We start from the raw sequence: 72,089 nt of genomic DNA, 5'->3' as shown, positions 1-72,089 counted from the left end.
ATTGTACACAACTCACTATGTTGCAATTTCTCAAGATATTTACTCGACCTTGAATCAGTTCACTCTCTCAAAACCAATGCACTCTAAGATTTCATCCAATTGATCATGTCAAACTTTCCTTGATTGAGTCTTTGAGGTATTATAGGAACTAGAAACTCCAAAATTTTGTTTACAGTGATCTTCATTTGATCTTACTGATATTTCCCTTTAAAGAAAAATCTCTTCTTTTTCTTCACTGATTAACAATCTCCAGAACAACCCATTGCACCTTGATTTTTACCCTAAGATTCAATCTCATTTGCATCATTGCATTTTATCTGATTATATTTTATGTTTACTAACCATTAATCAAAATTACAAAAATATGTCATGTTTCTCTTTTGTTGTGTAAGATAGGGACCGAATCGAAAAGGCGAGATTTGCGGGATGGTGTGAAGTAGTCGATGTAAAAGTCGATATTTTGATTCCATTCCAATTTGAGGTTTAAGGTTCCTTTGTCTTCATTTTAGCTTCGTAGTTTTAGTACTTATTCAAAAAAAATCTAAAAAATACAATCATGGTGATCTTATATTAACTTTTAGTCTTAATTTTAAACTTTAATTCAAAATCAAAGTATTTCCTTTAAATTGAATTATTGTTAGAAATTATAATTAATTTTTAATATAAAATCATTTCTTTTTATTTCATTAATCTTTCTTATTTTATATTTTTTTTATTTTAGTTGTTATTAATCATTTCCTTTTTCATTTCTATTATTAGTATTATTCCTTTTTTGTTTTTTATGTCAAATAAAATAGATGGAAGGAAAATTAGTCAAATGGGGACCCCACACTCAAGAAAACTCATGATTTCCAGCCAGAGGTACATCACATGGTTTCAAGGCTTGAAGGGTCACGTTTTCTTCAAAGGAAAAAACAAATGCTAGCCGAACTTCATCAAAAATTTCAAACACATCTCAACCATTCACTCAGTTTTATCGATGGCCAGAAACTCACTCCAATGATTCACGCGGATAGCTCTCAATTTCCCTCAAAACTCAGATATTTTCTAACCAATTTTCCCTCTCAATTTTCACCGAAATTCACCACTTCACACTATAAATACAACAGTTCACAGATCAGACAGGGAGTTATACCGTTATGCTGCCCAAGTGAATTTCAAATGCTTCCTCCAAATCTCATATACAGATCCACTCATCAATTACCTTTATCCACTCATGTATTGATAATCACTTTCCTGCAAGTGACACAAATGATGCACCTGAGATCCACCACATTACCGTTCATCGTCAACGGTTAACACCGATTCAACAACTTCATCAACATTTCCAGAAACTTCAAACAGGTCCGCAGCAGAACTCTCACGAGCAACTCGTATCTTCAGCTTCACCGAAACTCACGAATCCAGCATCACAACAATTTCATTACCTGCTCTCAGAGATACACAATTTGCAGTCAGTTTATAATATCAGAACAACAACTCAATACACAACCACGAAAACTCACCTTGACACCTTCAGTCAATCGATCGATTCGATACCACTTTCGTTCAACTCGCGCAACCAACACTAATTGTTATCGAAGCGGTTCGAAGTCCATAACTCACCTTAATGCAGAAACTCGCAACGATTTTCGCGGCAAACATTTATCCAAGATCCAAGTGAATCAACAACAGCACTGAGCAGCACATCATCAACAAGCTTCAGACGTTCCATCACCAAATCAGCAAGACAATAACAACTCGTAGCCAATTTCCAGAAGCAAAAGAACCAAAGATGAAGTTTCAAGTCCAGGTTCCATTTTCTCTGCGTTCTTACCATGTGACTTTAATTGATTGTTATTTGTTGTGAATGAATATGTGATATTGTTGTTGTTGCTTGCATTTACTGTATGTTCCTTCGGATCCTTTCTCTTCATCGGAAGGATTGGATTATATGGATTATAGTTAAGGAGATTTAAGGGAGATTGGACGAGAGAGATTTGTTGTTGAACCGATTGAGAGGCGAGTGTTGTCCTTGTTCAGTTCCTGAGAGGATAGGGAGAAACAGAGAAAGAGTTTCAGAGCAGAGAGAAGTACAGAGCGTGGAAATAAGAAAATGGTGAGGGAGGCCGTTTGAGCTTTCTTAGATTTTTAGGTTTTTTTGTGTATATTGATTGTCTGGGCCGGGTTACCTTGCTGAAGACATAGGCCCACTCGTTTTCCCCTCAGCCCACCAAATTGCTCTCTCTATACCTCCTTGTCCGATGCACCCCCTCATGTTAGCTTCAATTTGTCTTTGGGCCAATCCCATTCTTAGCCCAACACCTTTTTTTATTTACACCCTCCTTGTTTTACTTTACCATTTTATTTTATTTCTTTAGTTTTCTTTTTATTTTTGTTTGTTTGCTTTTATTTTTAATATACAAAATACAAAAACATGTTTTAAATTTAGATTTTTATTTTATTTTATATTAAAAAATCCAAAAATATTTTAATAAGTTTGTTAATCCTTTTCTTTAATTTTATTTTACACACTTTAATCTTTTAATCAATTAGTTAAATATTGATTTAATTAGTTGATCCTTACTAAGGAAAATCGATTAGTTTACTAATTGATTTTTCTTAATTTTGATTAATTAATTTAATCAATTTTTAATTAATTGATTAAATGGTTAACTTGTTTATTTTCCTTTTTAGCTACTTATGTTTGTATATATTCATCTTTTGTATTTTCTATTTCTTTCAAAATGCTTTGTTCGATTTTCTTTTCTTTTTAAGCACATGTTAATTTCGTTCCACGATAATTGTGTAAGTCTCCAAAGGTCGGGTAGCAGTGGAATGCGACGTTTACCATCACACTTACACAAAATCTTTTGAGTCAATCTACAGCTGCTCTGATTCTTTAAACGAGATACGTAGGCATTAGGTCGCGGGGCCTGAACGAGCACAATCTTGTATTTTTTTTTCTTTTCCCCGTGTTTCATTCCTCTTCTTTTTTTTCGTGTGTTTCCCTTTAGCCTTTAGAATTAGACTTTTAGATAACACCCATAAATTTAAACTAACAATTGCAGATCCCGTCGAATACGATGGACGTGAGGAGTGCTAACCCCTTCTCCTTGCGTAACCGACACCTTTACCCTTTCTCTTGGTCGTAAGACCTTTGTTTGTCACCCCTTTAGGTTTTACTCGATGTTTTTCCTTTCCCATCTCTTGGGATAAATAAACAATCGATGGCGACTTCATTGATTTCATTTGATGATTTCGATCATGTTGCTTCACAACCAAACAAAAAACTAAATCTTTAATCAGAAAGAAAAAACTCCATAAGACATTAGAACACCAATGAACATTCTCACACTAGATCTTCAAAATGGATTTTTGGATAGAGGTAGAAGATAAATATTTTTATAAAGAAACTCACACACACTTGTTCAAAAGCTCACAAATTCAATACGAGAAAAAGATTTTCTTCAAGTTTTAATTGAGAGAAAGTTGGGTTTCAGTAAATTTATGAATGGGTATGCAAAAACCTCTTTGCAATATATGCACAAAAAATTTCAATTTATGAGCTAGAGAAAATTTTAGTTTATATATGGGCTAGAGAAATGCACTAAAAATGCATAAAAGAGGTCATTTGATTTAAGTTAAGAGCAAAGAAAAATTACTTGAGTCAAGTAAAGGAATGACTTAAATCAAGATAAGTAAAGGACTTGCTAGAAGCTAGCCCCTAATTTGATTTAAGAACTTTTCTAACTTGAATCAAAACCATTCATGATTCGAGTGAAGAGTGTCTATGACTTGAGTCAATATTAGAATACTCGCCATCTAAAGATGTTGCATACAACTTACCATGCATATTTGTTAGAGATTGATGATATTATAATTGGTAAAATTGAAAATGAAATTGGTACTTTGAAACAAGTTGGAAATACCTGTTTTAGTTCATATTACAATTGTATTTGTAGTTTATGTATGAAGTAACTTGTTAAGTTAAAAAAAATTGAAAAAGAAAGAGTAAATTATGTTATATGTGAAAATGTTGATAGTTCTTACAACTACTTGAAGAAAATTTAATTTATATTTATTTTGTAATTGATGAAAGAAATTATAGGCATAACAGATATATTTTGTCAAGCATTACAAAAACAAGATCAAGATGTAGTTAATATTATGCTTTTGGTCAATTCAACAAAAGATATTATTCAAGACTTGAGAAAAAATGGTCGATATATGTTGTTTATAAGAGGGGTATCTTTTGGTGAAAAACAAGATATTGAGATTCCTGATTTTAATGATTTGCATTTAGCAGAAAGATATGGACGCTCTTGTCCTCAATTGAATAAACTCATAATTTAACATTATTTTATAATTGAAATTTTATTTACTACCATTGACTTAAAATTAAAAGAGAGTTGAAAAGATGATTTGACGAGCAAGCAATAAGCAATGAATTTGTTAATCATTTCTTGTGCTTTGTCTCCTAAAGATAAATATAAAGTTTTTAACATTGATACTATTTCTATTATATTTGAAAAGTATTATACTATGGATTTTATGATCAAGAGAAGAATAATTTTCAAATTCAACTCCGATATTTTCAATTTGTTAATCATCAATCATCAAATTTGAAAATTTTATCAACTATTCAAAAATTATGTTCATGTTTGGTTGAAACAAGCCAAACTCAAATTTACTTCTTGATTGATATACTACTTCGCAAGTCTTATCATGACTTTTCTAGTTTCTATAGCCACAATTGAAAGATCTTTTTCAACAATAAAAATTATCAAGACTAAGTTGAAAAATAAGATAGATGTTGAGATTCTAGATGATAACATGACTATTTATATTAAAAGAAAAATAAGTTCAAATATTAGTACTTAGTTGATTATTAATGATTTCAAATCAATTAAAACACGTAAAGCATTATTTTAAGGTATTTTAAAGTCATATAATTTAAAATTTTTGTGATCTTTATTTTAACGCTAAGATTTTATATAAGAGAATTTCTCTGTTGACCCCCCTACCTTCTTGGTCACCCGTGGCAAAAACCCCAAAATGCCCCTTTATTTTGGAAATGCTATTTCGAAGTCATTTTTTTATGAGAAAAAATGTGGTTTCAGAAATGCACTTCGGAAGATATATTTTTTTTTATGAAAAAAACTGATTTCGGAAATGTACATCCGACATAATGTTTTTTTCCAGAAAATAGGTGAATTTGGAAGTGCATCTCCGAATTCACCCACTTGGAAGAATTTGGAAATGTACTTCCGAAATAAGGTCTGATACAGAAGAAAAATAACAAACAACAACGATTCGATTTATTTAAAGGATGAAGATTACAAGGATCACATTATTTAAAATTAAAGTTACATATTGTTAAACACGGGTAGGTGAGGATGAGTCAACATTTTGATAACGTCGGCCCCCGATCTTTGAAGTTTTGCATCCAACTCGATCGGACCCTTCGAAGAAAATCGGTCGAAAGTTGTCCACAAAATCGCTAAACCTTCGTCGATCTTGAATTCAAATGGGGTGAATCGAACGTCTTCCTCGTCGTTTAGCGATGGCGAGCGGTACTCAAGCTTGACAACCTTCCGATTTTCCAGATATTGCAATAGCGTGTTGAGCGACGTTATCAATTCCGCAAACGGCGTGTCGCGCGAGAAGCGGAATTAGAACGGCATCGGGTAGCCACTATTGAAGTAGACGAATGCTAGGTGGGGGTAGGTTTGTGTCATTGGTGTTTTGTGGTGTGATGAAGATGAAAAAGATTGTGTTGTATTTATAGATTTATTGGAGTAATAATGACCCAACAAACCTTATCTTGCATTCAGTGGATGTTTCAGAAATGAACTTCCGAAATAAATCCAAAAACAGCTATATTTCGGAAATGAACTTCCGAATTTAGCAGAAACAGAGGTGAAAAACCAAATTTTATGCATTGCGTTATGTTTTGAGATAGCCATAACAAATACACATAATATTACTAGATAGGCACAACATAAACAATGACAACATTAAACATACTTATATTATATATGTCTTGAATCTGTTTGATTTTACATGTTAAACGACAATACATACAAAAAATGACACGCACCAGTCATTACAAAAAAAATGGTCCGGTTAAAACTAAAATTCGCCGAACCAATTGGTGGCGCTTAGATCCAAAATCGGTATGTTCTTCGACCACTCTCTATTTTCCTCACGCTCTTACTTCATCATTTCTTCAAACTCCGTCATTCTTTCAACGAAAGGATCTGGCCAAGTCTCCGCCTCATTTGTATGATGTGTCGTTCACTGACAAGAAGTAACCGGTATAGGACACCCCGGTTTCAAAAAAACTTGCACGAAGTGGCGCGATCTTAGATACCCGATACATATGATACGGCTCGACGCGTCCAAAGGCGGTCGACTATGAAGTGGAAAGAATGTCTCACATAATCCAAATCTCGTCAAATTGACACACACCCGATCGTACGCACTTGCTATGAGATGGCCCATATCGGGGAATGACATCCACTTCGAAACTGGGGTGATACTGCTTCATGATGGAACAAGTGAATCATGAAGTTTCTCAAAGTTTTCTTGATTTTCATAGAGTCGGGCGTAGATGTCCTTATGCGAAGTCAACTCCGAAATAAGTGCCCGTCGAATTAGAGTGTGATTTTCTTCTCCTTTTCCGAGCAAACCCGCAACGGCCCGATATCCACAATTACCGTCGGTGCCAATATCAAATATGTTATCAATATATTTGTGCATAAAAAGCGGCATCTCATCAATGTAGATCATGGGATATTTTTTGATCGGAGGTGTGCGAGGCGACTTCGAAATACGCGCTCCTTTGTTACCATTACACATGGACTTTGGTGTTGGTGAATCTAGGGTCAATGCATCAACATGTTTAAAGTAGGAAGGAGATCATTTGGTTGATGTGTCTTCTTGGGTATTTTCGGTTTTTTCGGCGCACCTTTCGTTTTAACCGGTTGAGATGGCGGTTTCAAATCGGTGGTCTCCGGAAATGCAATTTTTCGCCATTGTTCTTTTATGTGCATTTTCATTGTGTCATCCGCTTTAGCAAACTTATCCATGATCACTTCCAACTCGTCGGAGATGGTGATTTTGGAATCATTTTCTTTCTGCGGCTCGAAATCATCAAAACGAAGCTTCTTCCAATGGTCGATTACTTCATCCATGCGTATCGGTGAATTTAACTTCATCTTTTAAAAAAGTATACAAGCATATGGAAGCCAGTATGTTTTTCTAATTGTGCACCCATATTTAGAACTATCCGGACCCGTTGTCTCCGCCCGCTCCGCTTTATGAAACATAAAATTCAATCCCGAACGGGATATGTTGTAAATCAATTGCGAGAATAGATTTTGACCCTTAAACCAGTGTTCCATAACCGTCTTGCTCCGACCGAAAGATGTTTGAATTTCATTGTGTTGATTTTCGAGCATTTGGTTCACGGTGTCCCATCCCCGACACAAATCCCCCTTGCTATCACTCAACCATCTCTTCAACGCCGCATGTGCCGATTAACTCGGTTAGTTGTAGTGCAACCAAGATGTCTTACTCGATCCGTCCAAGAACAAACAACTTTTTCCTTTACTTTGTCAAGGATAGTGGATTCGACATAATGACAAAATGTCTTAATAGAAACGCATAAAGACCTAAAGTGTACCAATTTCTCGGTATACAACTCTTCGGAATAAATCTCCCTCCATGCGGCCATAATCCTATCTACCACAACACCGGCTTTGATGACTTTACCGTTTTCATCCGGCCTATCTTTCGTGCCAACCGCGGGTTTGATCTTACTTCTCACGTTGCACGTTATGTGATATCAGCAAAGTAATGCGGTCGATGTCGGGAAGACGGTATCGACCGCATTTATCAAAGCATTGTCTCGGTCGGTAACAATGACACTTGGCATATTCTTTTGATCAACCAACAAAGACTTGCATATTCCCAAAGCCCATGTAAAGCTATCTTCTTTTTCACATTCCAAAAAAGCAAATCTGATCGAAAATGTCTTGTCCGTCGAGGTCATACCGACAATCTCTAGAAGCGGAAGCCTATACTTGTTGGTCTTGTACGTCGAATCCATCACAAGAACGGTTGGAAATGTGTTGAACAATTTGATACTTTCGGGATGAGTCCAAAAAATGTCACGCACCATAACTTTGTCCCCGCACATTCGGAAGCTTGACACGTATTGGTTATCGCCTAATAGTTTCAAAAGTTGTTGCATTTCCGACCGAGGGCCCATTTTCAAGACTTAAGATTGTGTCGTTCATTGTATACTTGCTTGATATTTGAAATGCTATCCGGTTTTTTTCGCTTCAAATCGGCAAGTATGTTTCTCGGCGCCACTTTGATTATCGATAAATTCGAAATAACATTCTTCTCTTCGCGGGACAACCGACACGCCGTTGGATGCCCGTGTAGCTTGGCATCCAAGGCATGATGATGAATTCCATAAATGACGCTTAAACGCCACAAATCATCAATCCTCCGAGTCACGCGCAACTTAAACGGACACCCACACTTTCTCGATCCCGTGTCTTCGTGTTTTAACACCCGATTTGTTGGTACATACCTCCCACCCCTCTCGCAATTCAAAACGACAAAAGCTTTCTGTCTACTATTTCCATTGTCGGACCTTAAAATAACAATGCCAAATCCAAGTTTACTAGCTTCACTACGAACCCAATCAAGCAATTGTTCACGACAAGCGAAGCTCCGATCATTTGTAAATTGTTGTCGTACATCCACCGCATCGATCATGGATTTAACATCGTTAACCGGATCGTTATTAACGTTGACATCTTTCGGAACTACTACGTCACCGGCGACAATGTTGTCCGGATGCACCATACCTAACATATGCAAAAATTAGCAAAAATGGTCAAAATTGTTTTTTTTAATACTGCCAGGCATTATTTCAGAAGTAAATTTCCGAAATCTGTTAGGTGACTTATTTTGGAAATGAACTTCCGAACTGACGGAGTTTTCATCACAGAAATCAGCAACAATGTAGTGAAATAGGGGATGAAATGAGAGATGTTTACCTCAAATTGTAGCTTTCTATGCTCCCTTTAACGTGAACAACGATTTGAAACTTGATTTTGAGACGAAAAATGGATTGATATTGATGGAAGTTTTTGAGAGGGTTTGGGTTTGTTTTGGAGAAAAATGATGAAATAGTGGAGGGAAAATGGTATATGAACACATTATATCGGAAATGTACTTCCGAAACAATAGTTGACTGTTAAAACCAACGTATTTTTTGAAATTTCATGCATTTCGGAAATGCATCTCCGAAAACACCAATTTTTTGGAGATTTCGGAGATGCATTTCCGAAGTCTGAAAAAATCTAAAAAAAATACTTCGGAGATACATCTCCGAAGCAGGGGCACGTTGAGAATTTTGCTGGGGGTCACCCCATAGGGGGGTCAATAAAGAAATTCTCTTATATAAAGGCAAAATATTTTTTTTGGCCCCGTATATTAACCACGGTGTTCATTTTCGTCCCTTAACTTCAAAAAATTTCACATCGGTCCCTTAACTCTTCAAAAGGTGTCATTTTAATCTTTTTTATCATATTAGCGATTGATTTAACGACCAATTTTTGAATTTTTCCGTCGTTAATTTACAGAAAAAAAATATTTTATCTTATGTAAAATATAATTAATTTTTAATTAATTTAGTGGTCATCCCAATTTTTTTATCTAGGTCCGCCAGTGATAAGTGGGTGATGTAATGGCCAATCTTTATATATTTGTTTTAAAATTGAACTTGTTAAAATAAAATAAAATAAATAAAAAAGCAGAAACTCGATCACGCGTTAGACACATCCAAATAATAAAATTTAAATTGTAGAGGAAAATTTAATATATATGAATATTGGAGAAGGGAGATAACGTGCCCAACACATAAAAATTCAAATAATAGTTTGGGAGTTCGTATATAAATAAACACGTGACAAGTTCATCCATATAATCATAAGCCTCTTCAAAAACTAATTAGATACACATTATCATAATTCATACCCATGGCTAAAATGATATTCCAATTGCGAAAAGCTTGTTTCATAATCTTGAGCTTTGTCAACGAAAATATAAATTATATGAAGAGTGGAGATACGATATCGTGCCTAATATATAAAAATTCAAATAAAAATTTGGGAGTTCCTATATAAATACGTGACAAGTTCATAGATAGAAGCACACAAGTAATCATAAGCCTATTCCAAAATTAATTAGATTCACATTATCATATAACATAACTATGGCTAAAATGATTATTCCAATTATGAAAGCTTGTTTCATAATCTTGAGCTTTGTTGGGATAGTCTCAGCTCAATTACTCCCTAATTTTTACGTAAACACGTGCCCTGTTGCGCTTTTAACCATTAGGTCAGGAGTACTTGCTGCTGTGGTAGCTGAAACTCGCATGGCGGCATCACTGCTTCGTCTTCATTACAGTGATTGTTTTGTTCAGGCTAGTTTCTCTTCTTCTTCTTCTTTTCTTTTCAAGGTTTTCAATATCAATACTAGTAGCATATCATTTTGTTCATCAATCTTTTGTCTTCGATTATAGGGTTGTGATGCATCAGTATTGTTAGACGATACATTAAGTTTCACAGGTGAAAAAACAGCAACCCAAAACGCGGATTCCTTGAGAGGTTTTGATGTAATTGACAACATTAAATTTCAACTCGAAGCTGTGTGTCCTGGTGTTGTCTCTTGTGCTGATATTCTTGCTGTAGCGGCAAGAGATTCTGTTGTCGCAGTAAGTAGTGGTTGAAAGATTCTTAATGATTAATTTAAAATTGTTTTCTAAATTATTTGAATTTTTTTCATTCAAGTTACAAAGTCATTTTATTGGATTGGTAGTAGTATTAATGCAAAAGTAAAATATTAAATTTTCAGCTAGGTGGACCTAGTTGGACAGTTCAATTAGGGAGAAGAGACTCAACCACAGCAAGTTTAGATTCTGCAAATTCAGATTTACCTGATCCAGATTCAGATCTAAATGATCTTATTACTGCTTTTTCAGGGAAAGGTTTCACTGCCAAAGAAATGGTTACTCTATCAGGTAACTACAATTAGATTATTATCATCTGTGTCTGCATCAGAGTCTGTGCTTTAAAGATAATTATTATTAGTACTTTTGCAATGCATCTTAACTTTTATTTGTAAATTAAAAAAACTTTAGGAGCTCATACAATCGGTGAAGCGCGTTGTATATCCTTCAGAGACAGGATTTACAACGACACCAACATAGATCCGACATTTGCAACATCATTGAAAGGAAGTTGTCCAACCTCGGGTGGTGACAACAATTTGTCACCAATTGACTCCACCACACCAAACCTATTTGATAATTCTTATTATAGAAACTTGCAAATTAAGAAGGGTCTCTTACACTCAGATCAGGAACTTTTCAATGGTGGTTCCACAGACTCTCAAGTTAATTCTTATGCTGACAACCCTGCAAGTTTTAGAGCTGATTTTGCCAATGCAATGATCAAAATGGGAAGCCTTAGCCCACTTACTGGGTCCAATGGTCAGATAAGGCAGAATTGCAGGGCGGTCAATTAAGGTTTTGGAAGTTTTGAGAACATAATGATGATAATCAATGTGAGCTTTTATTAGTGTGCAATTGTGTATTTATTATTGAATTGTCATTGTTTTCATAAATGTAACGTGTTTAAATTTAATATGGATCAATTTTAATGTTTACTTGAGTAATGCATGGGGTATTAATCTATGTAAGTGTGACAATTGAAACTCGTGTGGATGTAATAATTTGAGAATAGCTTACATGTGGAAGTGTCGTTAAACTGTCATCAAACTCCTAATAATATAATAATAATTGCCAGTTAAACAAAACATAACTTCTTATTGCTTTTCCACAAACACATTCATATGGGAGTTTTCTGCATATTCTACTTTTGTGATTTTTACATTTTCCTTTTTTTTTTCTTTTCATGTTATTTGATTTAGAGCGGAATTTTTTTTTATTTGTTTATGAGTGAGGCGTCGACAATTCTATTTTAAATCAAGTTCTTCTTCTTTATCAAATATATAGGTAGAAGGTCTCCATCTACTAGCTTGAAATGTTAAAGTAGTGCAACAGCAAACGCTCGCCAACTCGCTTGTAGATGGCATTGACTCCACCGCTACCACCATATGAGAGCATGGTTTCTCAAATATTTCAGCACCACCAACAACTTTCTCACTCTTGGGTGTTCCCACAACATCAAAGAATTTTTTCCCTACTTTGAATTTTTTGCCTCGGATTAAAACTACTCACATACTAGTTTTTTTTTTGTGTAAGCAATATGAAATTAATACGAGAACAAAGGGTTCTCAAAACCTGATTACACAAGAGAGCAGGAATAAAACAAAAAACCTGCTAACAAAGAGAAATTACAAACCAACTAGAGTTAAGAGAGGTAAAACAAAGGCTCTTTGCTAAACTCATAAAAACTATAAATTGGGTGCGTAATTTCTCCGAAAAAAGACCACTTCCACAATAAGGACTTGATATTCCAAATCACGTTATCAACAACCCATCCTTCATTCCGGAAGCAAAAACCGTTTCTAGTTACTCACATACTAGTTGATAGAAATCAACTAATTTATGAAAAAAAATAGGGAAAATCCCTTTGAATTACATAGTATCACAGGATGTCGAATGTCTGCACATCCCTAATTTCAAAATCTCCCTTATCCTATCAAATTCCATAATGATTGACTTTTCCCTATCTTCCCCTGTTCACTCTACATCTAAGCCTATAAAATAATATTTGTAAATGGTTGTGATGCTTACACTACAGTGCATAGTAATTAATCTCTACTATAAGAATTTAATTGGTATGCTAGTGTAAAGCAGTTTAATTATTTATAAAATAATATTTGTAAATGGTTGTGATGCACTAAAAGTGCATAGTAATTAATCTCTTTAATTGGTATGCACAACAGTGTAAAGCAGTTTTACGTCGTCACTGAATCGTGACCGTTAAATGCTTATTAAAATTTAAATTCAATTTTAATCTATCATATAAGAAAAGCCACTGTACTTATTCCAAAACAAGCCAAGTGGATGGCCTCACTTCTTCTCGTTGATTTCCCAAATTTTCTTATTTTAAATTCTTTTTCCTCATCGACCAAAAAGCTTCTGAAACTTACAATCTTCATATTCCACATTCAAAACGATTTCAACCTCCATTAATCTTTAGAAACCTTACCATCTCCATATAAACCTTCTGAAACGTTACAATCTTCATATTCCACATTCAAAACGGTTTCAACCTCAATTAATCTTTAGAAACCTTACCATCTCCATATTTCACATTCAAAACCGTTCAACCTCCATTATCTTTCAACATCCCCAGTCATGCGTCTAATATTTATAACCCTCCATACTCTTACCTCCTGTATCATGTTCTTCGCTAGAATCCTCAAAATCCAGTTTTTTTCTTCTATCCATCCCACCGCTATTACATGGACAGACCTGTGTAAAAAAATCATCGACATCAATGATAGTGAAGAGCTATGGAAGGCGGTTGTCAGAGTGCATCATAGATGGAACGTTGACTCTAACAACAAAGAACATTTTGAGATGATCTTTGTAATCAATGATAGTGAAGAACTATGGAAGGTGGCTGTCAAAGTGCATCATAGATGGAACGTTGACTCTAACAACAAAGAACATTTTGAGATGGTCTTTGTAGACAAAGCGGTAATCTTTATGTGCATCTAGAATAGAATTTTTTTTTTTCAATAACCAAGTTTTTCAAAAAAATTACGTATATAATCAAAAATTTTAAATAATTACATAAATGACCATTTTTCACTATTTTAACACATGGTCGCCACTTATATTGGTGAATTGCAAATTGGGGCGGTTTAAAACCCCCGCTAAACGTTTTTATTAAGGTAAGTCGCCACTTGTATTGGCGACTACATTAAAAAATTTAATTTTCTTACACTTTGCGGCGGTATTGAACCCCCACAGTTTACAATAAAACTTAAAATTTAAGTGTAGTCGTCAATGCAAGTGGCGACTTACCTTAATAAAAACGTTTTGCAGGGGTTTTAAACCGCCCCAATTTGCAATTCGCCAATGCAAGTGGCGACAATGTGTAAAAATTGGGGAAAAAAATGGTCATTTATGTAATTACTTTGAAATTTTGGTTATATGTGTAATTTTTTTTAAAAACTTGGTTATTGAAAAAAAAAATTCTCTAGAATAAACACATAAGTAATGTATGAATTAAATAGTATCAAAATTGTATGATAATATGAAGTAATTTTAATTATTTTATGATCACAAAAATAAAACTAATATATAATTATTGATTCAAACATGAAAATTATATATATATATATATATATATATATATATATATATATATATATATATATATATATTTTAAATTTTTAATAAATTTTATTCTCTCCTAATATGAAAATTTTATGCAGCGGAAAAAATAAAGTTATTGATAAAAAAATTAAATATTAACGGGAACAAGTTTACTATTGACTCAATTATATTTGTAAATAATACAAAAAATATATTTATAAAAGCAAAAAAATAATATTTTTGATTCTAAATTAATATTAAATATGAAATTTTCTTAATTATTTTACGATCACAAAAATAAAACTAATATACAATTATCGATTCAAACATGAAAATTATATTTATTTAAAATTTAAATAAATTTTATTTTTTCCTGATATAAAAATTTTATGCTACGGAGAAAATGAAGTTATTGATAAAAAAGTGATAAAAAATGGAAACAAATCTACTATTTATTCAATTATTTTTGTAAATAACGGCAACCCAAAAATAATATTTATATAGGAAAAAAATAATATTATTGAATCAAATATATTTTATTTTTGGATATATATATATATATATATATATATATATATATATATATATATATATATATATAGATAGAGAGAGAGAGAGAGAGAGAGAGAGAGAGAGAGAGAGAGAGAGAGAGAGAGAGAGAGAGAGAGAGAGAGAGAGAGAGAGAGAGAGAGAGAGAGAGAGAGAGAGAGAGAGAGAGGGATATATTTATTCCAGGAGTAAGTTATTATAACTTACTCCAAATCTGAACCATTGATTCTTCTCAATCTAATGGTTAAAAATAATAAGTAATAGTTTTCTCTCTTCACATTTAATTACTTATTATTTTTAACCATTAGATTGAAAAGAATTAATGATCAAGATGTGGAGTAAGTTATAATAACTTACTCCTGGAGTAAATTTTTTTTTTGAAAAAGCAAAATATATTATAAAGTCAATACTAAGCACAAGATGTGCAAAGAAAGACTAATACAGTACAAGAACCACCACCTCATACAGAACTGCACCACCATGGGTGATAGATCACAGCCGTGCTGAACTATCCAGTACAAACAGAATAAAACATAACAGCTAAGCCAGCACACAAAATTAACTACCCAGTATTAACATATTCTAGCAAGTATTACAATTGAAAGACTAATTTTCAATTCCCTGCATACCAATGACCTGTACTACAGCGATTCAAAAACCAACAGCAATGATAACTTTTGACGAGCTGTCGAAGAAATTCCCCATATTGAATTGAGGTAACCAAATAAACTACACCAAATAGCTCAATCCAACCTTTGTCCAACTGAACACAGATAATCTCCACACTAAATTGAAGGATCAATATTAAGATGACAGCTCCACTGACTAAATAGAATTCACACCAACATAAACCATTCTATTTAAAATCCATATTGATACAAGTGGCACCGAAATCGATTGTTGGAAATTAGCCTCAAAACCAAATCTGACCAGCATTCTCATGACTCGATAGATGGCCGAGAACATGATTGCAATGCTAAAAACTTCCAAGCAATTTGAATACTTCTGGCCATATTTAAAAACTTCACCACTGCCCCATATAAATCAACAACAATATTGTACAGACAGCAAAGTGATTCCAATTTTGCTCCCCCACCATGATTACATAATTCAGCATTCCAACAGATTTTCAATGATCAGGCTGTTGCAAACTCCGATGCGATTAGGCAAAAGACACTGCACATCTACTTACCACACAGCAGTTTAAGACAATTCCTGACGAGCAACATTTCACGAAACCTGGATTTTGGACAGATCGCCTTCTGTCAATGCTCAATACGATCACCAAGATCATGGTTCAACAGACTACCTAAGCATTATCCAAGGGTCCATGTGCCACTATTGAACATTGCATCGAAGACTTTTATGCTTGTTGCTCAACCAGAACCAAGACAGCCTTTGGACTTCTTCAAGCATTTGATCCATTGTTATTGCCTTGTTCTTGAAAATAACTGAGTTTCTTGTTTTCTAGATAATCCAAATGCAAGCAAACCAAACTGTTCTAACTCTTAAAACTGTGCTTCTAGCGTTTGCGACGAGTGCACCAAACTGCTCAAGATGCTCCCAACCATCGTTTGTGAAATTCTGGACTCAGACACGCGATGTCTAACAGGATGTCACGACATTGCTATCTGAACGTTTTTAAACAAAAGAACAAAGAGTAAACAGATAAACAACACAGGAAAGTTGTTAACCCAGTTCGGTGCAAACACACCTACATCTGGGGGCTACCAAGCCAGGGAGGAAGTCCACTATAAGTAATATCAATTAAAGGTAATACAAACCAAGATTACGCCTTTCACTTAATATCTACCCAATGCAACTTCAATCTAAACAACTTAGACCAGAGATCCTACTCACTCCCCCTCAATCACAGCAGTGATGAAAACTAACCAACGAATAACAAAAGAAGACACTCTTCAAGGACACAACTTGATCTTGCTTAAAAGCTTTGATCAAGTACAATAGTACTCTTGCTTAAAAGCTTTGAGTACTTCTTACAACTCAAAACAAAACGCCTAGACCAAGACAATCATCATGATGATTGTTTGGCTTACAAGAAAGCTACAACGAAAGACTTAAAAAACAAAGAACTCTAAAAGTTTCTCAAAAAAAAACCCTAACGTCAACAGCAGCACCTGCGTGGAATATATAGCCTTCATACAAAACAGCAGCTGGGCCGCAAAATAGTTTTAACCCTAATAAAACCAATCTCCATAAATCAAGGAACTAATAATAATAATCATCCAAGACGTCCTTGAAACAGATCTGAATCCATCATTACCAAATAAAGCGCATAGGATCTTATCAGATCACATAACCATAAATAGTAATAGAAAAGAACGAATAGCTGCAAATGTCATGACATCGGCCTTGACATCAGGTAAAGGCCTGCATAAGGAAAGACTTCACAACAGCAGAATGCATGTCATGACACCAGTTTTGACAAGATAGAACCACAATTAGTTTTACCAAAAATTACAGCCAATCAACAACATCTACAAACTCCCCCTTTGGCAAATTTTTGGCTAAAACACTAATAGATGTAAACAGATATCAGAGCATACACATCAGCCAACAACAGAAGAATAAATTCTGTAACAGAAAAATAAATTCTGTAAGCAACAACAGCAACTTGATTAATCACCAGAAAACCAGAAAACATTTACTTAATCAACTGTTACAGAAACCACTTGTCATTGTCAGGGAGAACCAGAGAAAACCCAAAATAAAGAAAACCCACAAAACAAACATGTCCAAGAAAAACCACAAGATCACCAAAATAACAAAACAACCATTACAGCAAAACAACCACTACCACTACCAATTACTCCCCCTTTTTAGCCACAAAAGGAGCCAAAGCATATTCAGCTCAGCAGAACTAATCATCAGACCCATCACTGTCTTCATCACTAGAGCCACCAGGATTGTCATCACTTGAGCTACTAGTCCATTCAGCAGCATCACTACTCCCACTCTCAGCACCCTTAGCTTCTTCCTTAGCTTCTTCCTCTGCCTCTTTGTCTTCATCCATATTGTCACCACCCTTTTCACCTTGTTGACACACTTCAGCACTTCTGATACACAGCTTTCTGTAGGAGATTGCCAGCTCTTCAAAGGATAGCTCATCTTCACTAGAATCTTCATCAGAATTGCAAACTCCAGTAAGGGCTGTGACATGTTTGGCTGATTCTTCTTCAAAATCACTCTCAGAATCTTCATCAGACCAGGAGACTGACAAACCTTTCTTTTGTTTCTTGAGATAAGTAGGACATTCAGCTCTAATATGTCCATACCCTTCACATCCATGACATTGAATCCCTTTGCTGTGATTGTACTTTTCTTCTGGTTTAGCTCTTCTGCCAGAGTCATAAGATCTACTGATGTCAGATGAGATGTTCTTGGCATTAGGTCTTGGCTTCTGATCCATTCTTCTCATAATTTTGTTGAATTGTTTGCCAAGCATAGCTATAGATTCAGATAGATTCTCTTCTCTACTTTCCTCTACTTCTTCTTGAGAGTTGGACACAAAAGCTATGCTTTTGTTCTTCTTTTCAGAATTTTCACTGATTCCCATCTCAAAGGTTTGAAGAGATCCAATTAACTCTTCTACCTTCATTTTGCTGATGTCCTGTGCCTCTTCTATAGCTGTAACTTTCATATCAAATCTCTTAGGTAGGGATCTAAGAATTTTTCTCACCAGCTTTTCATCAGACATTTTCTCTCCCAAAGCTCCTGAGGTATTAGCAATATCCAGTATATTCATATGAAAATCCTTAATACTTTCATCATCCCTCATCCTTAGATTTTCAAACTTTGTAGTTAGCAGTTGAAGTCTTGACATCTTCACTTTGGAGGTGCCCTCATGAGTAGTCTTGAGGGTATCCCAGACATCTTTGGCTAGTACACACTGGTGCACCAGTCTGAAAATATTCCTGTCAATTCCATTGAATAAAGCATTTAAGGCTTTAGAGTTGCCAAGCGCCAATGCCTCTTCATCTTTGTCCCATTCTTCCTCTGGTTTAAGAGTTTTCTTGCCATCTTTATCAGTAATAACAGGATGTTCCCATCCTTTGTTCACAGCTCTCCATGCTTTACTATCCACGGATTTTAGAAAAGCCACCATGCGAGGTTTCCAATAATCATAATTAGAACCATCCAGAATGGGTGGTCTAATCACAAATACACCACCTTCTTTGTCCATAGTACCACAAAATACTGTCCCTAGTTCTCACCCAGTAAAAACAGGCAGGGTGCCTGCTCTGATACCAATTGAAATTCTGGACTCAGACACGCGATGTCTAACAGGATGTCACGACATTGCTATCTGAACGTTTTTAAACAAAAGAACAAAGAGTAAACAGATAAACAACACAGGAAAATTGTTAACCCAGTTCGGTGCAAACACACCTACATCTGGGGGCTACCAAGCCAGGGAGGAAGTCCACTATAAGTAATATCAATTAAAGGTAATACAAACCAAGATTACGCCTTTCACTTAATATCTACCCAATGCAACTTCAATCTAAACAACTTAGACCAGAGATCCTACTCACTCCCCCTCAATCACAGCAGTGATGAAAACTAACCAACGAATAACAAAAGAAGACACTCTTCAAGGACACAACTTGATCTTGCTTAAAAGCTTTGATCAAGTACAATAGTACTCTTGCTTAAAAGCTTTGAGTACTTCTTACAACTCAAAACAAAACGCCTAGACCAAGACAATCATCATGATGATTGTTTGGCTTACAAGAAAGCTACAACGAAAGACTTAAAAAACAAAGAACTCTAAAAGTTTCTCAAACAAAAACCCTAACGTCAACAGCAGCACCTGCGTGGAATATATAGCCTTCATACAAAACAGCAGCTGGGCCTTGGATCCACAAAATAGTTTTAACCCTAATAAAACCAATCTCCATAAATGAAGGAACTAATAATAATAATCATCCAAGACGTCCTTGAAACAGATCTGAATCCATCATTACTAAATAAAGCGCATAGGATCTTATCAGATCACATAACCATAAATAGTAATAGAAAAGAACGAATAGCTGCAAATGTCATGACATCGGCCTTGACATCAGGTAAAGGCCTGCATAAGGAAAGACTTCACAACAGCATAATGCATGTCATGACACCAGTTTTGACAAGATAGAACCACAATTAGTTTTACCAAAAATTACAGCCAATCAACAACATCTACAGTTTGACAGAATCGCTGACAGACCAAACCATCTGATGACGTGAAACCATAAACCTGCAAAAATTGGGCACTCAAAGAAAAGGTGAGATCCTGTTTCAACTGCATCACAGCCACCCACGCACTTGATATGATCCTGTGCTAAGACGCCTCTCCTTACTAATTTATCTTTAGTTGGCATCCTATTATGAAAAAGTCGCCAGACTAGACTCGATACTTTTGACGGGACTGATTTGTGCCAAATCTCAGTCCAAACTTTAGGACTCTCTATTCTATTTTCTGCTCGTCGCGCCTTATAATTCTCCTTCACTGAATATTCCTCTAAATTTTCTCGATCTCCTATATCTAGAAGACAAATGTCCCTCCACCAAAATTAGCTATAATTATCACTTGTTCTAGAGAAAACCCCAGCACTGCCATATCGATCTGCCAGTGCTTTATTCCACAGCCCACACCTCTCTTTTCTAATTTTCCACACCCACTTGCCTATTAACGAATAGTTGAAATCTCTTAAGTTCTTTATTCCCAGCCCACCCTCATCTATAGGTCTACAAATTTTATCCCATTTAATCTAGTTGATTTTCCTCGAATCCTCACTACCGCCCCATAAGAAATGTTTAAATAAAGATTCAAGTTTAGAGATGATACCTGAGGGAGCCTTGAAAAAGGATAGGAAGTAGACGGGAATTGCAGACAAGACAGATTTTAAAAGAACCACTTTACCTCCAAAAGACAATTGGCTATTTTTCCAATTTGACAGTCTGGATCTCACGACATCCAACACCGGTTGCCATGTCTTCAATGATCTTGGGTTGGCGCCTATTGGAATCCCAAGATAGATGAGTGGGATGGAGCCAACCTAGCAATTTAGACATTTTGCGGCATCTCGAAGCCAGCAGCGGCAGATATTAACTCCAATAAGACAACTTTTTTGGAAGTTGACTTTCAATCCAGACAGCAATTCAAACAGAATGAGATTAGTCTTTATGCTCCTTATGTTTCTCCAATTATTTTCTCCAAAAATTAGTGTGTCATCTGCGTATTGGAGATGAGAGAAACATTCTTGTCCATTTTCGAATTTATAACCAGTAAAATTTTCCAGAGTCACTGCTTTTTTCATGAGACTGTTAAAGCCTTCTGCTACTAATAAGAATAAGAAGGGGGATAGTGGGTCCCTTTGCCTCAATCCTCTTCCCATCTTGAATTCTTTGGTGGGACTTCCATTCACTAAAACCGAAATCGATGCTTATTGCAAACATTCTAAAATCCATCTCCTCCATTTCTCATGGAATCCCATTTTAGCCATCACATCCTCCAAAAATTTCTAATCCACCGTGTTGTATGCCTTTTCGAAGTCCACCTTAAACAGTACCATTTCTTTTTTCTTTCGTTTTGCCTCATCCACTATCTCATTAGCGATTAAGATGCCATCCATAATCTGTCTCCCTGAAATGAACGCCGTTTGGGTGTCCGAAATAATTGATCCCATCACTTTTCTCAGCCTGTTTGATAATATCTTAGAAATTATTTTATATATGCATCCAATCAGCGAAATTGGTCGAAAGTGTTCCAGTTTTGTTGGATTCTTCTTCTTTGAAATTAGCACAATGAAAGAAGAATTTGCCCCTCTAACCATCTTTCTGTGCTTATGGAACTCTTCCAAGACTCTAATGAAATCCGGTTTAACATATATATATATATATATATATATATATATATATATATATATATATATATATATATATATATATATATATATATATATATATATATCAATTTTATTAAATACACCACTACGCATTTTAATCCAAGCGTTTGTTAATTTCTTAACTCAACAATAACATCTTTAATTGTTTTATGAATGTTATAAAAAAACTTAAAATCACATGATAAATTATAATTGATCATGAATTTTTTATTATAAATGGGTATGGGTACTTAGATACCCGTAGGGCACGGGAACAGGCTCAAACGATGGTGCTCACGTGGATATGGGCTCGAGTACGGGGGTTTTTCAAACTGCGGGTATGGAAACAAATATTGTAGTACCCTATCCAAACTATACCAATCGCTATCCCTACTAGCACCTGTCATTTGTTATGTTATCATCTTTCTTTTATTAGAAAAATATTCAAGTCTTTCCTGTGTATTTAGTATAACCAGATATAAATCACAATTAATATTATTAATAAATTAAATATGACATTAGACTACAACTACCTATCAACAACATAATTGTATTTTTCTATTATTTATGTAGTTAATAAATACAAAAAAAAATTCACTAATTCATATTTTTTTTAAACAATCAAATTTGTTGGTTAAATTAATTTTACTTTCTTTTATTACATTTTGAAAACAAATGCGCGTACCATACCAATACTCGTGCGAACGCACAGGTATCCCGCTAGTTATTTATAAAATAATATTTATAAATTGTTGTGATGTACTGTGTAAAAAAATTTACACTAACACTAACAGTGCATAGTAATTAATCTCATAATATAATAATTGTCAATAAACTACTAATAATAAAATAATAATAATAATAATTGCAACTTAAACAAAATATAACAATATTAGTTCACCGTTATAAAAATTATTAATAATATTAGTTGAGAATAATAAAAATTAATAAAGTATTTGAAAGGTGAGATTGAGAAATATGAGAAATTCCAAAAAGAATTATAAATATATTTTACTAATACATTTATTCAAATATATTTTTTAAAATATTCAAATTTTAAAATGAATTAATAAAATTGTGACTAAATGATTTTTCCATATAATAATTTATTAGGAATGTAAAATAAATTAAACTACAATTTTATATTATGAAGAAATAATTTAATACAACTATGTACTTTTTAAGAAATAAATGTAAATAATTATTTATAGTTGTTAAATAAATTAACTACTTCTTCTATATGCTTACGGCTATATATTTAGTTTTATTTATATTATTAATATTTATTAACATATATTTACGAAAATTTTGTTCAACTATTGACTCAATAAAAAAGATATTCATTTTTTTAATTTTAATTTAGATATAAATTGAGTTTATAATTCTTGTACTAATAATGTAATAGATTGTAGGCAAAATATTTTTTTTGGTCCTGTATGTTAATCTCAGAGTTCAGTTTGGTCCCTTAACTTCAAAAAGTTATATGTTGGTCCATTAACTATTCAAAAGGTGTCATTTTAGTCCTTTTTGTCATTTTATAGACGAAAAAAACTCAAAAATCGGTCGCTAAATCAGTCACTAATATAACAAAAAGGACTAAAATGATACCTTCTAAAGAGTTAAGGGACCAATATGGAATTTTTTGAAGTTCAGGAACCAAAATGAACCCCGGCCCGAGGTTAACATACAGGACCAGAAAGGGTATTTTGCCTAAATTGTAACAAAAACATTATAATTATTCAAAAGATTGACATATATGTTTTCTTCTATAAATTATAAAATTGATTTTTTTAATATTAAATAAATTTATAATTCAATTATTATGTAACGTGCATGTAGTTAGTAGTTATAATTCTTTTATTGTGTAAACTTGTATAAAATAAAGGTAATGAAAAGTTTCTAAAACTGAACTAAAACAGAAAATAATGAGAAGTAATAAAGAAGGATTACTAAATAACTAAAAATTAAAAAATATTTTTAATTAAAAATATAAAATATATTTAATGACTACTAAATAATTAAAAAAAAAATACTTATTAACAAAATAAAATATATTTTAGAGTTGTTACTTAAATTTGGTCGTCTCTTAGAAAAGACAGTATAATTATTTTTTTCTAAATGAATACCAACAAAAAAAACAACTATACTATATTTAATTTCTAGAACAACCTAACAATTTCAATGTCACAGATCGATCAAAACCAAACGTTTTAGAGATCAACAATATCTTCTTCGAGAATGAGCCAAGATCTTAAGCAAAGTTCAAGAACTCTCTGAACTCTCTACTCTTCTCTCTCCTTTCTACTTGTGCTTTTGCTTTCTATACACCTTTGTGTGTCATCCCTGGTTAGGTGTTTCGCTTCCTTTCTTCCCCATTTGGATGATCATTTTCGTTCTTTTCCAGTTTGGGTGTTTGTTCTTTCCATGTTTCTTGGTTGTTATTCATGTTTCAGAATCTTTTCCCTTCTGCTGCTTGAACCCTTTTCTTCTCCTTGTTTTCAATCTTTTATCCTCGTAAGTTTCCCTTTTTCGGTTGCGCTTTGCCCATTAACCACGGCTGAATCCAGCAAAATGAAGGATTTCATCACTCGCAACAACTTGGAAGAACCGATCTTGACAGATTTTGTTTTGATCGAAACCCCTCCTCAAACTCAATCTGAACACAACAAAGAAATCATTACACAATAAAATGATCGATATTTAGAAAAGCATAACGCATACCAGTATTCCAAGAAAGATAACAACATTGTAGGTGTTCTTGATTGGCTGCATTTTGTGGTAAAACGTACTTCTGTGTTTAGATGTCTTAACTAGGGGTGGCAAAACGGGCCCGGCCCGTTGGGCATGCCCGTTTTACCCGCACTTTAGTGCGGGGCGGGCCAAGGTTTTAGGCCCTCACCCTCTAATGTGACCGCCCCGCCCCGCCCCGTTTTCAACGCGGGCTTTTGCGGGCATGTGCATTTTCATAAATTTTTATGTTTTTAGGCTTAAAAGGTGCAATGCCCGCGGGCTTTGCCCGCCCCGCCCTCACTTTTTTGCGGGGCGGGGCTAGGTTTTAGGCCCGCATCTTCAACTATGCCCGCCCCGCCCCGCCCCGTTTATTTGCGGGCTTTTGCGGGGCGGGCTAAACGGGCGCGGGCATGCCCGTTTGCCACCCCTAGTCTTAACTGATGTCATGACATGCATTTGTAGTGTACTGCAGGATATGTATGGTTAGCTAATATAGATTTTATTGGATGTCAAGCTGAATGTTATGACATTGGTATCTGACAGCATGGGCTGTTATGTTTTCTGTTATGTTTCCTTATAAATCTCAGGCTATATTTTAGAAAACTATCTATTCAGTGCTGATTATGAAAGACCACACTTATGGCCTATATTTTAGCACCCTGAATTGTGGAAATTAGGCTAACTTGGTTAAACCTAATTTATGCTCCGTAGGCCCAAGGCCCATGTTTTGCCTATAAGAAGATTGGTAATCCTACTTGAAGAAGCAGATATTTTGAAGTGAAGAATACTGTGCATCGTGTTTGTATTTTCACGTGTGTTTTGTCTTAGTGTTTCTTGTGAGCCAAGCAATTATCACCTTGATGATTGTATTGGACTAGGGCGTTTTTTAGTTGTAATTTGTTGTGTCACTCTAAGCTTTTAAGCACGAGTGTTGTGTCTCTTTATTGAAGCTTTTAAGCAAGATCAAGATTGGTTTGAAGTGTGTCTTCACTTTGAATTTATTTTTATCTGTTTGTTATCACTGCTGTGATTGAAGGGGGTGAGTAGAAACTCAGTTCTAGCGTTAGATTGAAATTGCATTGGGTAGGTCTTAAGTGAGGGGTGTAAACTAGTAGTTTAGCTCTGAATTAATACTGATTATAGTGGATTTCCTCCCTAGCTTGCTAGCCCCCAAAGTAGGTGTAGTTACACACCAAACTGGATAAACAATTCCCTGTGTTCTTTACTATTATTGTTTACTCATTGCTAAGTTTAATATTTTGTTCAGTAGTGGATGTCATAACATCCTATACGACATCGATCGTCTGTTACTAGAATTTTCAAACATAATCTACTAGCCCAATGCAAGCGCTCAATCAACCCTCAAACTCAAAATCTCCATGCTACGTGCTCTACGAGGAAGAAGAAGAAGAAGACAAGAAAAACAAGAAGAAGCAATAGTTAGAATCTTGGGCAATATAATCACACAAAAAAACCTATCCACAGAAATTCTATGCAATATGCGCTATGATGCAACCCTAGAAATCTATCTGTTAAAGAAATAGATACACGTCTCTTCCAAATAACATTTGAAAACAACGAGGACCATAGGTGAATCTTAAAAGGAAGACCATGGTTGTTTCGAAACTCCTGGTTAATCTTACAAGGGTGGGATGGAAAAAAATATATCTCGTATATGTAATTCTCCAAAGCGGTTATATGGATTTAAATTTGAGGATTACCTATCAAGACTAAAATAACACAAATGGGCAGGAATCTGGGTAAAATTCAGGGAGAAGTCTTGGACACAATGGATTTGAAATACCAGATTAAACCATAATAGTCAAAGCTAAATTTGACCTGAAGGTCAATACTCCTATCATGCCTCAAATGCACATAGGCAGTAGAAAGAATAGAGTGAATTGGATTGACTACCGCTGTGAAAGGCTACCCTTGTTATGTTGTTACTGTGGGTATATGGGACATAGTGAGGAGCACTGCTCTGGAACTATCCCTCCTACTCATAGAATAACAAAAATCAACCCCCTTGGACCCTAGATGAAAACCACTCAAACAGGCACAAGACAAATACCTCAAGCTGAAAAGAGATTTAGCAACAATCATATGCTAAAATCCAATATGAGTCAACATAGCTCCACCTCAAAAGAGATGATAGAAAAATTATCCAAAATGAAACTATGTGACGAAAAAAGAAGAAGAGATCGGGGTTTATCCCTCTACCCTACAGAAGAAAAAGAGGAGAATTTTTTAGATTGAGGATTCTTTAAATTCCAACTCAGCAATATCAATTTCTAACTAAGCTGACCTTAAGAACAAATTTGGGGATTACCTATACAATACACATGATTCAAATTAATTAAATGAACATGTTAATCTAAGTGTTCTAACTTGTGATTCAAGCAACACCTAATAAAACGACAAAAACCAACTTGCTAGACTAAAAAAGGATCATGGACCAACATTCTAATTATCGAATAATAATGGATTTTAATGGTACAATGCTAAATAGTTGAATCGAACATAATACAATTCAAATGCGAACGAATTACAAACACGCGAATATTTAAATGACAAACAAATTACAAATACGTGAATAATCAATAGCACATACATGCAAATTGACAAAAATATCAAAATAGAGAAAAACAATATCATACGATAACGTGATTGCAATTTCATAATTTTAAATTAGGAATTCAAGAACTGTGAATTAAAAACGGGTCATACAAATTCTAAACATGTTTTGAGAAACAAGGTTTAAGACTCGAAGAGCAATATTTAGGAAAGTTTTGTTAGAGTAAGACGGGGATTTATTGGGACAAAAGAGGTGAGGGTGGGGGTGTGTGTAGGGGGGTGGGGTGTTGTGGTGGCTACAAAGATATATACATAAAATGCTTGACCAATGCTTGTTGCTTAAGAAATGTGCGCCCCTTGCGTTTCACTCCCATAACAGTGTTATGGTAATTTTATGATAAATTTATTTTGAGATTTTAGCATAATAGATATTCTACAAAAAGTGACAACCAACAGAAGTTGAAAAATTAATTACTTGAACCTAAATCAAAACAAAGCTTTTCCAAATTGCATACCACCCACGGTTGCAAGAAATTTCACTCAGTATTTAATATATGAATTTATTTGATTTAGAAATTGTAGTATGTGTCACTATGGTGCAATTTATTGCTTTTTTTTTCTTTCTCATCTTCATTCTTCTTTTTGCCATGACAATCACCTTTGAAATCATCACCACTCATGAAGTCAACAATTTCCTATAATTTATTCACCTCAGTAACAATTTCACTATTCTCTTCTTTCTTATCTAACGATTGTGATGACCTAATTTGACCTTCATAAAAAATAAGTTATAAAGTAGCAAAATAAGTTATAAACTCGTGATGACAAGATCGTTATTAAACAGGTTTAAATTGTCATTTGAGCTTATAAATTATAAGTTCAAACACACATCTTACGTAATCATTAAGGCATACCTCAAACTACTATACTTGATTTCGCTTCCTCTCCTAAATACATTTGATTTATTGAGCAAGATTGGAAATCTTCTTTTCTAGATCTTCCACTATTTTTGTGAGAAACTTGTCCCGAGCTAGAATTGTATCTTGTGACTAAATTCAACCACCCATGCTTTCTTCTGTGCAGTTCCTTTGTTGTAACACAACTATGACATACCAAAAATAACATTGTGTATAATCTTTATATTAAAAGTTTACATAAAATCATAAATTTTTTGATAAAACAATTTCAACGGAAATCCTCACACACGTTCAAATAAAACACTTTAAAGGGAGATCCACACTGACCACACACACATTCAAATTGACATGTCTACATGTTAACTTAAGCTTAATATTAGAAGAATTTGAAGCCGGCATAAAGATTTTTTTTTTGACAACAAGACAGCATATTACATTTGTACAAAAACTGTGTTTTTTATATATTCTAAATGATACACCCCCACACGATCTGAAATTCAAAATAGGATTTTGTTTATTAAAAAAACAAAAGAAATAAAAAGATTTTGGCTCTTATCCATGGAATAAGTTTATATGTGCATATACTTTATTGAAGGTACACATTACAGAGTACCAATTAAAATTGCTGAATATTAGTGTATGGGATATGATCAGAAATCAAAATGTTCAGAACTATAAAAATTATTTGCGAAATACTAAACATCCCGACCTTAGCTCAGTTGGTAGAGCGGAGGACTGTAGTTGGTAACATGCCAAATGGAAATCCTTAGGTCACTGGTTCGAATCCGGTAGGTCGGATTTGTTTTATTTTTTTTTAACTTTCAGACGTTTTCTTTTAATTTAAAATAAACTGTATCATATTATGCCGGCATGAAAAAAATATACAGTCCCTCGACCAATTCATTCTAGAATCAGTCAAAAACTTTTTCTTCAACGTTTTTGGTCAAAAAATTTCATATTTAAATTTGTATAAAATAAAAAAAGAGATCCTATATTTTAACTCTTTGAAATACTATTCAATCAAGAATTGGTCTGCATTATCTGAGACCTGCAAAGTTAGAACCATTTCAATAAGTTTATGCTTTTCAATTTTGGATAAATATAAAAAGGTCATTCTCATAAATTATAATAAAAGTTCGGTCAAGGTAAAATAATTATATATGTCAAAGCTCCTTTTATTGACGATTATTTGGACTTCAACTCTTCTATAAATAAAATGAGGGAGAAGCTTTCATTACCATTCAACATCACTTTAGATATTCATTCACACATGAAACACAAATTTTTGTGTTGTTTTAAAATAAACTTTCTTATGCCATTTAAAAATTGTGATTTTACCGTCCAAAAACGTGACACTTTTCTTAATATTGTATAAATATACAGTTCCTTATGGCATGGAATATACTATTGTACTTAAAAAAATTATCTTAATATTTATTACAAAATATAATATGGTAATGATTTCTCTCGGTACACATGATTAAATTTTAGTATGGTAAATAAACTTTTATAATTTACTATTTTGTTATATACTATAGATCAAAAAATTAACAAAACTAATGAGTAATATTCCATTTTAAAAAATATTGATAATTTTTGTTTGATATTAAAGTTGTTCATTTCTTTAATAAAAACTTATAATTAGAAAAAATATCAAAAAATTAATCTAAAATAGCACGATTCTTTCAATTTTAACGGTATGATTATATTTTTTTTTTTGGAAAGAAATTACTTTATTAACTTCCAAAAACAAGAAATACATGCCGATCAAAGATCCAGGCTTCAGCAAACAAACCTACTAAAAAAAACTCAGATTTCAACTACTACTACTAGCAATTACATGATTCTTTAGTTTGCTAGATAGTTTACATCTAATACTAACTCTTTCTTGGATCCTGTAAATGATATCCAGACTAGGCCTCGTCAGATTGAAGATCATATCATTTCTCAAAAGCCATATTTGATACATAGTTTCAGCAAGGTTAATACGCAACAGTTCTCTTCTCCACCCTTTTTTTGACAACTCCACGATAAGCCATTTCTTTTCATTGTCCCAGTTCATGTTCTTTCGATGATAACCATTCCAAGCTAACATATGTCTCCACACTGTACCTGAAAAAGCACAGTCAAAATAAAGATGATCCAATGTTTCATGTTGCAAGCAAAAACAGCAGTGACTGTCGTTGATCATCCCAAAGCGCATAAGTCTATCCTTGGTGGACAGTCTCCCCCACAAACCAAGCCATAGGATGAATTTGGCCCTAGGGCTGGCCCGATTCTGATAAAACAGACGGTATGATTATATTTAAAATATGAGAAGTTACATAAACACTCTTTCATTCTTTTTAAAAAATTAAACAGTTTAAAAATACTTTAACTGTTCAATCAAAATCAAACTTTGTGATATTCAATTTTTTAAAAATATTTAATTATTTTTCAATTTAATGCAAACCTAAAAGAATCATATAATCTATTTAAATGACTATTGATTTTTTTGGAAGAAAATTTTTAAATTAAAATAACTAAGTTCTTAATTACAACCTACTATATTACAAAAAAGATACCTTGTTTTTTTTTTTTTAAAAAGTCATATTTGAATAATGCATTATTATGACTTCAATGAAAAATACATAATAAAGTTGAATCATAATTTTTTTTTTTTTAAAGAATCTTCATTACAAAAATATTATCATGACTTCAATGAAAAATGCATGAAGAAAAAAGTTGAGATATTATAAGGACGCTAATTTCTGAGTTCACCGAGGGCACTCAGAATCTCAAGACCTGCTCTAGATGCACATTGTAGACATTGATGATAAATATTTCATCAATGGAAGCGGATCATGTTACTATAAGCTTATTTTTCATTAAGATGTCATAATTGAAGATGGTGTGACAAGGGAGGGAATATGAACTTCCATTCTTCAAAGAACAATTTCATATAAAAAAAAGGGGACACTTCCTTTACCTGCCTCAGAAAGCCATGCACCAATCCTATCCATTTTAACCTTAAGTAAACATCAATCTTCCATCATAAACAAGAAAGGAAGATACAATGCCTTCAGTATTCTAAACATTCCCACCCCTAAAAAAAGGAATTGACCTTGAGAACTGTTCTAAAGTCCCCCTTACCCTGTCACTATCATCTTTCTAATCAAATGACCAAAATGAATGTACATCTGATGTTGGATATGGCGGACTACCGATATGAGCCCTTGCCGCAGATGATTTCCCTATGCTTTCCACAGAACCATGTGCATGCCATTCGTTCCTGCAAAGAAACAGATACCACAAGTTGTTAATCAACTGGTTTTAACATGAGCATTTTTATATCTTGAAGCAAAAACACAAAGTTAAAAGAAGTTAACAATGTCACACAAAAACATGAATGTTTATATTTACTTCAATTTTGATTTTGTTTCTTTTGTCTATTTGGTTCAACAAGTTAGCAGTTCATGACTATTCTGCTATTGGTGTTTATCTATAAAGCTATATTTAGGAAGGATAATAAAACTGACTACCCCTAGACTTTACCAATTACATAGTAATATACCATTTCATGACTCAATCAATAGCAAACAAAAGATCAAAAATTGTACCATCCCAAATGCAGTACATATCGAAGCATTTTATTTCATAACTAAATGAGCATGTCCACACAAACGAAATCATTTAATTTGTAACTAAATCCAATTTTACAAGAAGAAACAGTGTAACAAAAGTTGTTAGCAGCTGAATCCTATGATTTTTCTGCCTATATTTTATGTATGTAATGATATCGTACATAACATCTCATGGTTTCTATTTCAATTAAACTAGTCAAACTACCTTTCATTTATGTATCAATATATGTGGGGTTTGTAGACATTGCAAAAATATGGAAAGTTTAATAAAAGCCGTGATTCTAAGTCTGCATAGGAAGCATTTGTTTCAATTTACTTCAACTCAGATACCTGTTCAATTTCCTACTTCCGATTCTTCTCTCACAAAACTCGGGCGGTTAATGGAGTACACAAAATGCTATATCTTGTTTTACTAAGTTCAAAATAACCCTAGAGCAATATGCACGATTCTGATAGTGAGTTCAGCCTCTTTAAATTACATTTTCATTGACCAAGTTCGATTAACTAAGTTCAACATCTAAGCAACCCATAGCTTGAGAAACAATCTACTAACCATAATGATATGACGTTAAAAGTTTAAACAAAAAGCATATACCATAACAGTTTAAATATTCCAACGGCATGGTAGATCCATAAACAAGAGGCGTGTAAATTAGCCACAAATAGTAACATGAAAAATTAGGCCAAATAGTTATTTACTCACTTGGACCAACAGTTAGCTGGAGAACACTCGAGCACATTGCTGATAGCAGTTCCACTAGGACTCCCATATATCGTTTCATTCTTAGCACTCTCATGAGTTTTAAGGTTGCCAGATAAAGGTGGAAACAGACCATTTTGTAACCAAGGATCATAACCACTTGAAACAGCAACCGGGCTGAAGGTCCCGCCACTATTATTACCATTAGGAAGAAAAACATTCTGTGCAGGATAGCCACTGGAAACTATGTTATCGTCTCTGTTAAAAACAGAAGGCATAGTCTTCTGACATGCTGGAAGCATAAAGTCGCCATTGGTTGGTACATTCCGCTGTGAGGATAACAGCCAACTTTCTGGACCACCAACAAAACCTAAACCTTCCTGAACAAGAGGTGAACTAGTCCACATCTGCCATGTCCCCTTCTCAATTGCAGCTGCATCATCCAAAGGAAATGGATGTATGTCTTTGGACTGGGGGGTACCAGTAAACCTATTAGAACCGTTTTTCTTTTCTCGGGTCAATGGGGACTCAATTGGAGATGGCTTGTTGAGGTCAGTACCAGATGTATTTCTTAAAGAGCGAGGCTTTATTACTTCTTTATCTTTCATAGAGCCACTTCCCAAATCCAACTGAAAATTCTCCAGTGACTCAGAAACAGGACCAAGCAGAGATAATGGAACTGGATCATAACAGGGGTCTTCAAAAAGCTCTTGCTCTTCATGCCTAAAGTCATGTGATGTATTTACAACAGGAGAGAATACAGGTTCAATTGCAGGAGAGAAACCTAAACTACTACTAGTTGAACCATTAAGATGATTAGAAATATCAAAGGGTGATGGAAGACCAAACTGAATTGGATTGTTAAATGATTGTGCGACTGGTGACTGGCCAGATAACTGAGGGCTTTTGGCTTCAACTTCAACTTGAATTTTGGAATTTGGTCTGCATATTACATTTGAATTTGAAGATTTGGGAACAGATGAGGAACGAGTAAATAATTGCTGCCATGACTTTTTTGGTGCAGTCCATGGCTGTGGTTCTGGGATAACCTGCAAGGAACAATTATCATGTCATGTAATTCTCAATTGTGACATGCTGCCTAGGTTTATCACAGGTGACAAGAAATTAAAACTAAACAGAGCACCATTTAATTTTCATAAATGATTGAATGCTCAAAATGTAACACACAAAAAACCCAGGTAGTGATAATAGTCTGTAAAATCCATTATCTAATGTAAAAAAAATTCTTTTAATAGGAAGTTAGTAATGCTATACGAATCAACCTTCAGAAAAGCCAGAAAACAGTAAGATAAAAAGGCAAAGAAAATAAGACACTAAGCATGTTAACTTACAGAATGGTTGATAATCTTATCATCTCCTTTTAAATTGGATTTAGTAGTTGGACCGGGAGGAAATATATCTCTCCTGCTGGCAGAAGTATGAGCATGATCAACAGAATTGTTAGACTTGCTTTCTTTCACCACAGTGGCAGGAATACTCGCACCCTTTCCAAATCCAAGCGCTTTTGAAGAAGACAAAATTGTACCACGCATGCGATCAAAGTACCTTGTCCCAGTACTTCCTCGGTTATAATTGTTTGAAACAAATACTTTACTATGTACAGTATCTGTATTTTGTCCTTTGTCACTCTCTAATCCAGACTTTTGATGCTCTCTATGATCAGTTCCACTCTTTTTCTCAAAGTCCCTCTTTCTTTCACTTTCTCTGGTAGCTCTTTTTTCCATCTCTTCTACATCAGAATTGCTCTTACTAGACCCTCTATCTTTCTCTTTTCTTCTTTCCTGACGCTTCTTTTCAGCTTCCTTCTTTCGGTCTTTCTCCTTACTGGTATGGGATAGTTGGCTGCTATCTTTTTCAGCTTCCACTGTCTCATCTCTCAGCCTCCTACGCTCCTCAACTAACTTTGCAACCTCCTCTCTCTGTTTTCTCTCTTCTTCCTCCAAAAGTTCTTTCTCTATCCTAGCCTGTCTTTTCTCCTCAGCTTTCCTGCGTGCTCTTTCTCCTCTACTTTCATTCAAGTTTTCCCCATTCTCACCCCTTTTTGCCAAGAGTGCCCTGCGTTCAGCATCAGATAAACGATCTTCCCTTGAACCAATTCTAAATATCTTTCTCCAAAGCCACCGAATGGTCAAGAAAAAAGATGCCAAAAGCCTGCAAACAAAAACCAAAATACCAGAATACGACCTAGCCGTCAAACAATGCTCATCACCTCCATAAATACTCCCATTCCCATTCATTCTCCAGTTGATAGGATTACCTAAAACAGAACCACCAACCCAATTTCCATTCTCCAACCAATCCTGACTACACATCCACCCGTTTTCAGACCAAACCTTCTTACTCAACATCTTCCCATGTTTCCCAACCAAATCCTTAACAACACCAGAATTTGAAATCCCTAACTCTTGCAAATCAGGCAAGTCCAAAACCGGTCTCTTCGAAACATGCCCACAAAACGAACACATAAACCGACTCCCACCAGGGTTCTGATCCCTATACGGATTCAAACAATTCCGACACCTCCTCGTAGCTGTCTTCCTCAGTTTCTGCAACTCTATAGCTTCAAACCTCTTCCTCTCCCTAATCCTAGCATTCCTCCTCACCCGCCAAGCCGACAACTGAGGCATCAAAATCTCATACCAAAATAAAGTAACCAACAACACAAAAACACAAGCCAGCCTAGGTGAAGTAATCTCAAACCTAAAAGCAGGTGGCAGAAGCTGAGAAAGCGCCCACAAACCAATCAAAGGTATAACCAACCAAGGTAGCATTGTAGCAACCCGGCGAGAACACTTCTGAATCACACACAGTATACACATTATCCCCTAAACCCCCAAACTAAAAACCAATGCTCAATACAAAAACCCTAACCCTACTTAAACTTCCCTTTTCCTCCAAATTCCTCCAAATCAAAACAAAACAGAGCTCAAAACCCTAAAATACAAACCTAAATAACGAAAAATAACAATAATCAGAATCATTCATAGTAGAAAGGGGATGAATAAAACCCTAATTGCAGCACAACTAAGAAGAGCTTCAACTATGGCGAAAAAAGCATCGATAGAAAACAAAATGGAAGCGGAATCGAGCACTTACAGATGAATCGTTGATTCAAGGTAGAACAACGAGTTGGGAGGTGAACTTGACTCGTTCGACTCGGGTCGGTGTAAATAAAGAACGAGAGAGAAAAAGTATATGTGAAAATGAGATAAGAAGAGAAAGAAGAAGAACGAAGAAAAAGTGAAAAGACAAACCCGAATAACCAGTAACTGAACCGGGAGATTTTAGGTTGATTTGAACCGTTCAACGTGAACTAAACCGAACCGGGTCTTAATCTAGTCTTCGGTCTACCTTGTGCTTTAACTTAACCCTTAAGGTGAACATAAATATATTGTTTTTTTTTATTATTTTTAAATTTTATATAGTCAAAAAATAAATTTTGGATAATTTAACATTAGACTAAATATTTATATATAAGTAAGTTATAATTGTTTTAATTAAAAATCAAACTCAGGTAGTTATGATTAATTTACTTTTGACTAACATATAACTTCCAGCACCTAGTTGATGTTATTAGTTAATTATATAATAAGATTTGATTTTTATAAAAGTTGATCTATATGTTGAATGAATGAAATTTTTTTGACTAGTTGTATTAATATTTAAGTATTATTATTTTAAATTTTCGAATTGCATTAGGTAAATGAAATATTGCATTGTATTAGCTGAGTAAAAAAAAGTTAATTATACGTTTTCATATTTTACTATTTTGCTTTATAAATATACGTTTTCACTTAGTTTTTCTGTTGCTCTTTTTTTTCTTTAATTTTATATATATATATATATATATATATATATATATATATATATATAACATACTTATCAGAATCACCCATCAAGGTATTATATGTGATTTAATTTGGGAAATAAAACAAAACAAAATATCTACCAAATTTGCTCTTGACTTCTTTTGGTATATATTGTTGTGGGTCATATATTATAAATAATTATTCAAATATAATTAATATAATATAAAAATTACATAAACATGAAGAAAAAAAACCTTCTCATTGTTTTTTTTTTTTTGGTAATATTGTTTTTCTTTTTTTATAGAAGGAAATTGTTCTGGTCTGGGTCGAGTAGGCCTAATAACGAGCAAACACGATTCAGGGCTCAAGCTCAATTGGGCACGCGCTCTTCAGTAATCGTTGGAACGACAACCTAACGGGTTATGCGAGGAGCACGTGGTCAACCCAAGCAGTTGAAAATTCGGTCAACCTTCTCTCCGAACCCTACGGACAGTTCATCCAGGACGTGAGTCACGTGCTGACTTTGTCCTACTACGTAAGATTCTGGCAGTTTCCTCTTTCTGGGCCTTCCACAAATCTAGCCTAAAAGAGAAAATCTTGGCCCAGCGCTGGGGATGATAAATACCCTCTGTCATTAGAGGGCCAGTTAATTCACTCATTCTCACCTAATCTCTGTAGTTGCACTCTCTTGCTCTCCTTCTCACGTTGACATCGGAGTACCTTGCAGGTACACTCCCATTCATTCAAAGTCTAGCTGTCGAAGACCGTTGACGATCCAGTCTGATCAGATACGATCAGAAACTAATGTGTTTTCATTCATAATCAAATGCTCAATATAAGGTATAATATATTAAAAAATACTATGACTAAGACACACATGTGATGCTTTCTATTAATTTTTTATTAAATAATATGGGTATACTAGTTTCAGTTTTCTTTAAATGATTTTTATTATATTATTTTTTTAAATATAAATTTGTTTTTAAAAGAAATTTTAAATAAAAAATTGATTTAAATAATTACTCTTAAAATATTATTTTATATATTTTATTCTTTTGTTATAATTTTTTTATACCAAAATTTAAATTAAAAAAACCTTTGTTTTAAAATTATTTTAATTAGTCTTTCATAAAAAATCATTTTTTTCACATTGAGGTCTCTTGATTTTACATTGCAATTTGTTATCTTGTTTTCATTAAGTTCACATCTCATATGACAGTTTGATTGCCATTATCGCATCTTGCGTTAGTAATTTGAACTTTGATTCGTGCTGATGCGACTTTTCAAGTCATTGTGCGTATTTTAGATTTAAATCTTGAACTACGATTTGAAAATCGTGCCAATGCGTTACATGAGTTTAATTCGCGACCTCACATTGTTTGGATTTGACGTGTGTTCTTATGCGACAATTCGCATGCGACACCATCCATTATATTTTCAGGTATGTGTTACGATTTTATTTTATTTCATCATCCCCACATGTAACAAAATGTATCCATCTCCTTTGTTTGTACGTCATTTCGCTTTGATTCTCGCTTTACCTAGTTTAGTTAGCTTGCATAATCGAATAACGCGACAACTAAAATCAACCATTCTCCCAAATAAAAATGTTTGATCAACATCGAGCCATTTTCAAAATAAAAAACAAACATAGGCATTTCTAGCTTGAAAACCTTGGTCAACAATTTTCAACACCTAAGCGCGAGTCTTTTTCAACTACTTTCTTTGCCCAAGCCCGAGTCTTTTTCAACAACTTTCTTCACCCAAGAGTGATCATTTCTCAACCATTGAGCATTTTTTGTCCAAGCGCGACCAAACTCATTTTCAAAATTAAAATCAATCAACACATTCATGATTCTTTACCCCGAACTACGAAGCTCTCATTTTCTCATTGCACCTGGGAATACGTAGGTACGGGATTTTGAAATATTAGCGAGCACAATAATAAAAAACCTAAAAAAACTTTTTTTTCTCTTTTCTCGCATAATAAGTAGAAGACCGCAAGTAGACATAAGTTAACATTTTTTCGTAAGATTAACTAAATGGGTCTCGTTGAGTACAACGTGTGTGAGAGATACTAATACATTCCCCTTGCATAACCAACTCCCGAACCCAAATTTGGTTGCGATGACCATTTTGTAGTTTTTATGGGTTTTATCGATATTTTCCATTTCCTTTTGGAATAAATAAAGTTTGGTGATGACTCTGTTGTATTTCGAGCCTGCATTACGCTCAGGTATCTTTTGCACCATGACAAGCGGCACAGTATCCCGAAGCACGAGGCATGAAGGAGCAAAATGCTTTCGCATGAGAGAGAGAAATTTGTATTTGAATGGATTTTAATAGGGGTTTTTCAAAAATTTATCTTCTTAGCAGAACAATCTTGATGAAAGGATCTTGATTAAACCATTAATCATAAATCAACACAAATAATAACTCTGAATTACCTCATGAGGTGTGCTTTAACTTTGATCACGAACATGAAAAATACCATCATCTCTAGGAAATACACGTGAGTACAAAGTGGAACGTGGTGCTAGCCATTTCTTGTTTTGAGAAAATTGACAATTAACATTAGTAGGGGAAATAGCTCATCTATCTATTTATAGAGAGCTACTAAAACTTCAATGCTCTTATTTTGGGCTTTTCCAAAATAAGCTCAATCTTATTTAATTAAACTATTTTAATTAAATAAAATATTATTATATTTAACTAAACTCTTTTAATTAAGTATAATAAATATTTTTTTTTTGGAAAAAAGAGACTTTATTATTCCAAAAAATAAGATGAAGTACAAAGCGATCAAAGAGATCTAGCTAGCCTAGGAAACAAATCCTAACAAGGAGAACAAGAAAACTACATAACCATAAGAGTTGCTATGTGATTTTTTAAAGCTTTACAAAACCAGCCCCTATAGGTTATCTTCTCAATAATCCCATCTATAACTTGATGGTAATCACTATCCTTCCCAAAAGCAATGCAATTCCTATGGTTCCAAATGCCATAAACAGTCTCCATAATGGCTAACTTAAAAAGTTTAGCCCTCCAACCTTTGCCTCTACCCATCTTGATGATCCATAGTCTCTTCATCCCAATGATTGGGCCTGTGAGTGATTTGAAGCCACTCCAAAATAGCAATCCAGATTTTCCTTGTACCAATACAGTCAAAGAATAGGTGATTATAGGGAGTTTTGAATGATAGAGAGATGTTGATAGAAGACACCACACTTAAATCTCTGTTTGATCTCCATTTCACACCACAAATTTTGATATGTTTGAACATAATGCCTCATATCCAGGATTTTCCTAAGGATCCAAGAGTGACTAGTCTTTTGCTGCAATTCAAAAGTATAATAAATATTAATTAAATTAAATCATATTTAATTTAATTAACGGTCAATTCTCTTTTATTTAATTAAATCATATTTAATCAAATAAATTATATTTGTGTTAATTTATTAAATAATACAATTAACATCTAATTAAATTAAATCTTATTTAGTTTAATCATTTGTTCCATTGTCAGTACTTTATGCATGTGACCCTGTAGGTTCTCATTACGTTGACAATAATATTAAATTATCTATTTAATATTATAACCAGTGAGCGGTATTTAACAACTCATCACTGCTATCCAGGTGACGAGAATGTCGTGTGATCTGACATAACCTTTCTGTCATAATGGTCATGTGTACAATTACCCTTTTGCTCTTATATCTATATTGAACACGAGGCATAGGACATGCCACCCTTGTATAGTCCAATATTTCATTCCTTGATCTCTGAGTATATTCGATAACAATAAATAAGCACAACATCTCATGTCAACTTATTTGAGCACGGTTGTGCATTTTTCATTCATACTCTATCAAAGGCCCCACGGATATTACTCCCGTATATGTAGGAAGGGCAAATGTCATCTAGGTCACTCGTGTCCCTTATTATTATTTGTAAATTACCCATCAATCATCTTTATGGTCATCTTGTTACCGACAATGTTTGATTGCTAATAAAGTAACAAACTCCATATCTAGGGTTCATAGTGGTTTCAGGTCGAAGGGTGGTATAATACACCACTATCACTATGAGAATAACTTATGACACTTACATAACAAACTATGTAGTATTATCATGGTGGTTCAGTCATGTATAAATATTGCTCCTAATATTTATACATACGTGAAGACTTGATATCTCATATCCATGACTTGTGAAATACAATCATCCGTCTACTCACATAATAATTTCAATGCATTAGTGTTGTTCTATTTGACAGTAAAGTTTGATTACAGATACTTTAAGAATAATTTCCTAATATTTAATGAAGTCTGACGATTAAGTCACACTTAATGTATCAACAAACTGACTATTCTAAGAACTTTATTATGTCATATACAAGTAACAAATAAATACAATACCTAATAAGTATATATATTAACAAACAATATATATCAAGGTCATGATACAAAAGCATATTCAGCCAAAATTAATTGACTATTAGGGCTTACTCCAACAATCTCCCAATAGCATTAGAGCCAATCAAATATTAATTTAACATCTATATGCCCATTGTGTGCTTCAATAAACATCTAAGCATGATACTTTTTTAGGGTATAAGGAACTCTTTTCTATGTTGGTAATATACACCTCTTCCAATTTCAATTTTCGATCTTTTATCGAAATAAATTAAAGTGTCAAAATATATATACATGGATTGCTAGTGAGATCTAGTTCTCTAAACTTGCAATATTAAGCCATTCTCATTGTGAATGAGATCAATAGGATCTAAAATACAAGAAACACAACTTTCTTCCCAAGAGTTAGCAAAACGATCCAAATCATATATTTGATCTTTGTACTAGAAACAACGACTATCTTAAGCCCCTTTTCAACTTATGCAGTTGTCAACCAAACATAACATTCCATTTATACTACGATATGAATATACAGTTTATAAAGTTTGGAATAACATCATTGTAACTCCTTTACAATGATCATTCCCATCTACTCTCAAGAAAAGCAACACCAGGTCCTTTTAAGATATTCATAGACCTTCTTAATAGTGGTCTAGTGATGAACACTTCAACCATTTTGGTACTTATTGTTTAGGCTCATAGCATATGATGCATCTAGTGCAGTATATATCATGATGTCTGTTTTCTCATCCAATGAGGTAAGACATTTTCCATTAGACAAAACATCATGTCACACATGTAAGCATCTTAATGTGAGATTATTCAAATTAGGTGTCTCAACACATTTTTGGAATATGTACTTGTGCTATGATTGAGATTCATCAACAATTTATCTTTATAGATTTAGATTCCTAGCTTTTAGGAAATCTCGCCTAAGCATTTCATCAAAACCATTTCCTTAATCATGTCCTACATTGGTGTTGTAGGAAATTTGTTTTGATGATCAGTAAGTCGCCTACATACTATACTAGATTAATGCAAATACTCCTAATAGCCTTCTTGTGAGCATAAGAATTAAACTTGACATTTGTTAATCCAATTTTTCACAAAAATTTATTAATAAAAGAATTTAATTCCAAGAAGTTTTACTTATTCATAAATGGATTCTAGTATCTTGTGCCACGCAAACCAATTGTCCAACAACAACTCCCTTGTTGTATTGGTTCATGTTCCATTCTCATAAAGATATGTATTTTATGGTTCTTGAATTTCTTCAAGTTATACATCATTGTCTCTAGCTCCTTTAGATACATATTATCTATCTCTAATGGAAGACTCCAGTTCTAGCGACAAAACAATTTTTCTATAAAATATTATAGAATATGTGTCCTCAATTTTCATTAGGATACATCCATAAATACATCTTCATCTAAATTGTGATTAAGTTTACTTAATAAACCTTGCAACCCAAATGATCATAAAGATAAACTAGGTACTCATACCTCCATATAAAATATGGTGTCTTTATAACTACTTTAAATGGAATTGGTTATGGATAGGAATAATTGTATGTCAAACAATTTACAAAGAAGAGTCGCAAAGTTATAATCGAACTATATTAGATCAAACAATGTCAAACATGATATGATTTAAATAGTCATTATATTCTTTATATAAGTTTTTTACCACAACGAATAATTTTTATGGTCTTAATACATTTTCGAGTTGTTTCCTTCTACTTCATTCTTGAACTCTTCTCAAAAGAATTCTAACTCGTGTCACATACACAAATCCATAATTACTGAGTTTGTCGGTAATATAAATGAAGTAGGAGAAACAAAATTCATCTAACAAATGTGTTTATAGGTCCATATACATCACACATGTATATAATCAAGATATACCATGTGTCTTTTCACTTTAGTCAATGATTTGAGACATTAAATATATCTTCCAAAATCAAGAGTTGCACATTTCAAATGATATAAAACCAAATGAATCCAACAATCTATTCTCATATATAGACTTTGAAAATGCATCTCTCACTTATTAGACTAAACATTAATGTTATTGATATACTTAAGGTTCAAATCTTATTTGATTCATCCTACATTTATTATATATGAGCTTATCAAAACACAAATAATATATGATACACATACGTATATTCCATTTAATCAATTACTCACATAAAAATCCAATTATATCACATATTCACCAAAACTCAAATAATTAAGAATTAAATATACAACACCCTATGTAATGTTAGAAATATTTGTTTTTATCCCCTAGAAAAGTATGAGATTGAAAAGTTCACTGGAGTGAACGATTTCGGTCTGTGGCGCTTGAAGATGAAAGCCCTACTGGTTCCGCAGGGTTATTTGGAAGCGTTGAAGGGAGCGGTAGCTATGGACGTTGCGTTAACGGAAATAGAAAAGACAATCATGATAGAGAAATCCCACAAAGCGATTCTATTGAGCTTTGGTGATAAGGTTCTTCGACAAGTATCAAAGGAGACGACGACATCAGGGTTATGGGTAAATTTTGAAAGTTTGTACATGACCAAATTACTGGTAAATCGACTCTACTTGAAGCAAGCTTTGTATTCATTCAAGATGATTGAAGATAAAGTGTTGGCTAAGAAGTTGGACATGTTCAACAAAGTGATTCTTGATCTTGAAAATATTGATGTGAAGATCAATGATGAAGATCAAGTGTTGTTACTGTTGTGAACTTTGCCTCGATCACATGCTCATTTCAAAGAAACTCTCTTGTATGGAAGGGAGTTCCTGACCTTTGAAGAATTTAAATCAGCTGAGTATTCTAAGGACTTGAACAAACGAAAGAAGCATAAACCTTTGATTGTTGGTGAAGTTTTGGCCGCTATGGGAAAATTCTTGCGAAAGGAAGGTAAGTTCGACAAGAAGAATGGTAAAGTCAGTTGAAGTCTTATAGTGGCGAAGCATCTGGTATTCGATGTTATCATTGTAAGAAGGAGGGTCACACAAGAAAGGTGTGCCCTGAATGCCTGAAAGATCATGGAGGTAAGAATAATGGCAACGCAACCATTGTTCAAGATGATTTTAAATTATCAGATGTTCTTGTGGTTTCAAGCAGTTGGCATATGGATTCAGGTTCCAGTTGGCATATGACTCTAAACAAAGACTTGTTCGAGGAATTATGTGATCAAGATAGTGGGTATATATTGCTGGAAAACAACAAAGCTTGCAAAATTGCAGGTGTTGGATCTGTGAGATTCAAGCTACATGGTGAGTCAATTAGGTTGTTGACTGAACTCAGGTATGTTCCTGATTTGAAGAGAAATCTGATTTTTCTTGGTGAATTCGACAAGAAAGGATATGTTTTCCAAGGAGAGAAAAGTATCCTAAGAGTCATGAAGGGGTCGAAGGAAGTCTTGAGAGGCGTGAAGAAACAAGACTTGTATACCCTAGAGGCTGAAGTTATAAGTGGTTCGACAAATGTTGCATCCACAAAACCTTTGTCAAAGACAAATATCCGGCACATGAAATTGGGTCATGTCAGTGAAAGGGGTCTGGTCGAATTGAGAAAACAAAATCTGCTTGGTGGAGACAAATTCGAAAAGCTGAAGTTTTGTGAACCATGTGTACTTGGAAAATCTTGCAGAATGAAGTTCAACAAAGGCAAACAAAGAACACATTGATCCCTTGATTACATACATGCTGATCTTTGAGGGTCTGCAAGGTGTCCATCACATTCAGGAGCGAGGTATTTTCTATCCATAGTAGATGATTACTCTAGAAAATTATGGTTATTCTTCCTGAAGACTAAGGATGAAACTTTTGAGAATTTTAAAAGTTAGAAGACTCTGGTCGAAAATCAGACTTGCAGGAAGGTCAAGAGGTTGAAAATCGATAATGATCTTGAATTTTGCAATGAGGCGTTCGACAGATTTTGTGTTGCCTCTAGTATTATAAGGCATAGAACTACTGCAGGTACTCCATAGCAAAATGGTTTGGCTGAAAGGTTTAATCGAACTATTTTGGAGAGAGTCAGATGCATGTTGACTAGTGTTGGGTTAAAGAAGGTGTTTTGGGCTAAGGCTGTTTTGACAGCAACATATCTGATAAACTGACGCCCTTCGACTGTGTTAGATATGAAGACACCTGAAGAAATTTGGTTGGTACATCCACCAGATCTCGACAAGCTGAGAGTATTTGGCTGCGTAGCCTATGATCATTGTAATACGGTAGGAGAACTGACTTTTTGAAATGTGCGGATAGCAAGAGTCGCCACCGACTTTTATTTTATCCAATTTATAGAAAGGCTAAAAGAATAGAAAAAGACCTTTTAAAAAGATTTTGAGTTCGGGGGGTAGATTATACAAAGGGAAGGTTTAAAGCACCCTTTGTATCCATGGGCTCTTAATTGCTTAGCTCACTTTGTTTTCAAAAATGTTTGAAGTGTGAAAAAGGATTTTGTTTAAGGACTTTAGCTTGTAAATAAGCGTAGTCTTTTTGAAAAGAGTGGGAAAAAGATTTTGAATTTGGAGCAAGCGATTAAAAACAATTACCCTAAGTTTTAAAATTTGTTCTTTTAGCTTTTCAGGACTATCCATACCATAGGAGGGTAGGAAGTCCTTTCATTGGATGTAAAGGGTCATCGGAGTTATCGTTCGCCATAAGACTGACCCTGCCATAAGGAGGGCAGGTAGTCTAAGGGAAGGATATAAATAGTCATTTAATCTTTTAGGCAACAGGCGAGGATACCTTAGCAATGGGGACAAATCATCATTTTGCCGAGGCAACATCAAGGGACAAATTTGATGATGAATGAATTGAGGGCAACATTTTCTTTAGGTGTCCTCAGAATCGAGGGACTTGACTATTTTAAAGGCATAATTCGTAAGGCAACAAGGCAACAGTAATAAGGCAACATGCAACAAGAGGGGTTACCCTAAAGGTGTGTGTGTGGCACAATCAAGTGATTCAATTCAGATATTTTATCTTGTAAAATTAGTGATTCTATGTTCAATTCAGGGTTGCACTCCCTAAGGTTACTAACCACATCAATTAATATCACGGCGAAATAAAAGACAGAAAAATAAAATCCTACGCTATTACAATAAACACCTGCGGGGAATGGGAAAACAAAAAGAAAAAAAGAAGATAATTAATTCAGAGTGAATGACTTGAGCCTTCATTGATCCTTGATCAACCCTGAAAATTAAAAATGAAGAAGAGAAAGGTTAGTGTAATAAAGATCGACAACCCTAATTTATCAGGATAAATCAGGGTTTAAACAATTGGCTTAAATAAAATATAAAAATTTAATAATTTAATATTTATCAAAAGTTCGACTAAATATAACAATTAAATAAGTACTGGATTAAATCCTAATTATTTAATTGATTAAAAGTATATATGGAAATTTAAATTTTAGTATATAAAAAAAACAATTATTGATAGAATTATGAAAAGTCGAGTTTTTGATAAAAAATAAATAATTATAAAATTATTGTATAAAAACTAATTTGTTAAAATAAGTAAAACAAAAAAAAGATATTATAATAAAAGAAGAAAAAAAGAAATAAATAAAAGGTATTTATGTAATTAAAAATAAAAAAAATTGAAAAAAAACTTAGCTTTTGATCCAGTGTGGCGCATGACTGAGGGTCTATGGTAGACTGGCGTCTCTGCACGCGTTGGATTGACTTTGATGAAGATCTGGTGGTTGTGATGCGAAGGTGCATGGCATTGGTGTGAGTCGTAACGCACAGGATCCAATGGCAACTCAAATTTGGGACGCGCACTTTTGGGCCAATGGGATGATGACACGACGTCATCTTCTTCCTCCAGCCGTCGTATTAGGCCTCCTTTTACCCACAGTTTTTTCCCTCCATAGCCATAACCCTGCAGTTTAGGAATACAACCAAAACGATAAAGAAATATTTCGCGACCATACTATTGCGATCGTCCAAGTCTCACGAATCCAATGGTACTTGAAATTTGGCTTAATTTTACCTAAAAAAGGAAAGCCCAATCTGAAACCTAAAACCCTAACAATGGTGATAAGCCCTTATCGTGCCAATAAATCCAATTAAATGTCCAAGAATGTTAATAGCATCATGACAAACATATATATGCATTTAGATTATGAAAACAATGCATGAATCAATGCAATCGAAACCAAGAAACAAAGGCCAAACCGTGGTTGATTTGGTGTTGATTCTGAGAGTGTCAGGCCTCCACAATGATCCAGATAGGTTCAAGGTGTGTCAATGAATGTGATTGAATCCTTCATAAGCCTTGAATTGTCCTGCAATCTGGAATTCGATCTTGGAATTTCTTGAACTTTTAGGACTCAGATTAGGGTTCTTGAGGCATAGAACTCGTGTCCTAGGGGTCTGAACTTGCTATGTTTATATAATAGAGTGAATTAGGTCAACAATTTTGGAAGAAATCTCATTGAATCTTTGATTGGAAATTTGAGAAAATATGATTTTCAAATGTTTCTAAACTTGGCCTTTTTTGGCTTCAATCTATTCCAATCACCATGTGCACGAAATTTGATTGGAAATATGAGTTAAATGATAATCCAATTTGATTCCTATATGCTTCCAAATCAAATATTTGATTTTACATAATTTATATGAACTATCTATCACTTTTAATTGACTAATAATTCATAAAAAATCAAATAAAAAATCAAATCAAATATTTGATTTTTACATAATTTATATGAACTATCTATCACTTTTAATTGACTAATAATTCATAAAAAATCAAATAAAAATAAAAAATTCGTGACAATTGGATTTTGGGCTCTACATATCATGAGGATGGAGATTGGATCTTAAGAATAGGGGCCTATTTTCAAAGAAATTCATTTTGAAGCCTTTTACTTCACATTTTTTCTCTTAAAATTGTCCAACTTTGACAAGACATATCTCTATCAATTTTTAAGATATGAAGGATTTCTAGGACTTTTTGGAAACCTCAAGATGTCCTATACAAGCCACTTTGGAAACTTTTTTTCATTTGAAGATTTTATCTTGATGATATGGGCTTTGACAAAAAACTGCTTTTGGTTGACTTTAAAAAAGGACCTATAATCTTTTGATCCATATCTCTCAAATGAAGCATTTTTAGACTTGGCATGTGAGAGGCAAAGTTGTATAGAATTCAATTTCATTCAAATTGAGATTTGGATGGAAAACTTATGATGTTCCATGTGAAAGTTATGGCTGGTCAAAGTTCAGTTGGCTTTAGGTCAAAAAACCCTAATTTAGAAACTTTAGGTTTTGTTGATTTCTGAAATTTCCTTGATGAATAATGATCAACCCTTGATCAAATGATGATTTATACTTCAAAATAAGGATGTTGACAAGAAATCAGGAATTTTGACTGTACTTTTGACCATAGTTGACTTTTAGGTCAAACTAGTCGACTATTGACTTTCTGAGCAATTGACTGGGCAATCCTTGGAATTGAAGCCTGAATTTTGTCATGGAGATAGTTTGAAACATCATAAGTCCTATTAAATCCACTGGGGACCTTGATTTATTAATTTTCTTCAGAGAAATCAAAACTCTAGTTTAGAAGGTCATTGTTTAGGAGAGTATGTCCTTAAGTCTTGAACTTTGGTATGAGCTTGAAAGGTGAAATGAGATGGGCAAATTTTGGGGTATGACACTCATATTAGGCAAGACAAGGTCAAACTTTGAGGTCTGAAATGCATTTTCATGGGATACCTTGAAGGAGTCAAAGTTTATAGGATATGGTGCCTAGAGCCGGGTCATAGGAGGAGTATCACCAGTCGAGATATAGTTTTCAATGAAGATCAAATAGCTTTTAAGAAAACTAATGATGTTGATCAAAGTGCAGAAAAATATGACGAAGAGCTGGAACAGGTAGAGATTCCTATTGAGGTGGAGCATGTTGATGTTGAATTGCATATTCCAGATGAAGTCGAAGAAGAAGCAAGAGATGTTGAGGAAATTATCGATGACTACCTATTGTCAAGAGATAGGTCGAGAAAATTCATCAAGCCACCTCAGAGACTTAGGTATGCAAATCTTACAGCTTATGCCTTAATCTCTGCAAGTGAAGTTCTAGACAAAGAACCTATGAGAAGTCGAAATAAGGTTGAATGGCTAAAGGCCATGAATGATGAGATGAAATATCTTCATGATAATCACACCTGGGAACTGATCAAGAAATCTGCTAGAGCAAGGTTAGTCAACTGTAAATGGATTTTCAAAGTTAAGGAAGGAACCGAAGGTGTGGCATCGAAGAGATACAAGGTATGTTTGGTTGCAATGGGATTCACTCAGAAAGAAGGTGTCGACTTCAATGATTTGTTTTCTTCTATTGTGAAGCATGGTTCAATTATAATGTTGCTTGCCATAGTGACACAGTTTGAACTTGAACTAGAACAGATGGATAAGAAGACTGCGTTCTTGTATGGGTGATCTAGATGAAATGATCCTGATGACACAACATGAAGGGTATGTCGAAAAGGGGAAGGAAGATTATGTGTGCAAGCTAAAGAGATCTTTATATGGACTGAAACCATTTCCTCCATAGTGGAATAGGAGATTCGACAAGTTCATGGCACGCATAAGTTTTGTTAGAAGTCAGTTCGACCATTGGGTTTACTTCTAATTTTGACCTGGTAATTCATTTGTTATTTTGTTGCTTAATGTGGATGATATTTTCATAGCAAGCAACAATGTTGAAGATGTAATGAGGGTGAAGGCTGAAAGAAATAAGGAGTTCGATATGAAGGATCTGGAGCAGCATCCAGGATTCTTGGGATTGACATCTAAGAGATAGAAAGCAGTCGAAGTTATGCTTATCTCAAGAGGCATACCTACGGAAGATTCTCGACAAGTTTGGTATGTCAAATTCAAAGCCTGTTGTGACTTTGACAAACCCTTAATTCAAGTTTAGTATTGATCAGTGTCCCAGTACTGATGTCTAAAAAGCTTATATGAATAGCATTCCATATGCTAATATAGTTGGTTCTTTAATGTATGTTATGGTATGTACTAGACCTGACATAGCATGTGCAGTAAGTCTTGTAAGGAGGTACATGGAGAATCCTGGAAAGGCTCACTAGCAAGCTTTGAAGTGAATTCTAAGGTACATAAATGGATCTCTAAACAGAATTCTAATTTATGGTGGAGCCTTGGGTGAAGATAGTAAAGCAGTAATCGTAGCAAATGTCGGCTCTAATTATGTAGATTGTATGTATTCCAGAAAATCTATTTTTGGATATGTTTTCACTATGTGTGGCACAATAATTAGTTGTAAAGCAACACTTCAGAAGGTTGTTGCTTTTTTAACCACTAAGGCGGAGTATATTGCTCTCAATGAAACTGTCAAAGAAGCATTGTAGCTTGAAGGTTTTTCTAAGGAGATGAAACTTCAAGGTTGAGGTATCACTGTTAAATGTGATAGTCAAGGTGTTATACACCTGCCGAAGAACTCAGCATATCATGAGCGAACTAAGCACATCAATGTGAGGTTGTATTTCGTCAGAAGGATAATCGAGACTAGAGAAGTCCAAGTGCTGAAGGTTTTGACAGATCACAATGCTGGTCATATGATCACCAAGACATTGCCGAGTTGCAAGTTTTTTCACTGTATGCAGTTGATAAAGCTGCATGAAGAAAGCTAGTTTGTTCTTTGATGTTATAGAGTTTGTTGCAAGGTGGGGATTTATGAGAATTGGATCAAACTCTAGTGGGTTGAAGGGTAGCTTCTTATTGTCGAAGACCTACATACTGTAGTTGAAGTGTATTCTAGTATGTGGGTGTCGAAATGCTAGGGTTGTTAGTATTTAGAATTGGCCTTGTTTGTTATGTCCAATTGTTTAAGTTAACTTGTACCCTAAGTTGGCATGTAAAGCCCATTAGTTTAATATGTTAGGTTTATTATAAATAGCATACTAGTCTCTTATCATTGCATACCGCAAATCCTTATTTAGGGTGAGAGGGTTATTTGTTATTCTTGTAACACTTGTAATCTTGATTTAAGAGAAAGTAAAGAATAACAGTTATAACCAATCCTTATTGTTCTTCGTGTTTATCATCTTCTTGCTTTCCTAGTGTGTTCCCTATTATACTCTATTAGAGGCATCCTTTTCAAAACACAACACATAAAATCATTGTCTTCCTTTGGAACCGTAGTTTTCTGCCAAAATTCAAAGGAATATAAAATGAATCTCATTCCTTTTATAATTCATCTATTTAGTATCACAAACTACTTTATTTTATTTTCAATAAGATGTGATAGATATATTTAAAATTCATTCATAATGAATCTAATTTACTTATCTGAGACAGTCTCAAATAAAACTTGTGACCAAATATTTGGTCTATAAGGAAATCAAAATTTTAAATCTCAAAACTATTTTAGATCTATTTGGATTCTAACTTGTATAGAAAAGACTTTAGAAGGTTTTACATTTCTCATATCTTGTATTTCTTATTTAAAAGAAAATTATTGAGGTTAATGATCATATCATTCTCCGTGACGACTACAACTATGAGATATGTTATATCTAGACATTTTACTTGATCCTTCTTATAAGTACCAGTCTTCGAATCTAGTTATATTTGGTTGTTAGGAATTTGTTGCTTGAGAACATACAATTATTCTCATGTTTAAGAATAATTCTCAATTTCTGTACCAACTCAGAAACTTCTTTCTGATCCTTACATCCTTCATAAGGACTTTTTGCAGTAAAATATAAAATAAAATGCAAAAGAAATTCTAAATACAAAACGTGTAAAAAGATTGTATCATAATCATTTTTAATAAGGATTTTTATTCAAATGTTCCCACTATTTTTACTCAAATCAAATGACTACATTTGATTCAGAAAATCCCGTCGGAAGACTCTCTAGCGGGTCGAGATCCATATTTCATTTTGTTTTAAGTCCGCGTAGGCGGATTACACAAAACTCCATTAGTCCATTATTTAGGTAGAAACTCTTTCCAATTGTATCGAATACAACTCTCAAATTTTGTCAGTTGAGTGAATAACTCCTTATTCTAATCCATCATATGGATTGTTCTCCACTCTTGCTTCTAAACATATATAATCCTATTATAATTAGTTTACTTTAGTGAAGTAAAATCCAAAACTTTAGCAGTTGGATATTACATTTATCCCATCTCATCTTATTAATATAAAACATGCATCTCGCGTTAGGCGAAATCTACATTATTCGATACTAGTCTTGATGAATGCTAAATTTTGGAAAACAATTAACTTAATATTATTGAGAAATTTTTCTTATGATTGATCTTGTAGATTTGTGTATCTCATACACACGCATATAAACATACAATACATGCATCACATACATAAAATAAAATCTGGCAATACGATTATGACCATCTAAAACATAATGATCAATTATTTAATATGATTGGTCGAAATATCATTGTTTCACCAAACAAATGTCGGATTCTGAAACAGAATGAAAATTGACTATTCAAATGTATAACAATCATTACAATTGAATGGACAAATAAAACAGTATGACAAATACACTGACGTCGCATCAGAAACATTTATATCATATATAAATTTATTAATTATATTTTATCACTTATGGATGATCAAAATATCGTTGTTTCACCATATAAATGTCAGATTCCGAAGCATAGACAACATCAAATAATCAAATAATATAAAATATAATATCAATATTTAATATTAAATAATAAACACTTTAATACTTTATTATTATTTATTACTCCATTTACTAATATTATAAAATAGGCTTAAATGCACTTTTGATCTCTGTAAGTTAGCGAGTTTTTTATTTTTGTCTCTGTAAGTTTTTTTTTGGTTGAGTCTTTATATTTCACTTTTGCGTTCGTTTTAGTCTCTAAAATCTAAATCCGCAAAAAAATTCGCATGAAACCTACAGATTTTTCTGCGGATTTTAATTTTAGGGGCCAAAATGCAAGCAAAAAAAAAGATATAGGGATTCAGACAAAAAAAATTTACAGGACGAAAATAAAAAATTCGCTAACTTAGTAGGATAAAACTTGAAACTAAATAACATTTTGTTACAGAAAATTTGAAGTCTACGCAACAGATTTTTACATGTCTTAAACATTGCCTCAAATAGTTCCAAGTTTCCAATATTCATGATTCAGTATCCACGCATCAGTTTCCATACTAATCATAATCATGCTAACAAAACATAATGTAATCCACATTCCACCGGATATATTGTTACGACATATAGTGAATTAAAGTAGGCAATTGAATAACACTTAATATAATGATTCAAATGGCATAAAAGAGTATTGCATCACGGAAAGTGCAACGGCAAACTCAACCCAGAATTTTATGCATATTAAAAGCAACCGAACCATCGTGATTAAATTGAATCGAATTCAATTTTACGAGAATAAAATATTTTAACCAGAGATGCATACTATTATATTATATCATCATATAAATATTATTATACATTGATCAATTTGAATTTAATGATTTAATCTCAACCAAATACGCTCTGATACCACTAAAAAGATTTTAAGGAAGGTAAAATATTACCCTCTTAGCAGAACGATAAACGGATTTTTATTAAACTATTAATTACAAATCAAACACAAATACAAATTTTAAATTACCTCTTGAAACATGTTTTAACTTTAATCACGAACATGAAAATTACCATCGTCTCTACAAAATCACGTGAGTACAAAGTCGAACGTAGTGCTAGCCGTTTCTTGTTCTGAGAAAATTTACAATAATAGAGAAAATAGCTACTCTATTTATAGAGAGCTACTAAAACCCTAATTCGCTTATTTTGAACTTTTTCAAAATAAGTTTAAATTTATTTAATTAAACTATTTTAATTGAATAAAATATTATTATATTTAATTAAACTCTTTTAATTAAATAAAATTAATTTTAATTAAATTAAATCATATTTAATTTAATTAACTTTCAATTCCCTTTTATTTAATTAAATTATATTTAATCAAATAAATTATATTTGTGTTAATTTATTTAATGATACAATTAACATCTAATTAAATTAAATCTTATTTAATTTAATCATTTGTTCATTTGTCAGTAGTCAATGCGTGTGACCCTCTAAGTTCTCGTTACATTGTCAATAATATTAAAGTACATATTTAACACTATAAACAATGAGCGGTATCTAGCAACACACCACTGCTACCCAAGTGGCGAGAATGTCATGTGATTTTACATAACATTTATGTGATAATGATCATGTGTACAATTACCCTTTTGTCCTTATACTTATATTGAACGCAAGGCATACAACATGTCACCCTTTTATAGTCCAATATTTTATTCCTTGATCCTCGAGTATACTCAATAACAACAAATAAGCCCAACATCTCATATCGACTTATTTGAGCACGTCCATACATTTTACAGTCATACTCTATCAAGGGGCCCTCATTTATTACTCCCATATATGTAGGAGGGATAAATCTCATCTAGGTCACTCATGTCCCGTAGCATGATTTGTAAAGTACCCATCAACCATCTTTATGTTCATCCTGTTACAAACAACATATTATTGGCAATAAAGTACCCAACTTCACATCTAGGGTCTATAGTGGTTTTAGGTCGAAGGATGGTATACAACACCATCACTAGAATAACGTATGACACTTACATAACAAACTATGTAGTATTTTCATGGTGCGTCAATCCAGTATAAATATTACTTATAATATTTTTACCTACGAGAATACTTGATATCTCATATCCATGACCCATGAGACATGGTCACCAATCTACTCACATAATAGTCTATATGCATTATAGTTGTCTTATTTGACAATAAAGCTTTACTATGGATACTTTAAGAATAATATCTTAATGTTTAATGAAGTCTCATGATTAAGTCACATTTAATGTATCATCAAACTGACTAACTATTCTAAGGACTTTATTAGGTCATATATAAGTAACAATAATTACAATGCCTAATAAGTGTGTGTGTGTCTATATATATATATATATATATATATATATATATATATATATATATATATATATATATATATATATATATATATATATATATATATATATATATATATATATATATATATATATATATACACTATACTAAGAAAAGTAATGCCTTTGTTAATTACATCCTAATCCCATATTAATCCATAGATAACTTTCATTTTAAGGAGAAAACTGTCAGTACAATTAAATTGAATCTGTCATTAATGTATTAAGTATTTTCATTAATTATTTTTGATGTTTTTACGTATTTTGTGCTGCAGACACAATCATCACATAAGTTGCTGCCTCCAATCAGGGCCGGCCTTGGGCCAGGGCAACCAGGCCCACAGCCCAGGGCCTCAAAAATCTTGGGGCCTCAAAATAATTGTTTATGGGCTTGATAAAAAACATTAAGTTTGGGATATATAATTTGTAACGAAAACAGTATTTGTATTATAGCTACAGCCCAGCGAAAAATGATTGTTATTAGCAATCAAAAGGGGGTGTGTTCAAGTCTTAGTTGTGGCAGATATTTTTTCCTTTTTCTTCGAAGAAGAACAAATTGATGCATCATACATTACATACTTTTATTGTTCAAGTCTTAACTGTGGCAAATATTTTTTCCTTTTTCTTCAAAGAAGAACCGTAAATTGATGCATTATACATTACATACTTTTATTGTTATTATTTTTGTTTTATTTTTAAAAAGTAATCCTTCCTTTTTTTTCAAAAAAATATAACCTTTAAGATAATATTTTTTTCCTTTTTCTTCAAAGTAGAACCGTAAATTGATGCATCATACATACTTTTATCGTTATTATTTTTGTTTTATTTTCAAAAAGTAATCCTTCCTTTTTTTCCTTTCAAAAAAATATAACCGTATTAATGTAGGTAGATAAATATTAATCTCAGTAATTTAAAATTCACATCTTTCTCTAAAACAAAAGGGTAAAGTGGTGATTTTTTCCTCTCTTTTTCTCTGAAACAAAAGAGAAAAATAAAATTAAAAAATTAAAATTCAAGATTGATTATTCAATTTTTTCCTTTTTTAATTGGTAATTTTTTTTTATTGTTTACTAATCAATTTGTATAAATTCTTCAAATTGAAGTTTGTTTACTTCGATGGTGTTTGTTATAGTTTAAATAAATGATGTTATTTTTTTAAAAGGTATTTTGATAATATTTATTGGAATATGACTTTTTTTTTGTTGGTGATGATATTTACAGTTTAAATAAATGATGTTATTTTTTAAAAATAGATATATATATATATATATATATATATATATATATATATATATATATATATATATTATTTATTAGGGTCCATTTTTATTATTCGCCCTGGACCTCTGAAAAGTCAGGACCGGCCCTGCCTCCAATACTCAACCATTTGGTCCAATATCCCATGCGCCAATTTTGATCCTTTCCAACTTCTGAAATCAATTTTTAACAACTTCCAATGAATCCTTCCAACTATTGCCCCTTCGGTTTCTTATACTTCCTCTATATCAATGTCATCCGTAGAAACCCTCCCCAAACATATTTCTTGCTCCATCTTCAACCCTAAAAATTACGAATTTTTTTCTTTCAGCTTCAATGTCTCGCAGAACCGATTTCATACGTGATGTTGATGATTCTAAAGAAACATGGCGCCTTGCTGTTCGTATCAACGATCTCTGGACTGTCGTAAATAGTAAAGGTGTCGAGCATCTTGAGATAGTGTTGATTGATTCAAAGGTTGAATCTTTATTTTATGGTTCTTTGTGATATTATGGGTTTCTTTTTCATCTTCTGTATATTTTATTTTCGATAGCAGCTTATATAATATTGTTCTGTTTGTTGTTTTTTTATTTAGGGAGATCGTATTCAAGCGTTGGCCCGTGGTGACCATACTTCAAAGTGGAAGCAGCTGCTGAAAGAGGATATGACCTGCGTCATAAATAATGGAAATGTTTATGAAAATGATTTCCAGTGGAAGTTGTGCGATCATCCAAAAAAATTTGTTTTCTTGAGCGGTACAACTGTTAAACCAGTTGACCTTAACAACATTCCATCTGAGAAATATTTCTTTAAAGATTTCTCCGATATACTCGCGGGAGGATGTAAGATGGACAGACTTCAAGGTATGCCAAAGATATTTTGTTTGAATACATATTATGAATTGCTTAATACATATTAAATCTCTGTAATAATTTATTGTTAAATTCTTTTCATATTCAGATATCATAGGTGTGGTTGATGAGATTGAAAACTGCCAATCCAAGATTGGAGGAAAAAAGATTGTCATTTCTTTTAAACTGAAAGATTTGAGGTATATTTCGATAATACTTTCATGCAGTATTCTTATTTTGCTGTCCTTTTGACATTTTGATGGCTATTTATATTTTGTAGTGGGAACATTGTAACTTGCACGTTGTGGGACACTTACGGAACCAGGTTTTTAAATTACTATAATGACGAATCAAACTGTGGAGCAATAGTCATTGTTCTAACTCATGCAATCATTAAGGATTCTCAGGGTAAATAGAGTAATCTTTTTATAACCAGAAATTCATGAATGGAATTTTAATAACCTTATTCACTTTTACTTTTTTGCAGTCTCTAATGGCCGGAGTGGCTCAAAACTGTTTATCAATGACGATATTGCTGTTATCAATGAATTCATGTCTAAGTATATATTAATATTGTATTTTGTGTTTTTTATAGTAATTGTGGTGTTAAATAAGAATACTACAACGTTTGCTTCATGGTAATTGTGTTATTTTGTAGGCTGTCTGAATCTCAGAGGAATGAAAAACCATTGCAATCCACTCAGACGATGTCTTCTTGGTCTGGGTCAACCCAATACACATCTATTGATAAGTTTGTTTATAATGCCAAATGTATGTCGCTAGCTGAAGTGGCAAAGTTAAAACAGGTATAAGTCTGAGACCTTTTTTACATCGTACTGGTACATGGATTTTTATTTCTCCGAATCCATAAACTCCACATATGTCTTAATGAATAAAATTTTTGTTAGCAGGAAACTGTCTGTGTAACTGTGGCTACTACTTTGAAATTTGCTGTTTCCAAATATGGATGGTTCTACTATGGATGCACCGGCTGCACTTTGAAGGCTCCAAATCCAGATAATCCGTTTAAATGTGGATGTGGTGAAAATGGTGTGAAACCTGTACCAAGGTGCTCTAAAGTTGATGTTTAAGTTTTTCTTCCTTATTTTCATTTTTATATCCTAACTACTTATGAAATATATTTTTTTAAATCAAATTTTAGGTACAAGGTTGAGATTCATGTAATTGATGGAGAATCCAAGTTCCGCTTTGTATTTTGGGATACCGATTGTTTTAATATCATTGGAAAAACAGCCGACGATATGCGCAAATCCATGATAGAGGTTTTTAATTATGAATAAAAAATTCCCTTATAGAACTATAATAGAAGTTTTCATATTTTAATTTCGAATCTAATTCCGGCATAATCCATTTTCCATGCTTCCTTTACAGAATAGTGAAGATGATCCTATGGTCTATCCAGACGAACTTGATGTACTTTTGAAAAAGAGAATTGCTTTTAGAGTTAAAGTGCAGCCAAACTTCAATCAAGGATCCGTTCAGAAGCTTTTAACAGATGCATCTTCTGTTGATCAGATTTTAGAAAACTACATCAAACAGCAAGATGAGCAAACTAAAGACATTGTAGTCAATGAACCAAAAACACCAACAGATACCTTGGTAGTCACTGATATATTTTATCTACGTTTTTCCATAACTGTTCGGCTATTAATGAAATTAATTCCTAATTTCTCCATTTTTTTCAGACTTTCAACATTAGTGGTAAGGATCCAAGAAAGGAATATACCGTTGATTTTTCCGCTGTAAGTACATATCAAACTCCTCAATCATTTAGCTAAACATTGCATTCTTATAGTTTAATACATTAATTATTTAACACGTTGTTAATTAAATATAATACATTTTTATTATCCTGTAGCATTCACTTTCGGCATGTGGAGAAAATGAACCCGAAATTAACAGTATAGTCACCCCAACAAAGGCGAAGTCATCAAGTGCGCCATACGGTGATAATGAATGTGAGTTTGTCGGAGCTACACAGTACTCGGGTACCAAGCCCCTAAAAAAAGTGAAGATAGAAGCAACCAACTGATACGTCGATGATTTATATAGCACTTTCTTTAAGCATGATGTTCATTTTCAATTTTATGTTTTAAATTTTTGTTTAATATTTGGATATTCAGATTTTATTGTAAAAGTATGTTCCTTTTAAACCTGGTATTCCCTAAGACCACCCCATTTTGGATAATATATGCTTATCAAGGGTTTATTATATTGCTTCTATTATTTTCAACACCGTGATTATTTGCAAATGTTGTCTAATATATACCGCCTGAAAAAATAATCAAAGCACGTTGGACAATATGTTTATTAACACATGCATGTATCAAAAATAATAGGAGATTTTTAGTGCCTTCTTAATATAGTTTAATTCTGTTACAAGATTATTGTCATGAATTTATTTTATAAGCTCAAATAACAATTTTTGCATAAATGTTTTTGGGTTTAGAATAAAAAGTCCCATATATAAAAATACACTAACAAGTCGCTTTTATAAAAATACAGTAACATGTCGCATATATAAAAACACACTATCAAACACTTTTATGCAACAAATAATTTTTTGAGGAGCTACCTTTATACGTAACTTTTCGTATTAATTTATATGTAAATTTGCCCTAAAAGCGCGATCAAAGGATAATTATTAATATGTAGTGTATGTTTTGTGCTATACGCAACTTTTGGTAGACCCATGTAACTAAAATGTCAAATAATATATATATTTAAGAGAATAAGGTATTATACATCTTAATACAATAATGTGTTCACCTTCTTCATAACTATTGGTATTCCTTTGTTTTCTAATGTAGCAAAATAAATTAAATAGCTGGCAGTGATGTCATTTAGGGTTAATTTTAATAACTGCACGCTATAATAATAGTGTTACGTATTAATAATGACATTTAGTTTTTCCATGCTTGCTATTCATTGATGATGTGTCTATTTTGTTAAAGCATTCTCTTCCCCTTAATCATTTCGTTAACATTAAATGAATCTTGATTAACAACATGTCATCTATATATTACACTTAGAATACTGCAGATGCTCATAAACATATTGAATAGAGTTTGGTAATCCATCAATGGATTTTAATATGGACGATGAGAATTTAATTTTTTTACGTCAGATCAACAAAATGAAAGCTGCTAAGGCAAGGTTTAATAGAATGAATGTCCTCAGGCAGAAGAAGGCAAAGCGGTTGAAGAGAGCAAACAAAGAGAATGAGTGTTTCTTCTCTCCATCTTCCGTCCAACAATCTTCGTCGTTCCGAACACCTTTATCAACCATAACTATGAATACCATCAACATTTCATCATCATATTCACCTAACCACTTTCAACCATCTTCTTCAAGTCCCCAACCTTCAAACACATTAGGTCTGAATTTAACAAACAAAGATAATTACTTTTTCTTCTCTCCAATTTCCGTCGAACAATCTTCGTCCTTCCGAACACCGTTATCAACCATAACAATGAATACCATCAACATTTCGGAGTCATCTTCACCTAACACATGTCAACCATCTTCTTCAAGAACTCAACCTTCAACTGTTGAGATTTTAAAATCTCGGAGACCCAACATATATCGTTCGAACGGATTGGGTTTGAATTTGACAAAAAAAATTAACAGCACCGTTAGTGGTTCAAATGATCATCCTGATGTTTCTACATCTCCTGTCCAGGACACGGACAATAACAATTTATTTTCGGATTCAGATGACAATAGTACAGAAAGTATATGAATATTAAGTACTTCTATCATTCATAACCCCTTATCAGATTGTAATTACCAAATAACCTGCAATTTTTTTTATGCTTCAGGTTTTGAAACGGACTCCGATATTGAATACCTGGATGAAGGTTATAACATCTCTACAGACTTGCATTCTGCAACGACTTCTTCAAATGGTAATGCTTTCCCCTGTGCATGTTAAATTGATTATTACATATCTGCGTCATTATACTATGTAGTTGAATGTAATACTACAATAAAAAAATTAAACTCAAATACTTTTTTTATAGGATACTACGATGTAGGAGACGCTAATGTTGTATGTCAACAGTGCGGTGCGCAAATGTGGTATCTTGAAAGAAAGGAAAAGAATCGAAATAGATCTATTCCTAAATTTTCATTGTGTTGTCGAAATGGCAAGATTCAACTTCCATTTCTCAAGATGCCACCTAAATATTTGCAACATCTCCTATTTGACAGTGATACGGTTTGGTCTCGCAATTTCCAGCAAAACATACGAATGTATAACATGATGTTTGCATTCACATCTCCTGGTACTAAGATGGATAACCGTTTTAACAACGGAGGCGGTCCTCCTACTTTCCGTATACAAGGGCAGGCCTGTCATAGAATTGGTAGTATGTTACCCATGCCGGGACAGACTCCAAAATTTGCCCAGCTCTATATTTACGACACTGAACATGAAATACAACACAGGATTAATGGGATGAGGTATTTATTTGCCAATTATTTTTTGTTACGTTCATTTTTGTTTGTTGAGACTTTTTCATAATTTTTTTAATTTATGTTATGTAGAACAAAAACTGGCGTTGACATTGATATTGTTACAAAAGTTTCTCAAATGTTGTACGAACACAACGTACATGCTCAGTCTTTCCAAATGGCAAGAGATATTTTGTCTCAACGAAGTGTAACAGATTTGAAACTGAGACTTATTTCAGACAGAAATACTGATGGACGTATTTATAATCAGCCAACTGTTTCCGAGGTTGCCGCTTTGATAGTTGGTGATGTCGATACAGCTGAAAAAAGAGATATCATAATGCACAAACAGTCGGGCGCTCTTCAAAGAATTCATGAGTATCATACTTCTTATCTTGGATATCAATATCCATTGCTTTTTCCATATGGTGAGGATGGATATACGCCAAATGTGAAACATCGGGATCACGGTCGCGTTGTACGTTCCACCACACCGAACAGTCGTGATGAATTGGAATATGACGATGTTCCATGGGAAGAAGCTATGAAGAGAAACAGGCTAACAATAAGAGAATGGATGGCATTCCGAATACAATCAAGACATAACGAGGCACCGACATTGTTAAGAGCTCGAAGGCTATTCCAACAATTTTTAGTTGATGGTTATACAATGTTGGAATCGGAGAGACTTAGATGGCTTCGTAAAAATCAATCCAAATTAAGGGTTGGAAAATATCACAATTTGAATGAGTTAAACTCAAACAGGGTGACACAAGGCTCAAGCACCGGAAAAAGAGTAATTTTGCCGTCTTCATATGTTGGCAGTCGTAGATATATGGATCAACTATATTTTGACAGAATGGCAATTTGCAGCTATGTTGGTTTTCCTGACCTATTTATTACATTTACATGTAATCCAAACTGGCCGGAGATACAACGTTATGTCAGAAAATCAAACTTGAAACCGGCCGATCGTCCAGACATTATTTGTCGAGTATTTAAAATGAAGTTTGATGAGTTACTGTCCGATCTCACCAAGAAATCTGTCATGGGCAAGGTCCTTGCCTGTAAGTACATTTGCTTTCCTTTATTCTTCCAAACTTAAATTTTTCCTTTTATATGGGTTGACTTATTTAGATGCTGCAATTTAATATTAAATATATGACATTTCATTAACAGATATGTATACCATTGAATTTCAAAAGAGGGGTTTGCCACATGCTCACATAATAATTTTTCTTCATCCAACCAGCAAGTATCCAAACGCAGATGATATTGATAAGATAATTTCAGCTGAAATACCTGACGAGAATTCTGATCATGAGCTCTATAACTTGGTAAAGTCACATATGATACACGGTCCATGCGGAAGACTTAACCGAAATGCACCGTGTACAAGGGATGGGAAATGTTCCAAGTATTTTCCAAAGGAATTCCGTCCTCAAACAATAGTCGATCAAGATGGCTTCCCTGTTTATCGAAGAAGAGACAATGGTCACACTGTGTTAAAGAATGGAATTCGGTTTGATAACCGTCACGTTGTACCATACAATTCAGGATTGTTAAAGAAGTTTCGAGGTCACATAAATATGGAGTGGTGCAATCAAAGTTCTTCGATAAAGTATTTGTTTAAATACATTAACAAAGGTTACGACAGAATCACTGCTGCCGTTGTTAGGAATGATGAGGTGAGCCAAAATGCCCAGAAAAATATCAACGAGATTAAACAATATCTTGATTGCAGATATGTTTCTCCTTGTGAAGCATGTTGGAGAATATTCTCTTTTCCCATACATGGAAGAAAACCCGCGGTTGAGAGGTTATTTTTTCACTGTGAAGGAGAGAATTCTGTGTTTTACAGAGACATGGATCGCTTAGATACCGTGTTGGAAAAGCCAAGTGTCACGGAATCAATGTTTACTGCTTGGTTTGAGGCAAACAAAAAATATCCTGAAGCCAAGGAGTTAACATATAACAAGTTTGTTGGAAAGTTTGTTTATGTAAAGAAAACAAGGGAATGGAAACCGCGGAAAAAGGGTTATACAATTGGTAGATTGGTATGGGTTCCTCCAAGCTCGGGTGAGTTGTACTATCTCAGAATGATGTTAACGCATGTAAAAGGTCCACAGAGTTACGAAGACATAAAAATAGTTAATAACAAAAGATGTAATTCTTTCCGCGATGCTTGCTTTGCTATGGGATTTATTGGTGACGATAGGGAGTACATCGCTGCCATTGAAGAGGCAAGTCACTGGGGATCTGGGCATTATTTGAGGTTACTTTTTGTTCATATGCTGCTATCAAGCAGCTTGAATAGACCAACACATGTTTGGAAAAAAACATGGCAATTATTATCGGACGGCATATTATATGAACAACGTAGAATTGCAAACAATAGAGGTTAGTATTGATCAATACTATATAAAAAGAATATATAGTGCATGCAACCCATAACGGTATTGAATTATTTTTTGCAGAGTTGATTTTGTCAAATGAAGAATTGGTCAATTTGACATTGGTAGAAGTTGAAAAATTACTTCAAAAGAACAGGAAGAGTTTATCCGATTTTGTTGGAATGCCACAGCCAAATGGATATGTTGTTCAGCAATTAGGCAACAGGTTGATTTATGATGAACGTAACTACGACATCATAGAACAAAGTCAAGAATACAATACATGATATCAACATCTCACAGGTATTTGTGCATTTTGTTTTTTGGGTTTTATCTGTTACCATTTTTCGTATCTCATTTGTTGAAAACCGTAACATATAATTTATTACGATTATAATTAGATGAACAAAGAACTGTTTTTAACACTATTATCGGGGCTGTCAATAACGAAAGAGGAGGTGTCTTTTTTCTGTACGGATATGGCGGCACGGGAAAGACGTACATTTGGAGGACATTGGCGTCTTGCATACGTTCGAGAAAACATATTTGCTTGACTGTTGCTTCATCTGGTATAGCTTATCTTTTGCTACCAGGAGGTAGAACAGCCCATTCAATGTTCAAAATTCCAATCCCAACATTGGAGGAATCCATATGTGACATCCCAAAGAATACTGATCGAGCCGAGTTGCTTCGGTCAGCCAAATTAATTATATGGGACGAAGCTCCAATGGCTAACAAGTATTGTTTTGAAGCACTGGATAAAACCCTTAAGGACCTTATGTCCGACACAAAGCCTTCCAAGTCTATTTTTGGTGGTAAAGTTGTTGTTCTTGGCGGTGATTTTCGTCAGATCCTTCCTGTTATTCCAAGGGACAGCCGTTCTGACATCATTCACGCGAGCATCAACTCTTCATACATATGGGATCACTGCAAGGTTCTCAGACTAACAAAAAACATGCGTTTGTTGCAATCCACCACACCTTCAAGTTCAAAAGAATTAGAAGAGTTTTCAAATTGGATTTTAGATGTTGGAGATGGAAAACTGGCTGAACCGAATGATGGATATGCAGATATTGACATACCAAAGGACATGTTGATATCCAATTTTGATGAACCGATAAAGGCAATTATAGATTCAACCTACCCTAACTTTCTGCAGAATTACAAAGATCCATAATACCTTCAATGTAGAGCAATATTGGCCGGAACTTTAGAGACAGTTGATGTCGTAAATCGTTATGCGCTAGATATGATTCCAGGTAATTATAATATACGTTGTTGGGAAATGTTTATCAATTAATAAAACTACTGATAAATTATATTTTTAGATTCTGATACAATCTTTTGCCTTGGTTGAAATTATGTAGGAGATGAAAAGATTTTTTTGAGCTCCGACTCAGTTGATCAAATGGACACTGATGCTTGCGATTCTTTTGATGCTTTGACAACGGAATTTTTGAACACCCTGACGGCATCCGGTCTTCCACAACACAGCATTAGACTTAAAGTTGGGACCCTTATAATGCTCTTGAGAAACATCGATCAATCCGAAGGGTTATGCAACGGTACAAGACTCATTGTTACAAGATTGGCCGACCATGTTATAGAGGCAAGGATTATCTCCGGTAAAAATATCGGAACTTCATTTTACATTCCAAGAATGGATATCTCTCCAACACAATCACCCTGGCCTTTTAAATTAACAAGAAGGCAATTTCCAATCATTGTGTCCTACGCAATGACGATTAACAAGTCGCAAGGTCAGTCGTTAGACTATGTTGGGTTGTATCTGCCAAGGAATGTCTTCAGCCACGGTCAATTGTATGTTGCAATATCAAGAGTGAAAAGCAAAAACGGTCTCAAGATACTAATCCACAACAAAGACAATGAAGCGGCAGACACTACCACCAACGTGGTATTCAAAGAAGTCTTTGAAAATGTCTAATTATAATCCATTTAGTTAGTATCATTTTGTAATGCAGTGTTGTTCAAATTGTCATGTGGATGATTGTTGTAGTGTTGGTATTAAATTACAAATACTGAACCTGTTAAATGCATCAGCTGAGTTTTTTGAATACATGCTAAACCACAACCACACGATTCCTTTCTTATTTTAATAAAATTTCACATCTATTTTAAAGTTACACAATTCAAAAAAGGGTTAACAACTAATATAATCTGAGAATCCAAAACAGAAGCCTACATATATCACACACACCAAGAGAAATTCTAAAACAGACAGAACGACTTAAAGTTAACAACTTTCTAATTCTTTTAAAATTAATACTATAGTTATATTATATATATATATATATATATATATATATATATATATATATATATATATATATATATATATATCCAGCAAGCATTCATATAAAATTACTACTATAATTACCAATTAAAAAAAAGTACTGATACTATCCTGTTTGGTTATCCATAAATAGTTTACAACAAAATGAAATTAAACTTACTTAAAAAGCCAAAAAAGGTCACAGAATTATAAAACAAAACATAAGTTATCAGCAACACATTCTTCACTAATTCCCACGGACAACACAGACCAGAATTTCTTCGACAGGTGGGTACCTAATGGTGAATTGCAGAACATCACCTTTCTTGAAAGTCCTGCTCTTCCCAAACTCATACCACCCCTGCAAAGAAACATTTCATTCTTATCTTCTGTCTTCTTGAGCACACAATTGTAGGCCCTGTGTCTGTCCGTGTCATACAGTCCAATGGTATTCTTGCCTTCCAATTCACACCCAGTTATGACCTCAGCAGGAATTTGCTACAATTCATTATAAATTACTCGCATTAGCAAATGGAATACTTTCGGTCACTTAAATTTAAATCATACATAACTTATTGTTTTATTAAGAACTTACAAGAACTTGCGCGCCCATTGCTGGTGGGTTTGTAACCACCTTAATCCAACTTTTTTCATTTTGAATTACAACTGAATCATCATTATGCCTGTATTTCAAATAAACATTTAAAACTATTATATTATTAACCCAAATCTAATACTAAAACGGAATATACATCTACAAATACGACACCTCTATATAGTTTTAAACATATAACATAAATTAATATACTTACCCTTCCTTATCGGATGATATTGAAACGTGGTCATCTTCATCCTCTTCCATAACTCCTTTTCCCTTCCTGTCAGAATCCCTTTCTTTTGCAATGTTACTTGGTCCTTCTTGGTTGATTTTGCTCTTATCCGGCTTATTAAATTCTTTGCCATACCTCTCTTCCCTGCATCCAGAAGAAACACAATAAACCATTCTTTCTAACATTTTAACTACAATCACAGCCTTATTATCATTATTTATTACGTGATTATTATCATCTTTATATTACATGTATTAAATCTTTTCCTGCTATCAGGGTACTACTAACATGCAAACAATAAATATCTAACTACGAAATAGCAAGTCTATGTTTTAACTTTCTTTCAAAACGGAACTTTGTCCTTTCTAAATCTTCTTTCTCTTCTGACACTTTTCAAATTCTTTCCCATGATTCTCTTCCATGCATCCAGAAGATAAACAATAAACTATTGTATCTAAACATTTAAACTATAATCACACGACTTTTATCATTATTTATTACATACTTATTATCATATTTTATCTTAGAGACATCCAACATTCATCGAGAAACGCATCCAAACATTAACGGACATAATTTTTAAAATAATAGACAGGCCAAGCAATTAATATCTAAGTAACATATATAGTGTATAGGGTTTACCTTTCAGAATCTGAAGACAATACAATCACATGTCGTTGTGCTTCTCTTCTCGACATTCTTTTCCTTTCCCCGGCACCAACAACTACATGTTCTTCAGTTTTTGCTTCAGTATTTGCAGAACGCTTTCTGTACACACCAGATTTGCTTGATTGCCATGCTGCCTTCCATTCTATTGAAGTGCGACGTTTCGCAAGACCAGCCATTATTGCCTTAAAATCATTTTCGCGTCTCCAAAGGCATCCCTTCCACTTTCTGCGGTTATACCTCTCCCAAACTTTCCTCCATTCCCCTACAACATGAATCAGTTCCAACACCCTGTGAATCTCAGCCTCCCTCTTCAGTCTTTCCCAATTGTTCTCCATTCCAAGTTGCTCGATCGTCCTAAAATTGCAACAACAAAAATTATAGGGGAAAAAAAACAACAACAATGAACATGCAACTCACATCTGTTCAGATTTAACAACATCTACATATTTATTAGACAATCTAAGCATTCAATCTAAATGCAATTCACATCTGTTCAGATTTAACAACATCTACATATTTATTAGACGATCTATACATTCAATCTACATGCAACTCACCGATCGGGAATGTTATATGGCGAAGAGTACTTCATTGCACAGCGAAAGTTTCCTTTGCTACGTCGACCAACTGCTCCTCACCAGTACGAAACCCTAACGTCCTTTTGGGAAGTAATGTTTCTTCAATTAGGATCCCAACTTCTTTATCTATACTTCTTGAACGAAGCGACGATAATTTAATACTATAGCAAAGGAAACAAATGTATCTGCAAGGTTAGTTGAATAGAAATGTAATACCATTGGTTAAGATAGGAGGTCCAAGCGCACGATTCCAATAAAATTTAAATGCTTATTTTTGGATACTCAACAGTTTTTTTTGGTTATAATAGAGCAAGCGATTTCCATTTCTCAACAACTTCCTATATATGGTCATAGGCACACACTTACATGTTGGGCCGTGGAACTTGATGGGCCTTTTATTTCTTACGACATAAAAACCAAAAATATTTTAAATCATTTTTAATATTAGACTTTGTAACATGTCCACATATATTGTAATATATAGATTTTTTAACTTTATTTAATTTCTTATTTATGTTTTAAATATAAATCTTATTCTATTCAAAATACAACATAAATTAATTCCTATAGTTTCTTATATTTTCCTAAACATCTATTTAAAAATTCAATAGATTAGGGACTCATCTATTTTCATCTATTTTCAATACATTCTTAATAAATACAATAAAAAGGAACTCATATCATAAAGGACAGCATTGTAACAGAATAATAGTTTTCATATTTCCATTAAAAAAATCACATTAAAGTTAGATGTCACAATATTTATCCATAACATACAAAAAAACTTATATTTTGCAGACAAACAAAAACTATATCCATATCATATGTTCTGTTAGATCCCCCCACGACACTAATTCATCATTGTAATATGTCAAGGTACATTTCCGTGATTGCCAATGTAAAGGAGCAACTATTAATTATGTAGAACATCAAAATTATCAAAAGAATTAACCATTAGAAATTTTGCATACCAGCAAAATACTTTTGTTAGAGTTATGCAGCATTGCAGAAAAGGTTCCAACACATAATGTCATCAAACAACAAGTTTTAAACAACCACATACATAAAATTAAAATACTTTAGTCACTGAAAATACAGAAACAACAAAATATGAAGCAAGTGTCATCCACAACTTTTCAAAGCCCCATCATTTCTTCTTCATTGTAACATAAATGAAAGTACCATGTCGCGCCAATTGACATGTCAGTTTGTCACCTTTCTTGAACCCTTTGGCCTTCACATATGCGTACCATCCTTGAGTCATGTATTTCTCAGACGGACTTGGAACCCCGTTACGATATGCCGTCTTCACAGTACACTTGAATTGTTGACACAAATCACAATCTCTGATAGTTACCTCCTTCTGATTATTTGCCAAGCAGTCTATTGCTATCTGCTTAGGGAAATGCTGCAACAACACAAAGATTCATTGAATAAACACTTGAGATCAGCAAAGTATTAAAATATGAGGAAGATTATGAGTATGCTTACCTGGACATTATCCTTTTTTACTTTTGAATTCTTTATAACAATATCCCAGCAGTACGTTGGCTTCCCCCCCCCCCCCCCCCCCCCCCCATATTCTTATCCTAACATTTGAAAGATTTTTTCCCTTTTTCGCAAGTTTCATTGTTTTTTTCTCATTCCCATCTGTAACAGCTCTTTTGTTGGCATTCCTGCACAGAGTCTTCCTATTTGTTCTCTTATCAAGGACAGTTGCTTTCTTTCCTACTTTTTTATCAGCAACAGTTTTGGACTTCTCAGTGGTTTTGTTACCCGGTTCATTATCGTTCCCAGAGACAAGGGGGACATCATATTCTTCAACCTTAACATTCCTCATAGGAACAGCTGTGTTGATGACATCTGAAACAACTACAGGGGCATTCTTGCAAGTTTCTGCAAATGTAACAGATTTCTTCGATTTTGCCTTACCTTTTCTATCAGACTTGGCAGAAGATTGTTTTACAGAACCCTCTGCAACCTCATCCATGAGTTTTTGTATTTCATTCATTGCTGTCTCCTCACTGGAAGAACAGTTGTAAGTTCGTTACGACATTATGAATGCCAATTAAACAATAATAACCCCAAATCTTACTTAAACCAGCGAAAAATTGAAATATTAACAACTTGAAAATATATATAAGACGACACTCTGGACCGAAAATGAAACTCTTATGAAATAGTGAGTAACACTAACAGGCAAGTAAAGATGCAATCGAAGTTTCACAATATTCCGAAGACAGGATCTGTTAAATAGTAAAAAAAAAAAAACTCCATTCACATATTAGTTTTTAAATTTTTCATATATAATTTTTTTATAATTATTATACACACTTTAGAATAAATATTACAAACAAAAGTTTTTCAGTTATTTTTTCATACTCACATAATAATTAGGAATTAATGACTCAAGATAATATGAAATTCATATTTCAAAATAATATTATATCAAAACACTTATTGTTGGCCCTTAACATGTTGGAATTTTTAATTGGGCCGTGTCATAAAATTTTTAAATTTCAATTTCTTTTGATACATTTTTTACCGTTTAAGATTAGTTAATATGAATTACATTTTTAGGGAAGGAAATTATTATGTTTTGATTTTCAACGAATAAGCCCTACAAATTTTTTAATTTCTTTAACTATCAAAGTTTTTTAAAAGTAAAATTATTACCGTTTTCTTTTACAGTTCCCTTTTATCAGTCCCATAATTTAATATAATCAGGATATTTATCTATAACCATACTTGAAAAGAATGTACATTATTGAAAGAAGTTTGCTTCATAAATTTAGTACAACGTTTTTAAACTATTTTATTAAATTCATTGGATGTTTTATCAAGTTATTAGACCAATAAAACTGCCTCCAAATGATTAAATTATAGATTATATCTTTTTTCTATTTGACAGTGTTAAACAACACATATCAAGTTTCTGTTTGTAATGGTAGAATGCTTGATATAAAATTCAAGATTACTACATAAAGATTACACTCGTGTAATACAGGTTTTTACAATTATAAAAACATTTGATTTCAATCTTTGCAATTATAAAAACACGTTTTTACAAAGTCACCATCCTAACGTCTTTCCACAATCAAATGCACATAAGGCCAAAACCGCAACATGCTCCAGATTAAAGTATCGCCATTGCAAAGTTTGATACTCTTAGCTAATTCATACCAGCCCTGAGCCATGTACCTTTCATAAGTGCTTGGGACTCCTTTCCTCCTCGCCTTATGAAGGCTGCAGTTGAACACCTTTCGAGTTGCCGCGTCTACAACTTTAATTTCATCCTGATATACTCAGAGGCATTTCTTAGCTATTTCCTTTGGAAAATGCTGCATAAATACACAGATATTTTAGTATACATTTCATATTGTTCCTATATTAAATGAATACGAATAACATTAGATAGTGTTATCTTACCATCACATTTTTTGCACTTTTTTTGCCGTTTGTAATGCGAGTTTTCCAAGTGAATTTTTTTGCCCCATTCGACAAATCCTCTGTAATAGCAGTCGACGCCTTCCCTTTCCCTTTCTTTGATTGATTTCCCTTTCTCAATACATGCTTATGGACTGTTCCCCGTGATGAACCTGCCCGCACGGCCTTTTTTCCCTTTTCTTTAATTCCTACACTTCGTTCATTACCCATATTTTTCTTTGAAACCACCCCTGGATCCCCATTGACACTGTCAATCATCTTCTCCCCAATCGTTTCTTCCATTGGCTCCTCCTTTACATCAAGAATCACAACATTGACATGACTTGACGGTTGGGGAGCTGCAGTGGCGGATGTCGTAGCCATTTGATCAACCCGATGTATTTTCCCATGTTCTTTTACTCTTCGCGCTTTCTTCGAAGCTTTTTTTGCCTTATCTGCATTGTACCCCGTTTCAGCAACCAATCCATCTATCACCCTCCATGCTCCTTCGTTGGTAACAACCAAAAACAATCATAACAATAGTTAAATATTTGTCTTATAAATTTAAAGAAATGATTAAGCCATTTGAAATACTCAATACAAATTATCTTGATACGAACAAATTCAAGATTGCTGAAGCTTCACAGGAAATGAATATGAACAATCAACAAATATTCTGAATATGAACAAACACAATATGCAAA

General features: G+C 33.6%; 3 protein-coding genes and 1 non-coding gene across 5 annotated transcripts; 3 read left to right on the top strand and 1 right to left on the bottom strand.

The window, feature by feature from the left end:
• The first annotated feature begins 1,393 nt into the window (after positions 1-1,393).
• LOC131626282 (cationic peroxidase 1-like) lies at positions 1,394-11,868 on the top strand. 2 transcript variants are annotated; one of them, XM_058897116.1, is made up of 5 exons: positions 1,394-1,792; positions 10,408-10,492; positions 10,592-10,783; positions 10,924-11,089; positions 11,210-11,868. In XM_058897116.1, the coding sequence occupies exons 2-5, from the start codon at positions 10,445-10,447 to the stop codon at positions 11,593-11,595; spliced, it is 792 nt and encodes a 263-aa protein (XP_058753099.1). In that variant the 5' UTR covers positions 1,394-1,792; positions 10,408-10,444; the 3' UTR covers positions 11,596-11,868. The 2 variants fall into 2 exon arrangements, with proteins under 2 accessions (XP_058753099.1, XP_058753098.1); XM_058897115.1 differs by lacking the exon at positions 1,394-1,792 and having other exon boundaries at positions 10,235-10,492.
• A 16,861-nt stretch (positions 11,869-28,729) lies between these two features.
• TRNAY-GUA (transfer RNA tyrosine (anticodon GUA)) lies at positions 28,730-28,823 on the top strand. Its single transcript has 2 exons — positions 28,730-28,766; positions 28,788-28,823. It is a non-coding gene; the product is annotated as a tRNA-Tyr (tRNA).
• Positions 28,824-30,871: 2,048 nt separating this feature from the next.
• LOC131626281 (stress response protein nst1-like) lies at positions 30,872-35,620 on the bottom strand. Its single transcript, XM_058897113.1, has 4 exons — positions 35,466-35,620; positions 33,701-35,316; positions 32,352-33,397; positions 30,872-31,296 (listed from the first exon to the last, which is right to left on the bottom strand). Exons 2-4 carry the CDS (start codon positions 35,186-35,188, stop codon positions 31,176-31,178), a joined length of 2,655 nt encoding a protein of 884 aa, XP_058753096.1. The 5' UTR covers positions 35,189-35,316; positions 35,466-35,620; the 3' UTR covers positions 30,872-31,175.
• Positions 35,621-56,205: 20,585 nt separating this feature from the next.
• Positions 56,206-65,534, top strand: LOC131626268 (uncharacterized). Its single transcript, XM_058897100.1, has 21 exons — positions 56,206-56,346; positions 56,465-56,732; positions 56,830-56,920; positions 57,001-57,128; positions 57,208-57,280; positions 57,379-57,526; positions 57,632-57,789; positions 57,883-58,003; positions 58,113-58,340; positions 58,427-58,483; positions 58,600-58,699; positions 58,865-58,878; positions 59,869-60,475; positions 60,563-60,649; positions 60,764-61,205; positions 61,290-62,263; positions 62,376-63,596; positions 63,674-63,832; positions 63,991-64,681; positions 64,781-64,848; positions 64,957-65,534. Exons 1-21 carry the CDS (start codon positions 56,206-56,208, stop codon positions 65,532-65,534), a joined length of 6,354 nt encoding a protein of 2,117 aa, XP_058753083.1.
• Positions 65,535-72,089: the final 6,555 nt, after the last annotated feature.

The sequence above is a fragment of the Vicia villosa genome, unplaced genomic scaffold, assembly GCF_029867415.1.
Source record: "Vicia villosa cultivar HV-30 ecotype Madison, WI unplaced genomic scaffold, Vvil1.0 ctg.000279F_1_1_3, whole genome shotgun sequence".
Lineage (NCBI taxonomy): Eukaryota > Viridiplantae > Streptophyta > Magnoliopsida > Fabales > Fabaceae > Vicia > Vicia villosa.
The sequence above is the reverse complement of the archived record's forward strand: the minus strand, read 5'-3'. Positions and strand labels throughout refer to the sequence as shown.

Coding starts and splice junctions, on each gene's coding strand:
- LOC131626268 (XM_058897100.1), top strand. CDS start 56,206: ATGTCTCGCAGAACCGATTTCATACGTGATGTTGATGATTCTAAAGAA. Junction 60,650..60,763: donor TGCAACGACTTCTTCAAATG/GTAATGCTTTCC, acceptor CTTTTTTTATAG/GATACTACGATGTAGGAGAC. Junction 61,206..61,289: donor CACAGGATTAATGGGATGAG/GTATTTATTTGC, acceptor TATGTTATGTAG/AACAAAAACTGGCGTTGACA.
- LOC131626282 (XM_058897115.1), top strand. CDS start 10,280: ATGGCTAAAATGATTATTCCAATTATGAAAGCTTGTTTCATAATCTTG. Junction 10,784..10,923: donor CAAGAGATTCTGTTGTCGCA/GTAAGTAGTGGT, acceptor TTAAATTTTCAG/CTAGGTGGACCTAGTTGGAC. Junction 11,090..11,209: donor AGAAATGGTTACTCTATCAG/GTAACTACAATT, acceptor AAAAAACTTTAG/GAGCTCATACAATCGGTGAA.
- LOC131626281 (XM_058897113.1), bottom strand. CDS start 35,188: ATGTGTATACTGTGTGTGATTCAGAAGTGTTCTCGCCGGGTTGCTACA. Junction 33,398..33,700: donor ATAAGATTATCAACCATTCT/GTAAGTTAACAT, acceptor TGTTCCTTGCAG/GTTATCCCAGAACCACAGCC. Junction 31,297..32,351: donor CCAGCTAACTGTTGGTCCAA/GTGAGTAAATAA, acceptor GTTTCTTTGCAG/GAACGAATGGCATGCACATG.